The following is a 72,089-nucleotide window of genomic DNA, read 5'->3' on the forward strand; positions in this document are numbered from 1 at the left end:
ATCACGTGTCAATCGGTTCTATAAAGCAACAGTCCGGATAGCTACAACCTCAGTTGATATTTCAGAGAAGGCTGTGCTCACCTCCTCAAACCCGTCTCTAGTTTCATTCGCAATTCTCTCCAAGGTCGAGGCCATATGCATAAGTTCCTGAGCTGCCTTTGCTGTCCCATAAAGTGGGAAAGCTATCATAAAGAACCGTTCTGTCTCATTTATGGTGAATATAGGGTACCACATATGCTAAATAATACGATCCTACCCAATCCCAAGGAAGCCTTGGGTAGACATTGTTTCCACAGACAAAACAGGTACCATCATATGCAGTCATGCTGCTCATATAAGTAGAGGAGAGGCTGACCAGGACATCAGCAATGGGGCAATGGACTGTAATAAAGCCCAGGCACCACTGGTGACATTAATCTGCTGGGTGCAGTAGCTGAGGCCCACAGGTATGGTTCCGTTTCTTACCAAGCAGATAGATTCCCCCCTTGTTGGTTTTTCACAACATGCCTGATGGGGTTTTAAATGTCACTTTTCTTGTCCCATCGTGGGTTCCATTCTGATTCGAAATCCCCTCTACTATTCCCGGAGATGACAAAGGGATAGGGAATAAAGGACTTTCCCCCCCTTTCCTTCGTGCATGGGAATATGTGAGCAGACCCAGCACTTGCTCAAAATTGTGACTGCAATACATACAAGTGAGACAGATAGATGAAAGTGTTCACAGGATGGGGCCTGATTTTAGAGGATTGGTACAACGATTGCTTGAATCGACCAAATCTCGTGTTGATGTACATATCCTCCCGAGCCCTCTGCTGTCGCCGGGTACAGATCCATCCCGGTCCCTCAGCTAAACACCAAAAATTCCAGTTACACCACATTACATGCATGGGAGACCCCAATCACCTCGCCCCTCCAACAGAGTTAGCAACATGGCATGGTTAAGGAATCCCAAGCAGCGGTCCCTACGGGTAACCTCCCAGGGACTTATTCCATGTGTCAGAAGGTTACAATAGACAGAGCCATCGTTACAGAGAAGCTTGCGATGCTCTATCCTCAAGTCTACACAATTCCATCTATACTTCCCCTCCGTAACTAGCAGGGCAAGGGTCGTGAGAAGCAGCAAGAAAATCATCCTATCACTTAACTAATAACCCGCGCGACCGTTATACAATGGTCCCAAAGGCTATACCGCCCGCGCGCCACTGCCCGCGAATCCGTTCAGCTTGCTTGGAGGTCAACCGTCTCGCATATCTGTGAATTAAGCACACTACACAATTTTAACTTTATAGGGGCCCTCCCATTTAGGGGCGAACCCAGGTTTGTCAAGTAGTGCTTTTACTTGGACGCAACTTCCCGCCTGTCAGGGAGTATTTCAAGCTCTCTCTCTCTATCTGTGTCTCTTTGTTCCGAATTGTCTTTTACCAATTTGTGCATCCCTTTAAGTTGGGTGCTTAGTTCCAAAACATATCTCCTGAATTCATCTTTTAGTGAACTTACATCATCACCCATTCTGTCATTAATTCATAAGGGGTTAATCCGGTTGTCCGGTTTGTGGTAATTTTTAATCTCATCAGTATAGTGGGCAATATCTCTGTCCACAATTTCCCCGATGTCTGTATGGCTTTAGCTAGTGCATTATACATTTAACTACACACCCCCCTTCCATAGAAAGCTTAGTGTGAATTAAATAACACTTTAAACTGGCTTTTTGGCTACATTTGGACATCTATTCATTTGTATATAATCTCATCAAAAAACATCGCATTCCCCATTAAAATCACATACCATACAGCTCCAATCTTTATATAATGTACCCCGACATTATCTCTAGTTTAATTATTTGTATGGCGAGGAAAACAGGAAGCTCCTACAGAATTATGTTTTATCAATACACAACATATAATATATAACTATATTATACAAAATTGGTGGAAGCTTTTCAGAATTTGATTTTATTTCCGGGTCTATATAGCAGTGCTATACCGTATAATAAAAATAATCAAGCGGCAGTTGTATCATACTTTACACACCATAACTGTGATACCTAAACCCCTTTAATCCAATCCGTTTCCAATTTAAACCAAGCTCCAGATCAAACCCCCCCCGCACTCGAGGAAAACAACAGGCGCCAAATCAAAACCAGCGTAGGTACAATACACACTAGTTAATTAATCAGAAACCTTTTGGTTTGATTTTAACTGGCTAGATTTTAAGCTTGACAGTGCTCAATATTTGGCAAACTTTGAACAATAGATAGCACATAAAATTCCAACGGCAGTACATAATATTAACCAGGTTACAGAATATTAAACTATCAGACATTTGTAAGGGCAATTTGCATTGGCAACTAAGATTTAATTGATTAATCTCCTGCTGGAACTTGAAATAAGCAGAATTACAATTCATTTCACTTAACTTAATATATTTTAAACTGACTCATAGACAGTACATTTACCTCATTCTTTTGTTCTTGCTCATCTACTTTTCCATAAAATTACTTAATTTCTTCTCCCAATTTCTCAACTAACTCTCTCATAATCTTCACTTTAAGACAAAGGAGAGAGCACATGGTTCCCTCCAAGGTTTAAATCCTTTCTTAACAAAATTCAAACACAGGTTTATCAAAATTCAAATTGGCTATTTCCAACTTCAAATTATGTACTTTGATTTTGAAACTTCAATTTATCTTCTAATTTTATTCAAACTCTGTATCAAACCCACTGTTGTAAAATCACATCAAAACAAACAACTCTGTTAAACACACACAGACACACATGGAAGCTTCCAACACTCATTCAAACTTAACATCTTAAACTGAGATGTAAGTAAAACATTTAAAAGAATCCAGAACTTGGATTAAGACAGTCACTTTTATTCTTCTTTCTTCCAAACTGTAATTAAAACTCAAAACAGAAGTAAATGCAAGAAATCTTATCACTTTAATCTTTAACAGTCTTAACACCTTCCCAGCACTCCTGAGGCTAAACTAAGGTCATTTATTACCCGCAATAAACACTCCACAAGAACAAAGGTTTCAACAATTCCTGCTCTCAATTTAATACAACAACAACCACCTACATTCGACTAGAAACCAGATCACACAAACACACTGAAATACAAAAACTAAGATCTCTCCTATCCACCTCCAGGTATGCCATTAGCCCATTCTATCAACTCATCATAGTTTGGGGTACTGAGAATTCCCATTTTAAGGAGTTTTTGGTGAACACTAAAGAATTCATCCTTAAAAGCCTGGATGAACGCTCGATCCCCTTGACCTGGGTTTCCTTGTCCAGAGCACTCCTGATGTACCTGGAACAACCATCCCCCACATTCAGAAGCCCCTTTTAGCTGTTTCGTTGTGGTCATTCTGCTCCAGTTAGTGGGAGCATTCCCTAATACTCTCAGAATTTCTACTTTAATCTGGGCAAAGGGTGTCTGTTGGGCATCTATCTCTGATGTTAGGGCGACTACATGTGTCCACCATCCCCCACTATAATCCTGTGCTGGAGGAGTGGCGGGTCCACCCATTACCTGTCTCCACTTATCCGCTGGACAGGCTGCCCTGACCAGCTGGTGTACGTCTCTCAGGTGTAATAGGTGTCCTACCCAAATTGTGTCTAATTCTTCCCAGAATTTAGTGTTTGCGCTTCTAGGTTGTAATTTACCCAGGGAAACCATTATCTGCTGCCTCTCACCCAGGGTGAAAGGTTCATAATTTACTTTTGGCTGTGTATCTGTTCCCCCTTGGGTTACTGGCACTAAGTTGTGTTCTAGGGCGTCCCATTCCTCTGGACGAGCGTTTAGTTCCTGTTGTGTGGACTCATAAGGAGGTAGAGGAACAGTTTCCCCTCTCCATTGCTTTTCTTCTAATACTTGGTTTTGTTTCTCCAGTTCCCTTACTCTGCATTCTAACTCCCTAATCTTTTCTTTATCCTTACTCCACTTCTGAGTCGAGGCAACGACTTGCTCAATTAGTCCAGCTAACTGATGTATTAACAATACTCCTATTTTCTTTGTCATGTTTCTCTTTTCTTTACCCAACCACTTATGCTGTTGGCCCAGAGGGTAGGATAAGTTCCACCCCCCTTTTCTCATCTGTTTAATGAATTTGTTCCTCTCAGTCATACACTCATTTATCAGGGATTCCGGTAGTCCCCACTGTCCTTGTGCTTGTGATCCCACCATAATACAGATAAGTTTTATACTCACCACTTGGAGCCTTCTATTTTCCCTTCTCGCTCTCCCACTCCGAGGCTGCTCTTATCAGAGTCCGGTGTTACCTGTCAGGGGTGATCAAATCCCTCCGTACCACCGCTTACACTATTAAGCTTACTTCTACTCCAGTGATCACTCAGACAGTTTCTCTCTCACACAAACAGTTTCTTTCTCACTCACGTCTGAACATCACACCTCAGGCAACTTTTCTCCAGTCTTTACACTCACTTGAGAATCCATAACAGACAAATGCCTCCTTGTCCGCATGTGTTCAGCTCAGATGTCTTTCACTCTCACACACACTCACCACATATGCTCAGCCCACTGTAGTTTGACTCACCCTACTAGGTTCAGAACTCTATTCCAGTGCACAGGTTGTGGCCATTCAACCTGGGCCTGCAAACAGAGTCCCACAAACAGATCCGGGGTTTTTTTCCCGGGTTTCGGCACCAAAACTGAAGTCGGAAAATATACCTCTATAGGCTGGTATGAGTCAAAAATACAGTCATGCTTTATTCTCATAAGCTTATGGGAGAACTTGACCCCTTGAAAGCGGAAGCCAAAGTTCTCACTGAACACAAGAAGCATGGATATTTATACATCAGGGTTCCCAATACAAGTCATGAAGCAAAGTCCAGTTAACAGTCCTTGATCGTAAATTATAGTTCCTTTAACAGCTTCTGATAGTCTTTGGATCATGGTTAGAGACCATCTGGTATCCTTGGGTCATAAAGCACAATTCTTCTGGTCGTTGCAGTCAAGGTGTCACCTCTGGTCTCCTGCTCTTCCCGCAGCTTTTCCTTTGAGGTGACTGAGTACGAGTGCAACTGTCCCAGTGGGAGTCCTCCTTCAAACGGCCATTCTCGCACTCTACCATTTGGTCGCTGCTTCCTCTGTTTAAATCATAGACAAGCCCACGGGAAAGAAAGACTTACCCCCTAACATCTATAGTTAACTGTCCGTTTTATCAGAATGATATAAACAAGCGAGGGAACCATGAACAAATGGCTTATACTAAAGTAAAAGATGAAAGACATGAACAAATGGCTTATGCTACTACCAGGAGCAATATAAAAAAGGGATGACTAGCCACAAGTAAACGATATGTTTATGATACATTCCAGATACAAAGTTCAACCTTTTAGGCACAAAATACATTGAGTACAAAAAAAACATTAACCCTTTCCCTTCTTCACCTCCATTGGCACCGTTCAGGATGGCTTCGAGCCTATAGGTGGGGTCCCTGTCCCTTGGTGTGGGGCCGGAGACAGTTGGTCTGCATGTCAGCACCACACTAACTGATCTTGAGTTTCCACTGTGTAAGACAGTGTAAGTCTTGGCTACAATCGCGGCCGGAATCCATTTCTCCCCTAAAGCATAGCTTCTGGCCAGTGCCAATTAGTCCTTCTGAAACACCCTCAGCATGGCATGTTGACTTGGTAAGTTAACCCATGGAAAGCGACTGACATGGATGGAGTAGCCAAACGAACACTCAGATCCTGTGTGGACCAGCTGGCAGAGGTATTCATAGACATTTTTAACCTCTCCTTACACCGATCTGACATCTCTACCTGCTTCAAGAAGACGACCACGAATGACTACTTAATGCCTTGATGACTATTGCCTGGGGGCTCTAACATCCATCATTCTATAGGTATGTCAAGAACAGAAGGTTGGTTAGGGCAAGTTTAGGGCCAGTTATAGATGGCAGAGGGAAGTTATGTGTGGAACCGGAGGAGATTGGTGAAGCATTGAACCAATATTTCTCTTCGGTGTTCACGCAAGGGGACATGAATATAGCTGAGGAGGACACTGGGTTGCAAGGGAGTAGAATAGACAGTATTACAGTTGATAAGGAGGATGTGCAGGATATTCTGGAGGGTCTGAAAATAGATAAATCCCCTGGTCCGGATGGGATTTATCCAAGGATTCTCTGGGAGGCAAGAGAAGTGATTGCAGAGCCTCTGGCTCTGATCTTCAGGTCGTCGTTGGCCTCTGGTATAGTACCAGAAGATTGGAGGTTAGCGAATGTTGTCCCATTGTTTAAGAAGGGGAACAGAGACTTCCCCGGGAATTATAGACCGGTGAGTCTCACTTCTGTTGTCGGCAAGATGTTGGAAAAAATTATAAGGGATAGGATTTATAGTTATTTGGAGAGTAATGAATTGATAGGTGATAGTCAGCATGGTTTTGTGGCAGGTAGGTCGTGCCTTACTAACCTTATTGAGTTTTTTGAGAAAGTGACCAAGGAGGTGGATGGGGGCAAGGCAGTGGACGTGGTATATATGGATTTTAGTAAGGCGTTTGATAAGGTTCACCATGGTAGGCTTCTGCAGAAAATGCAGATGTATGGGATTGGGGGTGATCTAGGAAATTGGATCAGGAATTGGCTAGCGGATAGGAAACAGAGGGTGGTGGTTGATAGTAAATATTCATCATGGAGTGCGGTTACAAGTGGTGTACCTCAGGGATCTGTTTTGGGGCCACTGCTGTTTGTAATATTTATTAATGATCTGGATGAGGGTATAGTTGGGTGGATTAGCAAATTTGCTGATGACACCAAAGTCGGTGGTGTGGTAGACAGTGAGGAAGGGTGTCGTAGTTTGCAGGAAGACTTAGACAGGTTGCAAAGTTGGGCCGAGAGGTGGCGGATGGAGTTTAATGCGGAGAAGTGTGAGGTAATTCACTTTGGTAGGAATAACAGATGTGTTGAGTATAGGGCTAACGGGAGGACTTTGAATAGTGTGGAGGAGCAGAGGGATCTAGGTGTATGTGTGCATAGATCCCTGAAAGTTGGGAATCAAGTAGATAAGGTTGTTAAGAAGGCATATGGTGTCTTGGCGTTTATTGGTAGGGGGATTGAATTTAGGAGTCGTAGCGTTATGTTGCAACTGTACACAACTCTGGTGCGGCCGCACTTGGAGTACTGTGTGCAGTTCTGGTCCCCACATTACAGGAAGGATGTGGAGGCTTTGGAGAGGGTGCAGAGGAGGTTTACCAGGATGTTGCCTGGTATGGAGGGGAGATCCTATGAGGAGAGGCTGAGGGATTTGGGATTGTTTTCGCTGGAAAGGCGGCGGCTAAGAGGGGATCTTATTGAAACATATAAGATGATTAGAGGTTTAGATAGGGTGGATAGTGATAGCCTTTTTCCTCTGATGGAGAAATCCAGCACGAGGGGGCATGGCTTTAAATTGAGGGGGGGTAGTTATAGAACCGATGTCAGGGGTGGGTTCTTTACCCAGAGGGTGGTGAGGGATTGGAATGCCCTGCCAGCATCAGTAGTAAATGCGCCTAGTTTGGGGGCGTTTAAGAGATCCGTAGATAGGTTCATGGACGAAAAGAAATTGGTTTAGGTTGGAGGGTCACAGTTTTTTTTTTTAACTGGTCGGTGCAACATCGTGGGCCGAAGGGCCTGTTCTGCGCTGTAATGTTCTATGTTCTATGTTCTATGTTCTATTATAAAGTGCTTTGAAGGTTAGTCATGGCACGGATCAATTCTGGCCTCTCAGATTGCCTGGATCCTGTCGAAATCTCGACTTCCAAGTTTGACTTTAACACAAACACACATTAACACAAGATACTGAACCGACAGGTTGTCTTTATTTACTTGCTAGCAAGGGGAGGGGTCTTGACACAATGGATCAGTGACACCACTCCAACGGACAAAGAACATCATCCTGATTTATACAATTCTACAGCTCACAGTCAGTTGGACACAATCCAATCAAAAGTGTTACAAATGACATACTTTAAGTATTGATCCAATAGAAAAAATACTGAACCACCCTGATCTATGAGATCACGATACCCCGTGGGTACCCCAATATATCATCCCTAAGCCTGTCCTCTAGTCTCTTAATGTGGAGATGCTGGTGTTGGACTGGGGTAAACACAGTAAGAGTTTAAACAACACCAGGTTAAAGTCCAACAGGTTTATTTGGTAGCAAATGCCATTAGCTAATTAGCTGGTGTTGTTAAAACTCTTACTGTCTCTAGTCTCTTAGTCAGACATCGTGTCTCTATTTTTGATAGCACCCTCACAAAGCATCTTCACGAAAACAGTCCCACATGGGCATCCTTTAATTGATAAAGGGGGCCTACAAAAGCCATTAGTATTTTATGGCCTTGTCAGTGAAGTTAACTGAATCTCTAAGGGATGTGGTCAACTCACCTTGCCTTCAGGATATTCCCCGATTACAGCCCTGATAAGTTTTATTTATTACCAACATAATGAAACACATGAATATATTGCTTATCAATTCAATGACTGAGCTTTTTATCACTACCTACAGTTTGAAGGGGTATCATCATATTACCATTAATTCTTGTCAGTTCCCACTAAGTCCCCTACCATAACTCTTTCGTTAGCTAAGACATTAATATCTTTCTGACTCTGTTTTGATTAGAAACTGTGAAGGCAGCTTCGTTAAAACTCACTCTTGTATCAGTTGTTTCTGATAAGGTGTCTGGTGAGGCAATTAAGTTTCCTTTATGGCTTTGTGGTTCCAACAGTTTGATGCTTTAAAGGAATGTATCTAAGATATGTTTGGTATCAAAGGGGCGCTCTGTAACTGTGCATCAAAGTTTCTTTGTTTAACTTCTAAAAATGTATAGAAGATATATTTATATGTATGGTCTAATTAAAGGTATTAAACGTACCTTTAAAACTACAAAGTATTTAAAACACCTCATAACAATTACGAGCAAACTTGCTGCCCATTGATAAAGTGAATTCTGCACCTAAGTTAATTAAACAAAAACCCCAGCAGAGTCTGCCAATCTTATAGTAGCCCTTTCCTTTTCTATCTTTCTACAATCCACGACAGTGCACCTATCGCCGCAACAGGTCCATAGCAGATGCCATCTCCCTGGCCCAACACTCAACCCTGGAACATCTTGATAACAAAGACATTTATGTCAGACTGCTATTTATTGATTACAACCCAGCCTTCAACACCATTATTCCTATGAAACTCATCTCCAAAATCCATGGCCTGGGCCTCGACTCCTCCCTCTGTGGCTGCATCTTAGACTTCCTAACGCATAGACCGTAATCAGCAAGGATAGGCAACAATACCTCCTCCATGATTATGGAGAGAAGGATGTGCTGGAAGTCTTAAAGCCCATCAAGGTAGATAAATCCCCAGGACCTGATGAGGTATATCCCAGGACGTTGTGCAAGGCTAGGGAGGAAATTGCGTGTCCCCCAGCAGAGATATTTGACTCATCGATAGTCACAGGTGAGGTGCCTGAAGATTGGAGGGTGGCAAATGTTGTGCCTTTGTTTAAAAAGGGCTGAAAGGAAAAGCCTGGGAACTACAGGCCAGTGAGCCTCACATCTGTGGTGGGTAAATTGTTGGAAGGTATTTTGAGAGACAGGATCTACAGACGTTTAGAGACGCAAGGACTGATTAGGGACAGTCAGCATGGCTTTGTGAGTGGAAAATCATCTCACAAATTTGATAGAGTTTTTTGAAGGGGTAACCAAGAAGGTAGATGAGGGCAGTGCAGTTGATGTTGTCTACATGGACTTTTGCACTGCCTTTGACAAGGTACCACATGGTAGGTTGTGTTTTTTTTTGTTTTTATTCCAATTCAATCAAATCAAGTCCAATTCAGAGTCTCAACAAGTTCAGACATTCCTGATCCAAGCTGACAAGACAGGGCCTCCACTCCTGTCTTGGGCTTGATCTACATGATCCAAGCTGATTGGAGTAGGCATAGCTCCTCCTCCAAGGCTTGTTCTCATTTGCATCTGAGCCAAAAGGCCGAGATGCCGCTTTTAAAAATTGCTTCAAATGAAGCTAAAATGTAACCTAATGACTTCAACCAAGTGCAGCATGTCGATACTACACTTGATCTTAGCCATAAGATTAAATCTCACGGGATCCAGGGTGAGGTAGCTAAATGGATACAAAATTGGCTTGATGACAGAATAGTAAGAAGTCTCACAACACCAGGTTAGAATCATGTGGTTTTGGAGCGCTGCACATGTACTCCAGTACTACAAGAAGTCATTATGGCATTGAAACTTTGAGAGACATTGTCAGTCTATGCAAAGCAGATCAGGATCTGGAGCAATGGAGGTCCACTTTTGTCTGAAGTGAGACACAAGATGCTTATATGGCTGTTGGGGTGGCACGGTAGCACAGTGGTTAGCACTGCTGCTTCACAGCTCCAGGGACCTGGGTTCAATTCCCGGCTTGGGTCACTGTCTGTGTGGAGTTTGCACATTCTCCTCGTGTCTACGTGGGTTTCCTCCGGGTGCTTCAGTTTCCTCCCACAGTCCAAAGATGTGCGGGTTAGGTTGATTGGCCATGCTAAAAATTGCCCTTAGTGTCCTGAGATGCGTAGGTTAGAGGGATTAGTGGGTAAATATGTAGGGATATGGGGGTAGGGCCTGGGTGGGTTTCTGTACTGTAGGGTTTCTATGATTTCTATGATTCTATGGTTGAATGAATTAGTTTCTGAGGAAATGAAACTATTCTTTATCCATAAGAATGAACTGAGTAGTCAGGGTAGCATCATATTTGGGGAGAAAGACTAGTTGCTCCTGTACCAGATAGAGAGTTACTCCTCACTGAATTATACAGTGCTCAAACTGGCATCTCTAAGATGAAGATGCTCACTGGGAGTTATGCATGGTGACTTGGCATTGATACTGATATCAAGAAGCTAGCAAGCATCGTCAACAGTCCCAACTGCAACACAAGTTGCCTGCTACAGTCCTACTACACCAGTGGTTCCCAAACTTTTTTCACTGGGCTGCACTTTCGGAATAAAAATCTGCTGGCGCCACGCCGAATTTTTTATTGATAAGAAATACATTCAAAAACAAAAAAAACAACTCTTAGCAGTGCTTGATTCATAACATAGAACACAATTACTTTATAACATGATCATGGGACATCCAGAAGGTATAAAACAATGCTTGTTTAAACCATGTTTAAATGTTTCTTTGATTGTCCTTGAATCTTCCCGCCATACTTGCCATAGAACCATAGAACCATAGAAAATTACAGCTCAGAAACAGGCCTTTTGGCCCTTCTTGTCTGTGCCAAACCATTTTTTGCCGGGTCCCACTGACCTGCACTTGGACCATATCCCTCCACACCCCTCTCATCCATGAACCCGTCCAAGTTTTTCTTAAATGTTAAAAGTGACCCCGCATTTACCACTTTATCCGGTAGCTCATTCCACACTCCCACCACTCTCTGTGTGAAGAAGCCCCCCCTAATATTCCCTTTAAACTTTTCTCCTTTCACCCTTAACCCATGCCCTCTGGTTTTTTCCTCCCCCAGCCTCAGCGGAAAAAGCCTGCTTGCATTCATTCTATCTATACCCATCAAAATCTTATACACCTCTATCAAATCTCCCCTCATTCTTCTACGCTCCAGGGAATAAAGTCCCAACCTATTCAATCTCTCTATGTAACTCATCTTCTCAAGTCCCGGCAACATCCTTGTGAACCTTCTCTGCACTCTTTCAAGCTTATTTACATCCTTCCGGTCTAGCCATCCTCTCTCGCCGCACCAGTGTGGCGTCCGCACCCTTTGGGAACCACTGTACTACACCCTTGGGAACGGCCATGGGCATGGATCATTCAGTGTCTGCGTCCTTCACTGGTACAGCAACTAATTCTAACTAACCACAATTCGGTTACGTTTATTTTAGCGATGGAAAGGGATAGGTATATACTGTAAGTTTTTCGGGCAACACCAACGCATATAAGGACTGTGAAACGCACATTGGCCATTTAAATGGTAGAAGTGGCCATGTTTGGCTGCAGAAACTGGCTGTTTTCTCCCAGCAGGCTCAGCCCTGCCTGTGTGCAGAAAGGGTGCCTCCAGTCGAACTCACAAACGGTCAGGGTCCAGACAGGCTGCTGATTAGATTAACTGAATCACAAAGGGAGCAGATGACGTCACCAGACCAGACACGCATCGAGATTGGAAGATCGATACCAACCACAATATACCTGGATAAGATACAATAGATATGATAATGGGGCTATCCAGCAGTAAAGAGAAACCATCTCCATGCTGGGAAAGCAATCTGTAAGGCCCGGTAAAGTGATTAGGAACATCGATGGGCCATTCATACTGGACAAGGCAGTCTCAGCCATTTGTGATTTCAATAGGCTGTGCCATCACTGAGGCTGATAGCGATCCAGGACCATTGTTCTTACAATTGTCGGTGGGGACTTTTGAAATCTGAACTTTAAAAAGTGTGGCTTCGCAGCCATTCTCTTTTTCTCTACGGATCCGCATGGCAACTCTCTCACCCTCCTGAACCGCGTTGCAGACAGCAGTTTTCCAGCACACAGACCACCCAGAAGGTCAAGGTCGGCTCAACTGATAGGAGAGGTGATGGATAAATACTTTTCTTCGGTGTTCACCAAGGAGAGGGGCCATTTTTTGAGGAAGAGAGGGTGTCACAGGCTGAAAGGCTGGAGGAAGTAGATGTTCGGAGGGAAGATGTACTAGCAATTTGGAATAAACTGAAAGTTGATAAGTCCCCTGGTCCTGATGAAATATATCCTCGGATTCTTTGGGAGGCAAGGGATGAGATTGCAGAGCCTTTGGCTTTGGTCTTTGCGTCCTCATTGTCCATGGGGGTGGTGCCAGAGGACTGGAGAGTGGCGAATGTTGTTCCTCTGTTTAAGAAAGGGAATAGAAATGACCCTGGTAATTATAGGCCGGTTAGTCTTACTTCAGTGGTCGGTAAGTTGATGGAAAAGGTCCTTAGGGATAGGATTTACGACCATTTAGAAAGATGCAGCTTAATCCGGGATAGTCAGCATGAATTTGTGAAGGGCAAGTCTTGCCTCACCAATATGATAGAATTTTTTGAGGAGGTAACTAAGTGTGTAGATGAAGGTAGTGCAGTTGATGAAAATTTGATGAAATGAGAAGGGATCTGTGAAGTGTGGATTGGCACAGGCTGTTCTCTGGTAAGGATGTAAATGGAAAGTGGGAGGCCTTCAAAGGAGAAATTGTGAGAGTGCAGAGTTTGTATGTTCCTGTCAGGATTAAAGGCAAAGTAAATAGGAATAAGGAACCTTGGTTCTCGAGGGAGATTGTAACACTGATTTAGAGGAAGAGAGAGTTGTATGAAGTGTACAGGCAGCAAGGAACACATCAGATGCTCGAGGAGTATAAAAAGTGCAAGAAGCTACTTAAGAGGGAAATCAGGAGGGCTAAAAGAAGACATGAGGTTGCTTTGGCAGACAGAGTGAAGGAAAATCCAAAGAGCTTCAAAAGGTATGTTAGGAGCAAAAGGATAGTGAGGGATAAAATTGGTCCTCTTGAAGACCAGAGTGGTAGACTGTGGATGGAACCAAAAGAGATGGGGGAGATACTAAATAGTTTTTTTGCATCCGTATTTACTGAGGAAACGGAAATAGGGCAAACTGGTAGGGAGGACATGGAACCTTTACAGATTAAAGGGGAGGAGGTGCTCGCTGTCTTGAGGCAAATCAGAGTGGATAAATCCCCAGGACCGGACAGGGTATTCCCACGGACCTTGAGGGAAGCTAGTGTTGAACTTGCAGGGGCCCTGGCAGACATATTTAAAATGTCAGTATTCACGGGGGAGGTGCCGGATGATTGGAGGGTGGCTCATGTTGTTCCGTTGTTTAAAAAAGGTTCCAAAAGAAATCCGGGAAATTATAGGCCAGTAAGTTTGACGTCGGTGGTGGGCAAGTTATTGGAAGGTGTGATAAGGGATAGGATCTACAAATATTTGGATAGACAGGGACTTATTAGGGAGAGTCAACATGGCTTTGTGCGTGGTAGGTCATGTTTGACCAATCTATTAGAGTTTTTCGAGGAGGTTACCAGGAAAGTGGATGAAGGGAAGGCGGTGGATGTTGTCTACCTGGATTTCAGCAAGGCCTTTGACAAGGTCCCTCATGGGAGGTTAGTTAGGAAGGTTCAGTCGCTAGGTATACATGGGGAGGTAGTAAATTGGATAAGACACTGGCTCAATGGAAGAAGCTAGAGAGTGGTTGTGGAGGATTGCTTCTCTGAGTGGAGGCCTGTGACTAGTGGTGTGCCGCAGGGATCGGTGTTGGGTCCATTGTTGTTTGTCATCTATATCAATGATCTGGATGATAATGTGGTAAATTGGATCAGCAAGTTTGCTGATGATACAAAGATTGGAGGTGTAGTGGACGGTGAGGAAGGTTTTCAAAGCTTGCAGAGGGATTTGGACCAACTAGAAAAATGGGCTGAAAAATGGCAAATGGAATTTAACGCAGACAAGTGTGAGATATTGCACTTTGGAAGGACAAACCAAAGAAGAACATACAGGGTAAATGGTAGGACTCTGAAGAGTGCAGTTGAACAGAGGGATCTGGGAATACAGGTACAGAATTCCCTAAAAGTGACGTCACAGGTGGATAGGGTGGTAAAGAGTGCCTTTGATACATTGGCCTTTATAAATCGGAGTATCGAGTATAAAAGTTGGAGTGTTATGGTAAGGTTATATAAGGCATTGGTGAGGCCGAATCTGGAGTATTGTGTCCAGTTTTGGTCACCTAGTTACAGGAAGGATGTAAATAAGATTGAAAGAGTGCAGAGAAGGTTCACAAGGATGTTGCCGGGACTTGAGAAGCTGAGTTACAGAGAGAGATTGAATAGGTTGGGACTTTATTCCCTGGAGCGTAGAAGATTGAGGGGAGATTTGATAGAGGTGTATAAGATTTTGATGGGTATAGATAGAGTGAATGCAAGCAGGCTTTTTCCGCTGAGGCTGGGGGAGGAAAAAACCAGAGGGCATGGGTTAAGGGTGAAAGGAGAAAAGTTTAAAGGGAATATTAGGGGGGGCTTCTTCACGCAGAGAGTGGTGGGAGTGTGGAATGAGCTGCCGGATAAAGTGGTAAATGCGGGGTCACTTTTAACATTTAAGAAAAACTTGGACGGGTTCATGGATGAGAGGGGTGTGGAGGGATATGGTCCAAGTGCAGGTCAGTGGGACTAGGCATAAAATGGTTTGGCACAGACAAGAAGGGCCAAAAGGCCTGTTTCTGAGCTGTAATTTTCTATGGTTCTATGATGTCATATACATGGATTTTAGTAAGGCGTTTGATAAAGTCCACCACGGTCGGCTTATGAAGAAAGTAAGGTTGTGTGGGATAGAGGGAAGTTTGGCCGATTGGATAGGTAACTGGCTATCTAACAGAAGACAGAGGGTGGTGGTGGATGGAAAATTTTCGGACTGGAAACCGGTTACCAGCGGAGTGCCACAGGGATCAGTGCTTGGTCCTCTGCTATTTGTCATTTTTATAAATGACTTGGAGGAGGGGGCTGAAGGGTGGATCAGTAAATTTGCTGATGACACCAAGATTGGTGGAGTAGTGGATGAGGTGGAGGGCTGTTGTAGGCTGCAAAGAGATATAGATCGGATGCAGAGCTGGGCTGAAAAATGGCAAATGGAGTTTAACCCTGACAAATGCGAGGTGATTCATTTTGGTAGGACAAATTTAAATGTGGATTACAGGGTCAAAGGTAGGGTTCTGAAGAATGTGGAGGAACAGAGAGATCTTGGGGTTCATATCCATAGATCTCTGAAGGTTGCCACTCAAGTGGATAGAGCCGTGAAGAAGACCTATAGTGTGTTGACGTTCATTAACAGGGGGTTTGAGTTTAAGAGCCGTGGGGTTATGCTGCAACTGTACAGGACCTTGGTGAGACCACATTTGGAATATTGTGTGCAGTTCTGGTCACCTCACTACAAGAAGGATGTGGAGACACTGGAAAGAGTGCAAAGGAGATTTACCAGGATGCTGCCTGGTTTGGAGGGTAGGTCTTATGAGGAAAGGTTGAGGGAACTTGGAGCGGAGGAGGTGAGAGGAGACTTGATAGAGGTTTATAAGATCATGAGGGGGTTAGATAGAGTGAACGTTCAAAGACTATTTCCTCGGGTGAATGGAGCGTTAATTAGGGGGCATAACTATGGGGTTCATGGTGGGAGATATAGGAAGGATGTCCGAGGTAGGTTTTTTACTCAGAGAGTGGTTGGGGTGTGGAATGGATTGCCTGCAGGGATAGTGGAGTCAGAAACTTTAGGAACATTTAAGAAGCTATTGGATAGGCACATGGAGTACTTCGAGATGGTAGGGAGGAAATAGCTTGATCTTGGTTTCAGACAAAGCTCGGCACAACATCGTGGGCCGAAGGGCCTGTTCTGTGCTGTACTGTTCTATGTTAGAACATAGAACATAGAACATAGAACAGTACAGCACAGAACAGGCCCTTCGGCCCACGATGTTGTGCCGAGCTTTATCTGAAACCAAGATCAAGCTATCCCACTCCCTATCATCCTGGTGTGCTCCATGTGCCTATCCAATAACCGCTTAAATGTTTCTAAAGTGTCTGACTCCACTATCACTGCAGGCAGTCCATTCCACACCCCAACCACTCTCTGCGTAAAGAACCTACCTCTGATATCCGTCCTGTATCTCCCACCACGAACCCTATAGTTATGCCCCCTTGTAATAGCTCCATCCACCCGAGGAAATAGTCTTTGAACGTTCACTCTATCTATCCCCTTCATCATTTTATACACCTCTATTAAGTCTCCCCTCAGCCTCCTCCGCTCCAGAGAGAATAGCCCTAGCTCCCTCAACCTTTCCTCATATGACCTACCCTCCAAACCAGGCAGCATCCTGGTAAATCTCCTCTGCACTCCTTCCAGCGCTTCCACATCCTTCCTATAGTGAGGTGACCAGAACTGCACACAATATTCCAAATGTGGTCTCACCAAGGTCCTGTACAGTTGCAGCATAACCCCACGGCTCTTAAACTCCAACCCCCTGTTAATAAAAGCTAACACAGGCCTTCTTCACAGCTCTATCCACTTGAGTGGCAACCTTTAGAGATCTGTGGATATGGACCCCAAGATCTCTCTGTTCCTCCACAGTCTTCAGAACCCTACCTTTGACCCTGTAATCCACATTTAAATTTGTCCTACCAAAATGAATCACCTCACATTTATCAGGGTTAAACTCCATTTGCCATTTTTCAGCCCAGCTTTGCATCCTATCTATGTCTCTTTGCAGCCTACAACAGCCCTCCACCTCATCCACTACTCCACCAATCTTGGTGTCATCAGCAAATTTACTGATCCACCCTTCAGCCCCCTCCTCTAAGTCATTAATAAAAATCACAAAGAGCAGAGGACCAAGCACCGATCCCTGCGGCACACCGCTAGCAACCTGCCTCCAATCCGAAAATTTTCCATCGACCACCACCCTCTGTCTTCGGTCAGACAGCCAGTTACCTATCCAATCGGCCAACTTTCCCTCTATCCCACACCTCCTCACTTTCATCATAAGCCGACCATGGGGGACCTTATCAAACGCCTTACTAAAATCCATGTATATGACATCAACTGCCCTACCTTCATCAACACACTTAGTTACCTCCTCAAAAAATTCTATCAAATTTGTGAGGCACGACTTGCCCTTCACGAATCCGTGCTGACTATCTCGGATTAATCCGCATCTTTCTAAATGGTCGTAAATCCCATCCCTAAGGACCCTTTCCATCAATTTACCAACCACCGAAGTAAGACTAACCGGTCTATAATTACCAGGGTCATTTCTATTCCCTTTCTTAAACAGAGGAACAACATTCGCCATTCTCCAGTCCTCTGGCACCATCCCCGTGGACAGCGAGGACCCAAAGATCAACGCCAAAGGCTCTGCAATCTCATCCCTTGCCTCCCAAAGAATCCTAGGATACATTTCATCAGGCCCAGGGGACTTATCGACCTTCAGTTTATTCAAAACTGCCAAGACATCCTCCCTCCGAACATCTATTTCCTCCAGCCTATTAGCCTGTAACACCTTCTCTTCCTCAAAAACATGGCCCCTCTCCTTGGTGAACACTGAAGAAAAGTATTCATTCATCACCTCGCCTATCTCTACTGACTCCATACACAAGTTCCCACTACTGTCCTTGACCGGCCCTAACCTCACCCTGGTCATTCTTTTATTCCTCACATAAGAGTAAAAAGCCTTGGGGTTTTCCTTGATCCGACCCGCCAAGGACTTCTCATGTCCCCTCCTCGCTCTCCTAAGCCCCTTTTTCAGCTCATTCCTTGCTAACTTGTAACCCTCAATCGAGCCATCTGAACCTTGTTTCCTCATCCCGACATAAGCTTCCCTCTTCCTTTTCACAAGACATTCCACCTCTTTTGTGAACCATGGTTCCCTCACTCGGCCATTTCCTCCCTGCCTGACAGGAACATACCTATCAAGGACATCCAGTATTTGTTCCTTGAAAAAATTCCACTTTTCATTAGTTCCTTTCTTAGAACATGTTCTATGTTCTAACTGAGTATTTCCTAGTAAATCGTGAAGTTCCCAAGGGTAACATAGCAGTGGAGGCTTTTGTGGGAATGGTGGGTGCACGAACCTTTTCATAGTGTAAGATATTGCTAACACTTTTTAAAGTTAGAATTTACGTTGTGCCCGTTTAGTTTTGTCCCCATAGTCATAGTTATAGAGTTTTCTGGTGTTGATGAGGTTTAATTTTGGTGTTTAATGAAAGATATATGATTTGAACTCGATTGGAGCCCATCTTGCTCTTTCAATTTCTCATCAGCTATCTCTGGTCAGGTCACATTTTAATATCCCTTACCATAATTCCGGAGTCGAGAACCGAGGGTACTCTGGGCAATTCGAACCCACCCACTCAGGAAAGGCTGCCAGGTAGTGGATAGGCAGCAGTTTCCTTTTCTCTCTTTTGGGGGCGCTACTCGAGTGAAGTAGGCGCAAGGTGGCCGTTGTTCCATCGGCGAAAGAGAGAATCACTCGGGCATTGGTGGGGTTTGGGTAACGGAGAACCAAACCTAAAATAAACCTGCGAATGGAGTTAAAAAGAAGGAGCCCGCTACAATGGCGACCGTGACAGGACCCCGGTAGTCTGGGATATGTGACTTATCAGAGGGGGTGAGAGAAAGAAGTAAGATGGAGGAGAGAATCTCCTCATACTTCAGGAAAAAGATTAACCTCACCAAGACATGGGTGATAGCACGAATGAATGCAGAGCAGCCCGTAACGGCTGCGGCTGCAAGGACAGAGAGCAAGGAATACACTAAAGGGTTGGAAAAGGCAGTTTGGCCAGCCTGCCTGTCCCAGCAGGTAACCAAAATGGAAAGGAGAATTGCTGTCCTGGAGGGAGTGTTGAGCGAAGTTAGGACCAGTGCGGGGGACAGCGCGAGAGCAGAGGAACAGTTATTTAATGAATTAACTGATGTGAGGCAGTGCATCCTACAAGCTAGCGAGTCACACCGATACGAAAAGGAATTCCTCCAATGCCAGGTAGTTGAGGCAAAGGAGAGGGAACGGGAGGCCCAAGAACTCCTGGCTCAAGGTGCGCAGAGGTACAAGGAGCTGGAAGGGAGGTTCAGGGACATCCAGGCAGCGTACAGGGTGGCTTGTGGCGAGTTAGGTGACGGCGAGCATGGGCCGTGCCAGGCATGGATAGAAGAGCTGGAGGAGGCTCTGTCCAAGGTCAGGGGACAGGTGCACCTGGTAGGTCCAGGAGGGTCCCCGAGGGGCAGAGGGCTCCTCTCAGCGGATGATTCCCCGGGCGCTAAGGGGAATAGACTGCCTCCTGAGGCGCCGGAAACGTGTCCGGGTCGGCAGGTGGGGTTCGGGCTGTCCAGAGAGGGGCAGGTCCAAGGGGGGGTCAACGGTGTACCCCCAGGTGGCAGCGTGTCCGCCGGGTATAGCGCACTATTCCTTTGGAAAAGGGGACAGACCGCTGTCTGAGATGCCGGTAATGTGTCTGGGTCAGCAGGTAGGGTTCGGGACGTCCAGGAAGGGGTGGGTCCAAGGGGGGTCAGTGGAGTATCTCCAGGTTGAGGTGTCTCCGACATGGGTCGCACACCCCGGAGTGGTGGGGCTACCGAGCATGGAGGGAGAGCCGGATGCCGATGAGGCAGGGGGGCAACAGCCCCAGGTGGGGCAGATGTGCTCGGTTAGACAAAGAAAGTATGGTCCCCCAGTGGGAGGGGCCGCAAGGGGACCGATAGAGAGCGATATAATAATTCCCCATGGGCCACACGAGCTCAGGTGGATGGTAACCCATATCCCAAGACTGACTAGGGCGGGAGACCTGTCGGGGAAATGTACTGAAGAGAGGTGGCAGTTTTTCAAGGAATGTCTGTCTAGAGTTCTACAGGGCAACGTTCCGAGCAGACAGGGTGGGGTTGGTAGGTTAAAGGAACCATGGTGCACGAAAGCTGTGCGGGACCTAGTCGAGAGGAAAAGGAAAGCGTACAAAAGGTTCAGAGGGCTTGGCGAAGATAGGGATCTAGATGAGTATATGGCTTGTAGGAAGGGACTAAAGAAGGAAATTAGGAGAGCCAGAAGGGGTCACGAGAAGGTCTTGACAGGTAGGATTAAGGAAAACCCTAAGGCGTTCTATAAATACGTCAAGAGTAAAAGGATGAGACGTGAAGGAATAGGGCCTATAAAAGGTGAAGGCGGGAAAACCTGTATGGAACCAGTAGAAATGGCAGAGGTGCTTAATGAGTATTTTGCCTCGGTTTTCACAGAGGAGAAGGACCTGGGTGGATGTACTGCGGGCTTGCGGTGGACTGAAAAGATTGAGTATGTGGACTTTAACAAAGAGGTTGTGCTGGAATCTTTGAATGGCATCAAGATAGATAAGTCGCCAGGTCTGGATGGGATGTACCCCAGGTTACTGTGCGAGGCGAGGGAAGAGATTGCAGAGCCTCTGGCGATGATCTTTGCATCGTCGATGGAGACAGGAGAGGTGCCGGAGGATTGGAGGATTGTGAATGTAGTTCCTATTTTCAAGAAGGGGATTAGGGATAGCCCAGGAAATTACCGACCAGTGAGTCTAACCTCAGTGGTTGGTAAGCTGATGGAGAAGATCCTGAGGGACAAGATTTATGAGCACTTAGAGAGGTTTAGTATGCTCAAGAATACTCAGCATGGCTTTGTCAAAGGCAGATCGTGCCTTATGAGCCTGGTGGAGTTCTTCGAAAATGTGACTAAACACGTTGACGAAGGGAAAGCGGTAGATGTGGTTTATATGGATTTTAGCAAGGCGTTCGATAAGGTCCCCCATGCAAGGCTTCTAGAAAAAGTGAGAGGGCATGGATCCAAGGGGCTGCTGCCCTGTGGATCCAGAACTCGCTTGCCCAAAGGAGGCAGAGAGTGTGTATAGATGGGTCTTTTTCTAAATGGAGGTTGGTCACCAGTGGTGTGCCCCAGGGATCTGTTCTGGGACCCTTGCTGTTTGTCATTTTCATAAATGACCTGGATGAGGAAGTGGAGGGATGGGTTGGTAAGTTTGCCGACGACACGAAGGTTGGTGGGGTTGTGGATAGTCTGGAGGGATGTCAGAAGTTACAGAGGGACATAGATAGTATGCAAGACTAGGCGGAGAAGTGGCAGATGGACTTCAACCCAGATAAATGCGTAGTGGTCCATTTTGGCAGGTCAAATGGGATGAAGGAGCACAATATAAAGGGAAATACTCTTAGTACGGTAGAGGATCAGAAGGACCTTGGGGTCCGGGTCCATAGGACTCTAAAATCGGCCCCGCAGGTGGAGGAGGTGGTTAAGAAGGCATATGGTATGCTGGCCTTTATCAATCGAGGGATTGAGTTTCGGAGTCCAGGGATAATGGTGCAGCTATATAAGACCCTCGTCAGACCCCACTTGGAGTACTGTACTCAGTTCTGGTCGCCTCATTACAGGAAGGATGTGGAAAAGATTGAAAGGGTGCAGAGGAGATTTACAAGGATGTTGCCTGGATTGAGTGGCATGCCTTATGAGGATAGGCTGAGGGAGCTCGGTCTTTTCTCCTTGGAGAGACGTAGGATGAGAGGAGACCTAATAGAGGTATATAAGATGTTGAGAGGCATAGATCGGGTGGACTCTCAGAGGCTTTTTCCCAGGGTGGAAATTGCTGCTACGAGAGGACACAGGTTTAAGGTGCTGGGGGGTAGGTACAGGGGAAATGTTAGGGGGAAGTTTTTCACACAGAGGGTGGTGGGCGAGTGGAATCGGCTGCCGTCAGTGATGGTGGAGGCAAACTCAGTCGGGTCTTTTAAGAGACTCCTGGATGAGTACATAAGACTTAATAGGATGGAGAGTTATAGGTAGGCCTAAAAGGTAGGGACATGTTCGGCACAACTTGTGGGGCCGAAGGGCCTGTTTTGTGCTGTAGTTTTTCTATGTTTCTATGTTACATTTTATGGAGGTGCAACAGGCAGCCGACATAAATGATTGTGATGAGGTGGAACGGGTGAAACTATTGCTGATGACCCTGGATTCCTATTTATGTAAGGCAGTGACCTCCAGGGAAGGGGGAAAACCTGCAACATGGGCAGCGGCACAGGCAGCGGTTCTGGAGGCCATGGGGTTGGATCAGGGTAGTCCTTTCGCCAGGGTGGGGGAAACGACGCAGCAGCTGGCTGAGTCCCCGGATATGTCCGCAGACAGGCTGTGGGTAGTGTATGAGGGAGCGTGTGGGACTCCGTTAGATAGGCGGAATCTGGACGAGAGAACCGCCCACTTGCTGAAGACTCTAGTAGCAAACTGCCTCCTGCGAGTTAGGGCAAAGGCTGAACATTGGTTCGACCCAACGGACCTGAACCTTAACGAGGCAGAGGTGATCAGAAAACTCACTCTCGCATACCGCAACGGGGAGAGAGGGGAGGAAAATCCCTCTCAGAGCAAGGTGCATGGCATCATACCAGCGCCCCCCAAGAGGGGGGAGTGGAAGCAGGAAGGCAGCCCGACTTCCGATAGGAGGCCGGTGTGCTACGGGTGTGGGAAGCCCGGGCACTACAGGAGGGAGTGTAGGAACCCAAGTAAAGCAGTAGAGGATGCGACCCCGGTAGCAGCCGCCCCAACCCCTGTGGTGAACCATCGTTGGTTCCCACTGTGGGATTGTTCTAATGTTGTTGTTGGGCGAGGGTGGGATTGATACACCTGTAGTTGTTACTGTTGTGGCACATCCCAGTCGGGCTCCGCCTCCTGGGAGAGGTATAAGACCCCCTGCTCGGGCGGGACCTCTTCAGTCTGGGACAGTGTGTTAAAGTTCTGTTAGTTCCATTGTTAGTTAATAAAAGCCTTCTTTTACCGAAGCTTCGTGCCTCGTGTCCAATTGATGCGCATCAATTTTATTAACTAACATTAAGCTCTCGACGGAAGAAAAAAGAAAGGAGAGTATGGAGCAAATCCTAAAGCCAGAACGTCTGACGCTAGATCCACGTGCGGTGGGCGCTTCCAACACCTTCGACCACTGGCTGAAGTGTTTTGAAGATTACCTGGCAGCCTCTGCAGCGGTCACCACAGATGATGACAGACTCCGGGTCCTCCATGCGAGGGTAAGCGACACAGTCTACCTTGCGATCCGTGCGGCCACCACTTACCCGAGGGCCCTCGAGCTTTTAAAAAACGCTATACGAAACCTCCCAACGAGATCCACGCTCGTTACCTCCTCGCTACACGACGTCGGCAGTCGGGCGAAACCATGGAGGACTACGCCAATGAGCTCTTGCAGCTTGCCAGGGGCTGTGACTGCAAAGCTGTGTCGGCTGAGCAGTACATGTACGACCTCGCCCGAGATGCGTTTGTGGCCGGGGTCGGGTCTTCATACATCCGTCTCAAGCTGCTAGAAAAGGGGAATCTCAACCTGACCCAAGCTATGGAATTAGCTGAAATGCTCGAGGCGGCTTCGAAGAGCTTGGTCCTGTATCCGGAGGACCACGTGGAGACAACGTGGCAGGAGCAGTCGCAAATCCCTCCTCGCCCCACGGGCTCGAAGTGCAGTGTTATGGCGTGCTCCCATGTGGACCCGACGACGGCTGCAGCCCCATGCGGCCCGCGGTGCTACTTCTGCGGAGGAGCCAAGCATCCACGACAAAAGTGTCCCGCTAAAGCGGTAGTCTGTAACCTATGCGGTAAAAAGGGGCATTATGCGAAGGTGTGCAGATCGAAGCCCAAGAACGGCAGTGTGGCCTGTGACCCTTCAGAACGGGGATCATCACCATCGTCGTCGAAGTACTCACGGGGTTCGTCCACGTGCGAGTCCAGGACGACGCCATTGTGGTCGACGGAGTCGGAGGAGGATGACCACCAGGAGTCGCTACGTTTGGCGCCCTCACCCATGTGCGATTCATGGGGGCGGCCATTTTGGTCGACGATGACCATGAGCGACCAGCAGGGATCCTCAGCATCGACCTCAGCTGCCTGCAGTGACGTTCACGGACCAACGGTGGCGTCGATCACCCTGAACCAGGCTAAGCATCACAGGCTTGACTGTTCGATGATGGATATAGAGGTAAATGGTCGTGCAATTTATTGTCTGTTTGACAGCGGGAGTACTGAGAGCTTTATCCACCCTGACACTGTAAAGAGGTGTGGACTCCAGGTTCTACCTGCCAAACAGACAATCTCTATGGCATCAAGGTCCCGGTCTATCCCTGTGCTAGGACGTTGTGTGGTAACCTTGAAAGTGCAAGGCACAATTTACGAGCGATTCAGGCTCCTTGTGTTGCCGCATCTTTGCGCACCAATTCTCCTCGGACTAAACTTTATGGTCCACATGAAGAGTGTGATCCTACAGTACGGTGGGCCACTCCCTTCGCTGACAGTAGGGGAACAGCTGTAGTCTCCAAATTGTCCAAAGCGCCCCGCATGCAATCTTTCTACATTAAAGATCACCACACCCTCTTTATTCAAGAATCTGGTACCAGGCTGCAAGCCCATCGCTACTAAAAGTAGGCATTACAGCACTGAAGATCGGATCTTCATCAGATCTGAGGTTCAGCGACTCCTCAAAGAAGGGATCATACAGCCCAGTGTTAGTCCGTGGAGAGCACAGGTTGTGGTGGTCAAGAGCGGGAACAAACCCCGGATGGTCATTGATTACAGTCAGACCATTAATCGATATACGCAGCTGGATGCGTATCCCCTCCCGCGCATATCTGATATGGTCAATCAGATTGCGCAGTACCGGGTGTTCTCCACCATAGACCTTAAGTCCGCCTACCACCAACTCCCCATTCGCCCAGAGGACCGACAATACACGGCCTTTGAGGCGGATGGTCGTCTGTATCAGTTTCTTAGGGTTCCATTTGGTGTCACCAATGGGGTCTCGGTCTTCCAATGTGCTATGGACCGAATGGTGGACCAGAACAGGCTGCGGGCTACCTTCCCGTACCTAGATAATGTAACCATCTGCGGCCGTGATCAGCAGGACCATGACACAAATCTCCAGAACTTTTTACGCACTGCATCTCGCCTGAATTTGACCTACAACAGGGAGAAGTGTGTATTCCGTACGCGCCGGTTAGCCATCCTGGAATACGTGGTGGAAAACGGGGTCATTGGCCCTGATCCAGACCGTATGCGCCCCCTTGCTGAACTTCCCTTGCCTGCTAGCGCAAAAGCACTGAGAAGATGCCTAGGCTTCTTCTCCTATTATGCGCAGTGGGTCCCCAACTACGCGGACAAAGCCCGTCCGCTTATTAAGTCCACGACTTTTCCACTCACGCCAGAGGCCCAATTGGCCTTCAAGGAATTGAAACACGACATTGCGAAAGCCACGATGCACGCGGTAGACGAATCCAGCCCTTTTCAGGTGGAAAGCGATGCATCTGATTTCGCCCTGGCCGCCACACTAAACCAGGCGGGTAGGCCCATCGCGTTTTTTTCCCGCACCCTCCAAGGCCCCGAAATTCGGCATTCAGCGGTGGAAAAGGAGGCCCAGGCCATTGTGGAGGCCGTCAGACACTGGCGCCATTACCTGGCGGGAAAGCGGTTCACCCTGATCACGGACCAGCGGTCCGTGGCGTTCATGTTCAACAACACACAGAGGGGCAAGATCAAGAATGATAAGATCTTGCGGTGGAGAATTGAACTCTCCACCTATAACAACGATATCATGTATCGTCCAGGGAAACTCAATGAGCCCTTGGATGCCCTCTCGCGCGGAACATACGCTACTATGCAGGAGGATCGCTTGAACGCCCTCCATAATGACCTGTGCCATCCTGGGGTCACTCGGCTCTACCACTTTATCAAAGCCCGCAACCTGCCTTACTCGGTGGAGGACGTCATGTCAGTGACAAGGAGCTGTCGGATTTGCGCGGAATGCAAACCGCACTTTTACCGACCTGACCGGGCACATTTGGTCAAGGCCACTCGCCCCTTCGAGAGGCTGAGTGTGGATTTTAAGGGCCCCCTTCCCTCAACAGATCGGAATGTGTACTTTCTGAACATAATAGATGAGTACTCCCGGTTCCCGTTTGTTGTCCCCTGCGCGGACACGTCGACTGCCACGGTGATCAAGGCATTCCGTGATCTTTTTACCCTGTTCGGGTACCCCAGCTATATACATAGCGACAGGGGCTCGTCGTTCATGAGAAATGACTTGAGGCAATTCCTGCTCTCATACGGGATTGCCTCTAGTAGGACCACGAGTTACAACCCTAGGGGTAATGGACAGGTGGAAAGAGAGAATGCTACAGTCTGGAAGGCTGTCCTATTGGCGCTGAAGTCCAAAGGCCTTCCAGTCTCCCGTTGGCAGGAGGTCCTCCCTGATGCGCTTCACTCCATTCGCTCCCTCCTGTGTACGGCAACCAATGCTACTCCCCACGAGAGGATGTTCTCATTCCCTCGGAAGTCGTCCTCGGGGATATCTTTACCAGCCTGGTTGACGTACCCAGGACCCGTCCTTCTGCGGCGACATGTAAGGGCCCGCAAGTCCGACCCCTTGGTCGAACCGGTCCACCTCCTCCACGCCAACCCTCAGTATGCCTATGTGGCATATCCTGACGGGCGAGAGGACACAGTCTCGATCCGAGACCTGGCGCCCGCAGGGGACGTAGCAACTCCTGTCGCTCCCATACCCCCAGTGACGAATCCCTTATCCCTTATTTCTCCCCCGGACGTGGCGCGGACAGCACCGGGACCAGTGCTTAACAGTTTTACTCCAATGCACAGCTTGCCTGAGCCCCGAAGATCGGCGCTATCGCAGAATGTATCGGGATCCCCTGCACTACCGCTTCATCAGGGTCAACCGGCCTGTGAGTCCGTGGGAGAACAGCTGGACGCTGTTTTGGGGAGAACGCCACCGCAAGCACCTGCTCCGGTGTCACCGCCGGTATTGAGGAGGTCACAACGACGGTGCGGTCCTCCAGACTGTCTGGACTTATAATCTGTTGACATTTTAGTCTGTTTTCGTACCCCGCCGGCCTTTGTTCTCAAAGGAGGGGTGAATGTGGTGAACCATCGTTGGTTCCCACTGTGGGGTTGTTCTAATGTTGTTGTTGGGCTAGGGTGGGATTGATACACCTGTGGTTGTTACTGTTGTGGCACATCCCAGTCGGGCTCCGCCTCCTGGGAGAGGTATAAGACCCCCTGCTCGGGCGGGACCTCTTCAGTCTGGGATAGTGTGTTAAAGTTCTGTTAGTTCCATTGTTAGTTAATAAAAGTCTTCTTTTACCGAAGCTTCGTGCCTCGTGTCCAATTGATGCGCATCAACCCCGGAGGTGGGAGCAGCCGGGCCGGGGACGATAGATGTAAAAGACTTAATGGCATATCTGCAGTCTAAGACGGGAGGGTCCGGACAGGTGGCCATGGCAACAGGCCAGAGCACACCCGTGCCCGTGCCTCCGGCAGCGGTATGACTGCCAGCAAAACAGCCCACCTTCCTATGCCCACTTGAATATGGCCCATGTGGGAGACCCTGGGTCAGAATGGAGGTCCAGGATGTGGTCGGGAGTTACCTGCTGGACACAGGTGCTTCCAGTAGCATTGTCCACATGGACAATCCCCGTGCATCCCCTCTATCCAGTGGGGCGCCCTATAGCCTTGTCGGTTTCACGGGAAACGAGAAGACGGGATTTTTCTCTGTTCCCCTGCCCATTTGGTTAGGAGCACTCCAGGTGCAATGGAAATGCGTCCTGATGAGATGGGAACAGAAAGGAAAAGGGATATTAGGCACCGACTTCATAGTGGCACATCAGGTCTTAGTGGACCTGAGAAACCACTGTTTGTGGGGCATAGCAGAGGAAGGGGCTGAAAAGGGGGTAATGGTCATTGAGAGGGCACCAGAGAAAGGGGCTCTGTGTGTCGTGAAGCCCAGAGAGGGGTACGATCTCGATGCCCTCGTGAGAAATACCTCGACTGAGTATCAGGGATACGTGAAACAAAATTTGGCCACCTTCGCTACTCACAAGCACGACTGTGGAAGGGTCACCGGGACCGAGGTCAGGATAGAAGGGGATCCCATGTCCCGACCGCAGAAACAGTATAGTTTCCCCCGGGAAGCGGAGGCTGATTTAGAGGTAGCTCTGAGCTCACTGGCCAATTGCCACCCATGTGAACTCACCACTCTGGCCAGCGAGGAAGCCAGATTATTCCTGGAGGGCAACAGTGGACTACAGAGTCCTCAATAAAAACATTCCGGCATGCGCCCCAACGGTGGCAGCCGGAGCGGACTTGTGAGGGGAAATCCCAGTGACGGCCTCTGTTTTTACAGTGCCGGATATCTCCAATGGGTTTTGGTCCATCCCGGTCAGGCAGGAGGACCAATACAAGTTCACGTTCACTATCAAGGGCCAGCAATATCCATGGAGCTGTCTCCCACAGGGGCTTCACAATAGCCCCAGTATTTTCCATCAGTGTATGGCCGAATGTCTGAAGGAATTCAGTGAGCCCCACAGACTGGTCCAGTACATGGACGACATATTGCTGTTCACGGACAGTAGCGAGGAACATGGCCCCCTGATAGATGAGTTGTTGAGGTTACTCCGTAAGGGAGGATTAAAGGTTAACCCCAAGAAAGCCCAGATTGGGTTGAGGGAGGTCAAGTTCCTGGGTTTAACCCTTAGGGCTGGAGAGAGAGGGATAGATGCGGCCAGGAGGCAGGCAGTGCAGGAACTTCCAGTCCCGGTGGATGTTAGGGGGGTACGGTCCTTTTTGGGAGTCACAGGCTACTGCCGTGACTTTATTGAAGACTGTGCCGCGACTGCAGCACCTCTGCTCAGGCTGCTGCTCAAGGGGGTGGAATGGGAGTGGGATAGCAAGTGTGAGTCAGTATTTGTCCGACTCAAACAGGACATGCAGAAGGCCCCAGCTCTGGGAGCCATTGACCCCAGGGAGGAATTTTTCCTGGAGGTAGCAGCAGGCAGTGATGGCCTGAGCGCTGTACTCCTCCAGGAACGGCATGGCAAGCTTAGGCCCGTGGTGTATTCCTCCCGAGTCCTCACAGAAGTGGAGCGGGCATACTCCAATTGTGAGCGACACCTGCTAGCCACATACTGGGCAGTAAAACGGGTGCAGGTTTTCATCAGAATGTCACCCATCACTCTCCTGACCCACCATACCCCAACCCAAATGTTACTAGACGGTCGAATTAAAGACGGCACGGTCAGTAGTGCAAGGATCACCCGGTGGACTCTCCTGTTGTCCCAGATGGCTTTACGGGTGAAGGGGCTGAGTGAGCCACAGCTCGCAGCCAACTTAGTATACCCAGGGGAACCACACCATTGTTCCGTAGAGGGGGTATGGGAGGTAGATTTCAGTTTTCGGCAGGGGCAGGGCTGCATCCCACGGGTAGGTCCAAAGATGTGTGGGCTAGGTTGATTGGCCATTCTAAATTGCCCCTTCGTGTCCTGGGGTGCATAGGTTGGAGGGGTTAGTGGCTAAATATGTAGGGATATGTGGATAGGGCCTGGGTGGGATTGTGGTTGGTGCAGACTCAATGGGCTGAATGGCCTCTTTCTGCACTGTAGGATTCTATGATTCTAAATCTATGTAGACTGATCCAGTTCCATATCGGAGGGCACCAGGTTCACGGGTTGCGGGATCTGGGACCCCCGAGGCAGAGATAGCCCTGGCCCTCAAGCTCCCACACACACTGAGCGCTCAGCAGGCAGAGCTGGCCGCCGTTATGTATGTGGTTACCCATCCTGAGTGTTTCCCCACTCCATACACCTTTTGTTCAGATAGCATGTTCACGTGCAACTCGTGCACGGAGTACCTAGCTATCTGGTCCCGCCGAGGGTACACCTCGTCGGATGGGAAACCCCTCACCACTAAACCTCCGTTGGAGAGGATCGTGGCTGCCATAGGGGAGGGCGAGGATAGATACATACATAAAGTAAAGGCCCACTCCAAGACAGAGCCACGAGGTGAGGGGAACCAGAAGGCAGACCTTCTGGCCAGAGAGGGGGCTAGGAACGGGGTAGTGTGGGATCCATATGGGGAAGGACAGGTGGCAGCAGCCAGGGGACAGCCCCGGAGAGGGGATCCAGGAGTGACCTTGGCCACAGACCTGGCCACAGTTCAGGCACAGGACCCCGAGTTAAAAACCGTTTTAGCAGCCCTAGGCAGAGAAGAAAGGGTAGAGGGTCCCTATGGGGAGAAGAACATGACTGTGAAAGAAGGCATGCTCTTCAGAGGGGACCAATGGGTAGTACCTTCCCTTTACAGAAGGGAGTGTTTTGAAACGAGCCCATGAGGGTCCAGGGGCAGGACACCCCGGGCCAGAGACCACACGTCAACGTGTGGAGATGGCGGGCTGGTGGCCGGGGCTGAGGGAAGACGTTCGCGACTTTTGCGCAAGCTGTCCAGTTTGCGCTGCGAACAACCCAGACCCCCAGAAAAGGAAAGTTTCAATTGGACACGTCAGGAGGGTGGAGGGGCCATGGCAGTCGATCCAAATCGACTACATTGGACCCCTTCTGACTGCTCAAGGGGGTTACAAATACTGCCTGGTACTGGTGGATGTGTTTTCAAAATGGGTGGAGGCCTTCCCCTGCCGAACAGCCACCGCGATAGGCACGGCAAAAATCTTAGTCCGGGAGATGTTCTCCAGGTGGGGACTCCCACAGTATGTCGAATCGGATCAAGGGAGCCACTTCACAGGGCAGGTGATGCAGTCTACCCTTAAAGTACTGGGCATTAAAGCAAAATGGCACGTAGCCTACAACCCCCAGTCCTCGGCTCCGGTAGAACGTTTGAACCGGACTATAAAGGAAAGGCTGTGGAAGGAGACAGGAGATTCACCCACCCAGTGGGTGGAGGTTTTGTCCCTGCTGCTTATGGGGATCCGGGCCAGCCAGTCCAGGAGTACCGGGTACTCTCCCCATGAGCTCATGATGAGCCGAGTCATGAGGACCCCCATGCATGTCCTGATCCCAGCCCTGACTGAGGGACAGCTCAGGGAGGTAAGCAGGGACAAATTTGCCAAACAGCTGCTAGAACAGCTGAAGCAGGTTCACTGGCAGGCAGCCAGTAACATGGGGGCCCAGCACCGCAGAAACAGGCTGCTGCTGGAGCCCCGCACAACTCACGAGTGGGCCATAGGAGAGCAGGTGATGGTCCGCAATTTTGCGCGGGTAGGAACCTTTGAGCCACTGTACGCGGGGCCGTACAGTATAGTGGATAAGGCCAGCCCCATGGTGTATGCTGGACAGCTTCCCCATAAGATAAGGTGGTACCACGTAAACCAGTGCAAGCTCTTCGACCCCACCAGGGCCGGTAAGAGCAGGAAGGAAATGAGGAAGGGGGAAGTGAGTGAGGAAGCCCCCATAGAGGTGGAAACGGTAGGGGAAATACCCGACCCCACCGTTACCCAACAGGTGACAACGTGCGTCCCTGCCTGGCAGCACCAGAAGTAATGACCACTGTGAGGCAGACGGTGACACAAGCACCCAGCCCGGGTAATTTTAAAATACCCGAGCACCCACTCACCGGTCGAGTTAACTGCCTCAGGGAGGCAGAAGTAGTGGAGGCAGAGGAGATGGAGGTGTCGCCTCTGGTTTGGGAACCATTGAGAGGACGTAGGAGCGGTAGGGTCTCCAAGCCCCCGGTAGGGTGGTCTCCCTCACACATGGCACCTGGGGCCCGATCCCGCAGTAAAAGGGCCCGGGTGGAGGGTGGGGAAAGTGGAGCACTGCCGAGTGCGGCCACAAGTAGCCCAGTCTCCACAGGGAGCGGAGGGGGATTCCAGAATCTCTTAGGGGAAGGGGAGGCCAGGGGCAGTCAGGCCCCTCGGCCCAAGGAAGTCCGGACCAGTCGTTCAGACCAGACGGATGACTGGCCCCAGCAGAGTGGGGACCAGTTTTGAGCTGGCCACCTGGAGACGGGTGGCGTTGTAAATAGGTCTATGATTTATAGCTTCTGTTTCGTAGAACATTTGTGTAGGATCTGGTTAGTGTTGTGTGTGTTTCTACTTGGGGTAACAGTTTAGTGTGGAGGTCGGGAACTTCCACAGTGCGAGATGGACGCAGGGCACTAGGACCCTGGGGAGCCGGGCTGCGAAGTACAGCACCACAGCCAGCAGTTTTAAATTGTACAGCGACAATTTTAAAGTGGCAGCCGCTAGTGTCGGCCATTTGGCACCCTTCCGTTTTAAAAGGTCTCAGGAAGGGTGAACGTGCAATGTGGAGGCGAGGAGGTCTTTTGTTCTGTTTTTCAGATGGGTCCAGCTATGTGGATGGTGTTGATGGCGTGTCTGGAGGTGTGGGAGGCCCGCAGAGGAGATACGGAAGAGTCCCTGGTGTACGGGTGCTCTGGGGGTAGGGCACCCCCTCGTAACCACCGGACAGGGTAACCCGGTGGCAAATGAACGGGCCCGCTACTCCCACAAAGGGAGGTGGCCTGGGTGGCTGGGGTCGAACTCGACCAGGTACTCCAGCCACCAGAGCTCCACTTACGGGGAAGCCTCTGTGCCCTGTAAAGAAATACAGGTGGCGACTGACCGGGTTAGGGTGACTGAGGGCAGGCAGGTGTGTTTGACTTGCAAGGGGGATGCTCCTTTGGGGAGATGGTGGTGGCTCAGGAAGCTGAGCCCGGACATGAGGGATCGATTCTTGAACTGGGAACAATTAGACAATGACCCCTACCGGACCATCACGGGGTCACCGGGAGGGATTACTGTATGTTGGGAGAAGTGGTGGGCTTATGACCAGGGGATATATTTATGCCTGTGGGGGTCTGCCAAGGTATGTCCACAAGGGGCATCAATCACTTTTGTGAGGTGGTGGCAGGACCCAGGGAACGGGATAAATTGGGACCGCAGTGGGCAGGGCATGTGTAACTCCCGGGGAAGGGATGACAGTGAAAGCTACCGAACTACTGGTTCAGGTAAAGAAGCCCCTACCCACCGCCCAACCGATCGACCCTCACAGCTGTGCGACCACCACCAAGGGGCCCGAGAATGGGTTAGTACTCGTCCGCACTAAGAAGGTATTGTACCAGGGGGTACATTACGCTGAGGCCTCGGTCGTTCTGAACCTGACCGAAGTACGTTTGCCAGCATGGTGCCCCCGCGAGACAGAATTATTGTACCAAGCACTTTGAAAGGATGTGTTCCAGAAATTCCATAATCTGGATTTCGGGGACATTGACATAGAAGAGATGTACCGCGGGGGAGGGGATTTTTCGATGGGTTCCGGAAAGCAAAGGCGAGGGGTGGTCAAAGAACAAAGAACAAAGAACAATACAGCACAGGAACAGGCCCTTCGGCCCTCCAAGCCCGCGCTGCTCCCTGGTCCAAACTAGACCATTCTTTTGTATCCCTCCATTCCCACTCCGTTCATATGGCTGTCTAGATAAGTCTTAAACGTTCCCAGTGTGTCCGCCTCCACCACCTTGCCTGGCAGCGCATTCCAGGCCCCCATCACCCTCTGTGTAAAATATGTCCTTCTGATATCTGTGTTAAACCTCCCCCTCTTCACCTTGAACCTATGACCCCTCGTGAACGTCACCACCGACCTGGGGAAAAGCTTCCCACCGTTCACCCTATCTATGCCTTTCATAATTTTATACACCTCTATTAAGTCTCCCCTCATCCTCCGTCTTTCCAGGGAGAACAACCCCAGTTTACCCAATCTCTCCTCATAACTAAGCCTCTCCATACCAGGCAACATCCTGGTAAACCTCCTCTGTACTCTCTCCAAAGCCTTCACGTCCTTCTGGTAGTGTGGCGACCAGAACTGGACGCAGTATTCCAAATGCGGCCGAACCAACGTTCTATACATCTGCAACATCAGACCCCAACTTTTATACTCTATACCCCGCCCAATAAAGGCAAGCATGCCATATGCCTTCTTCAGCACCTTCTCCACCTGTGACGTCACCTTCAAAGATCTGTGGACTTGCACACCCAGGTCCCTCTGCGTATCTACACCCTTTATGGTTCTGCCATTTATCATATAGCTCCTCCCTACATTATTTCTCCCAAAATGCATCACTTCGCATTTGTCAGGATTGAACTCCATTTCTTTGCCCAAATTTCCAGCCTATCTATATCCTTCTGTAGCTTCTGACAATGCTCCTCACTATCTGCAAGTCCTGCCAATTTTGTGTTGTCTGCAAACTTACTGATCACCCCAGTTACACCTTCTTCCAGATCATTTATATAAATCACAAACAGCAGAGATCCCAATACAGAGCCCTGCGGAACACCACAAGTCACAGGCCTCCAGCCGGAAAAAGACCCTTCCACTACCACCCTCTGTCTTCTGTGACCAAGCCAGTTCTCCACCCATCTAGCCACCTCCCCCTTTATCCCATGAGATCCAACCTTTTTCACCAGCCTACCATGAGGGACTTTGTCAAACGCTTTACTAAAGTCCACATAGACGACATCCACGGCCCTTCCCTCGTCAACCATTCTGGTCACTTCTTCAAAAAACTCCACCAGGTTAGTGAGGCATGACCTCCCTCTCACAAAACCATGCTGACTATCGTTAATGAGTTTATTCCTTTCTAAATGCGCATACATCCTATCTCTAAGAATCTTCTCCAACAACTTCCCCACCACGGACGTCAAGCTCACCGGCCTATAATTACCCGGGTTATCCTTCCTACCCTTCTTAAATAACGGGACCACATTAGCTATCCTCCAATCCTCTGGGACCTCACCTGCGTCCAGTGACGAGACAAAGATTTGCGTCAGAGGCCCAGCGATTTCATCTCTCGTCTCCCTGAGCAGCCTTGGATAGATTCCATCAGGCCCTGGGGATTTGTCAGTCTTTAAATTCTCGAACAAACCTAACACTTCCTCTTTTGTAATGGAGATTTTCTCCAACGGTTCAACACTCCCCTCCGAGACACTCCCAGTCAACACATCCCTCTCCTTTGTGAATACCGATGCAAAGTATTCATTTAGGATCTCCCCTACTTCTTTGGGCTCCAAGCATAATTCCCCACTTTTGTCCCTGAGAGGTCCGATTTTTTCCCTGACAACCCTTTTGTTCCTAACGTATGAATAAAATGCCTTGGGATTTTCCTTAATCCTGTCTGCCAAGAACATTTCGTGACCCCTTTTTGCTCTTCTAATTCCCCGTTTGAGTTCTTTCCTACTTTCTTTGTACTCCTCCAGAGCTCCCTCTGTTTTTAGCTGCCTGGACCTAACATGCACCTCTCTTTTCTTTTTGACCAGTCCCTCAATTTCCCTGGTTATCCACGGTTCTCGAATCCTACCCTTCCTATCCTTCTTTTTTACAGGCACATGCCTGTCCTGTAGCCCTAACAACTGTTCCTTAAAAGACTCCCAACATGCCAGACGTGGATTTACCCTCAAACAGCCTCTCCCAATCAAGAGCTGCCAATTTCTGCCTAATCCCACTAAAGTTAGCCTTCCCCCAATCCAACACCTTACCCTTGGGACACCACTCATCCTTTTCCATCACTATCCTAAAGCTAACAGAATTGTGGTCACTATTTGCCACATGTTCCCCTACCGAAACTTTGAAGACCTGACCGGGCTCATTCCCCAGTACGAGGTCCAGTATAGCCCCCTCTCTCGTCGGGCTATCTACATATTGTTCCAAAGAACCCTCCTGTACGCATTTTACAAATTCCTCCCCATTCAGGGTCCCTGCTCTCAGCGATTTCCAGTCTATACCAGGGAAATTGAAGTCTCCCACTACAACAACCCTATTTTTCCTGCACCTATCCAGTATCTCCTGACATATCCATTCTTCCACTTCCCTTGGGCTGTTGGGGGGCCTGTTGTACACCCCCAACATGGTGACTGCGCCCTTCCTGTTTCTAAGCTCCACCCAGAGTAACTCATTACACGACCCCTCTGAATTGTCCTCCCTCTGCACCGCTGTAATATGCTCTCCAACTAATACTGCTACTCCCCCACCTCTTTTGGCCCCTCCTCTGTCTCGCCTAAAACACTTGTACCCCGGAATATTCAGCTGCCAGTCCTGTCCCTCTTTCAACCAAGTCTCTGTCACCGCAACCACATCCAAATTCCTCGTGAGCATTAAGGCCCTAAGTTCATCTGTCTTACCTGCTACGCTCCTTGCATTGAAGTATAAGCACTCCAGACCTCCAGGCCCAGTGAGGTCATCCTCCCCCAGAGTGCTCTTCTTCTTTGCCAGCCTTGTCCCAGCCCCAAGCTCGTCCCCAGCCTCTACACTTAGTCGACCTAATATTTTGATCCCCACCTCCCTGCCATACTAGTTTAAACCCCCCCGAACTGCACTAGCAAAACTCCCAGCCAGGATATTCGTGCCCTTCCAACTTAGTTGTGACCCGTCCTTCTTGTACAGGTGCCATCCTCTCCTGAAAACTTCCCATTGATCTATGAAAATGAAGCCCTCCCTCCTGGACCAGTCCTTTAGCCAAGCATTCAATTGTACTAACTCCCTATTCTTAGCCTCACTGGCACGAGGCATTGGGAGCAGCCCAGAGATGGCCACCCTGGAGGCCCTACTTTTTAGCCTATTTCCCAATTCCCTGAATTGCTCTCGTAGGATCCCCCTGCTCTTCCTGTCTACGTCATTTGCACCAATGTGTACAATGACATCCGTTTCTTTATCTTCCCCTTTTAATATGGCTCCTATCCGCTCGGTGACATCCATTACCCCAGCACCAGGTAGGCAGACTACCATCCTGGAGTCCCGTTCGCACCCACAGAATCGCCTGTCCGTGCCTCTAACCAACGCATCCCCCACCACTATTGCTCTCCTAACCCCTCTCTTTCCTTTCCGGGCCACAGAGCCTGACTGTGTGCCAGTGACCTGGTCACTGTGGCTTACCCCTGGAGAGTCATCCTCCTCCACACTATCCAAAACAATATACTTGTTTTGGAGTGGGACAACCACAGGTGACCCCTCCTCTAATTGCTCACTCCCCTCCCCTCTCACACCTGCCGCCGAGCCCTTCCTATTATGAGAGACAGCCACTGGAGTACTCTCTGGTACGTTACCCTTCTGACCTTTACTCCTCCTAACTGTGACCCACGTGTCTTCCTCCCGATGCCCCGGTGTAACTAGTTGCCTATAACTCATGTCAATTATTCGCTCATTCTCCCTGACTAGACCAAGGTCAGCAATCTGCAGCTCCAGTTCCGTGACGCGGTCCCTCAGGAGCTGCAGTTCCACGTACCTGGCGCAAATGTGAACCTCCGGGCGGCTAGGTGTATCCAGGAACTCCCACATCCCACACCGGAAGCACCGAACTGGCCTATCACTCATAGTTACCCTTATCCTATATAGGTTTGGATAAAAATAACTTACCTTGCCTCGCCCTTTCAGCCTAAGCCCTGTGAGTCAAAGCCCTTATAGCTCACACTCTGCTTCCCACACACTACACTGCCCGCTCCTGACGCTGCCCGCTGTATAGTGCGGCCGGCTTTTTATGCTCCAGTTGAACAAAGAGGTCGAAACCCCCAGGTAACTGACTTTTATACTAAGAACTCAACCTCCCAGAATCCCCTTCAGCTGACCTCACTTCCTTTAATTTAAAACCTTGAAAAAAGCCCGCGAAACAAACAAGGAATACAATTAAATAAATAAATCAATCAATCAGTACTTTGCTTACCCTCAGCACTCCTGCTAAGAATCTCTCCCTCAGTCCTGCTCCAGTCGAACAAAGACCAAAGGAAACCCATGCAGAGATGGGGAGAACATGCAAACTCTACACAGACAGTGACCCAAAGAACAAAGAACAATACAGCACAGGAACAGGCCCTTCGGCCCTCCAAGCCCGCGCCGCTCCCCGGTCCAGGATTGAATCCTGAATCCAGGATCCCCGCCCAATTTTCCAGCCTATCTACATACCAATATCCTATCCACCGAGCTGTCCCTCACAGCTACGATGCTTTGTTCATTACAACCTATTAACTCACCCCCACCCCCCTATTCCAGACCATGTGATCCCCAGGGAGAGGCGAAAACCCAGAGTGAAAAACCCCAGGGCCAATATGGGGAAAAAAAAAAAAAAATCTGGGAAATTCCTCTCCGACCCCCTGAGGCGATCGAAACGAGTCCAGGAGATCACAATGGCCCTGATCGGAAAATGCTTCCCAACCCTAGTCATTTCCACTTCCATGAACACCATATGAATTCCCTGCCCCCGAGACAGGTTCCCAACTATCCGCAGTCTCGCTCTGTACTGGCACCAGCAAGATGATCATAGAATGAAGCCTTGAAACGAGAAACAAGGAACAATTAGCCCGCGCCGCTCCCTGGTCCAAACTAGACCACTCTTTTGTATCCCTCCATTCCCACTCCGGTCATATAGCTGTCTAGATAAGTCTTAAACGTTCCCAGTGTGTCCGCCTCCACCACCTTGCCCGGCAACACATTCCAGGCCCCCACGACCCTCTGTGTGAAATATGTCCTTCTGATATCTGTGTTAAACCTCCCCCCCTTCAAAGAACAAAGAACAAAGAACAGTACAGCACAGGAAACAGGCCTTCGGCCCTCCAAGCCTGTGCCGCTCCTTGGTCCAACTAGACCAATCGTTTGTATCCCTCCATTCCCAGGCTGCTCATGTGACTATCCAGGTAAGTCTTAAACGATGTCAGCGTGCCTGCCTCCACCACCCTACTTGGCAGCGCATTCCAGGCCCCCACCACCCTCTGTGTAAAAAACGTCCCTCTGATGTCTGAGTTATACTTCGCCCCTCTCAGCTTGAGCCCGTGACCCCTCGTGATCGTCACCTCCGACCTGGGAAAAAGCTTCCCACTGTTCACCCTATCTATCCCCTTCATAATCTTGTATACCTCTATTAGATAAAGCTGGGAATTGAACCCGGGTCCCTAGCGCCGTGAGGCAGCAGTGCTAACCACTGTGCCACCGTGCCACCCTAACGGTCAACAACGGTTTTACGGCATTTAACACAGGGACGTCCATAATTAACAGTATGGACAACGTGGAACTGGCCCTGCAGATCAATCAATTAAAGGGGCAGCTAAGAAAAGTTCTGGGGGATGAGAACGCGGTGGTAGGATCAGGGTTACACGAAGAGGCGGCAATGACTCTTCACCTAAAAGAGATCATAGCACAATTGGAAAATCACGCAAAAACTATAAATGCTTTGATTCGAGAGGACCAAAATGCATCCGATCAGGCTGCACAAAATGAAGCGTGTGCACCGTATGGAGCTTGGTTGCTTGGGGAGGGGAGGAGCAACCTGGAGGATCTGAGACAAGGTCGGGTCCCCTCATGGATAAGCAACCAACACCTAGCAGCACTACACCCTTACAACAGCACTCTGAGTCCTTGTCAGCTTCGTGTGGCCTCCGAGGCCTACCCAGTACCAGTGGATTGCGGGAAATCCAATAACACCATAATGGGGGTGGTTGTGAGAATCCCGGTGATGGGAACCTCGGCACGACCGGCCCCTCTGTACCGAGTGGAGAACGTGGGAGTCGTTCGTGGGAGGGGTACATATTCGCTACGGGAAGGTCCCGCCCTATGTCATAGTGAGGGAGCAAATTGTGACAGGCATTGACCTTTTGGGTTGTCGGAGCCGGGGAGCACAGGTAATCCTGTGTCCCCAGCACATGGACACCGAGGCTAGGCCTCAGTGTGGCTTCAGAACTGTTGGGGCAGAGCCTATAAACTGCACCATGGAGGCGATGGCGCAGACCATGTCCCTCCACAGGTGGTATATACAGGTGGTGGGACGTACTGTGTCACCACAAGTGCCCAGCGGTATCAGCACGGACCACAGCAGTGGTGCCCGGTACCGCACAGCAGCTTCTGTTTTAAACCCAGGGCAGAAGTCCATGTGGCACAACAGCGAATATTGCCCATCCCGGAACCTTCTTCGGTTCACCTCTCGGTACGGGAAAATATAACAGACTTACATAATTATGTGGCCCATTTTGGGTATGATATTCCCCCAGTCAAGGAGAAATTAAGGAAACTGCTGGCGGCAGTGGAGCTGTCACACAAATACTTTTTCTCCTTGGAGCAAAAGACCCAGGATATTGATAGGAAAATAGAAGAGATTAGATCCCCCGATTGGTGGAACTTAGGCTCTTAGATAGTGATCCCAGCCTGGATCCGTATAGCCACCCATCTATTAATTGTGTGTCAACTAATTATTGTGTTTTATTTACTATGCGTTAACTGCAAGTTCCGAAAGCGAAGAAAGACCGCGGAGCTGCGGAAGCTAATAAATCGATCAAACCTCCACAGCCCGAACCAAACCTCGCCAGTTTAATAAAAACCGCTACTGTATCCCAATGCTGTGAAGTTTCTGTATATATATATGCGGTAACCCCTATGTTTGGGGGCCGCTGGTTTATTGCTGTATGATGCGCTTATTCAGACACGAGGCTCGAAGCTCAGTAAATGAAGGCTTTTATTTACTATTAATGAAGCTACCAGAACTTATATACACTATCCCAGACTGAAGGGGTCCCGGCCAGAGCAGGGACTCTTATACCTCTCCCAGGAGGCGGAGCCCGACTGGGATGTGCCACAACACTACAGTACAAAGGTGTAACAACCCCATCCTAACCCAACAGCAACAATAGCACAATCCAACAGTAACGTATATACATCCTTGTAGTCCTGGCCAGCCCCTGGCTCAGCACTATCCAGTGGAAACCAACGATGGTTCACCACATTCACCCCTCCTTTGAAAACAAAGGCCGGCGGGGTACAAAAACCAGAATAAAATGTCTGCAGTCTATAAGTTCAGACGGTCAGGGGGACCGCACCGTCGTTGTGACCTCCTCAATACCGGCGGTGACACCGGAGTAGGCACTTGCGGTGGCGTTCTCCCCAAAACGGTGTCCAGCTGTTCTTCCACGGACTCAGAGGCCGGTTGACCCTGAGGTGATGGTAGTCCAGGGGATCCTGACACGCCCTGCGGTGGTGACCATCTTCTGGGCTCAGGCAAGCTGTACATGGGAGTAAAATGATTAAGCAATAGTCCCGATGCTGCCCGCGCCGTGTCCGGGGAAGAAATGAGAGATAATGGGTTTGTTACTGGGGGTATGGGAGCGACAGGGGTTGCTACGTCCCCTGCTGGCGCCAGGTCTCGGATCGAGACCGTGTCCTCTCGCCCGTCAGGGTATGCCACATAGGCATACTGAGGGTTGGCGTGGAGGAGATGGACCTGTTCGACCAACGGGTCGGACTTGCGGGCCCTTACATGTCGCCGCAGGAGGACGGGTCCTGAGTACGTCAACCAAGACGGTAAAGATATCCCCAAGGAAGACTTCCGAGGGAATGAGAACATCCTCTCGTGGGGAGTAGCATTGGTTGCCGTACACAGGAGGGAGTGAATAGAGTGGAGCGCATCAGGGAGCACCTCTTGCCACCGGGAGACTGGAAGACCTTTGGACTTCAACGCCAGTAAGACAGCCTTCCAGACTGTAGCATTCTCACGTTCCACTTGTCCATTACCCCTAGGGTTGTAACTCGTGGTCCTACTAGAGGCAATCCCGTATGAGAGCAGGAATTGCCTCAAGTCATCGCTCATGAACGACGAGCCCCTGTCGCTATGGATGTAGCTGGGGTACCCGAACAGGGTAAAAAGATCACAGAATGCCTTGATCACCGTGGCAGCAGATGTATCCGAACAGGGAACAACAAAAGGGAACCGAGAGTACTCATCGATGATGTTTAGAAAGTACACGTTCCGATCTGTTGAGGGAAGGGGGTCCTTAAAATCAACACTCAGTCTTTCAAAGGGACGAGTGGCCTTGACCAAATGTGCCCGGTCAGGTCGGTAAAAGTGCGGTTTGCATTCCGTGCAAATCCGACAGCTCCTTGTTACCGACCTGACGTCCTCCACCGAGTAAGGCAGGTTGCGGGCTTTTACAAAGTGGTAGAGCCGAGTGACCCCAGGATGGCACAGATCATTATGGAGGGCGTACAAACGATCCTCCTGAAGACTAGCGCATGGTCCACACGAGAGGGCATCCGAGGGCTCATTGAGTTTCCCTGGACGATACATGATATCGTAGTTATAGGTGGAGAGTTCAATTCTCCACCGCAAGAGCTTGTCATTCTTGATCTTGCGTGTTGTTAAACATGAACGCCACGGACCGCTAGTCCGTGATCAGGGTGAACCGTTTTCCCGCCAAGTAATGGCGCCAGTGTCTGACGGCCTCCACAATGGCCTGGGCCTCCTTTTCCACCGCTGAATGCCGAATTTCGGGGCCTTGGAGTGTGTGGGAAAAAATTGCGACGGGCCTGCCCGCCTGGTTAAGTGTGGCGGCCAGGGCGAAATCAGATGCATCGCTTTCCACCTGAAAGGGGATGGACTCGTCTACCGCGTGCATCGTAGCTTTCGCGATGTCGGCTTTCAATTTCTCGAAGGCCAATCGGGCCTCTGGCGTTCGGGGAAAAGTCGTGGACTTAATGAGCGGACGGGCTTTGTCCGCGTAGTTGGGAACCCACTGCGCATAATAAGAGAAGAAGCCCAAGCATCTTCTCAGTGCTTTTGCAGTAGCAGGTAAGGGAAGTTCAGCAAGGGGGCGCATACGGTCTGGATCAGGGCCAATGACCCTGTTTTCCACCACGTACCCTAGGATGGCTAACCGGCGCGTACGGAATACACACTTCTCCCTGTTGTAGGTCAAGTTCAGGCGAGATGCAGTGCGTACGAAGTTCAGGAGGTTTGTGTCGTGGTCCTGCTGGTCATGGCCGCAGATGGTGACATTATCCAGGTACGGGAAGGTAGCCCGCAGCCTGTTCTGGTCCACCATTTGGTCCATAGCACGTTGGAAGACCGAGACCCCATTGGTGACACCAAAGGGAACCCTGAGAAAATGATACAAGCGACCATCCGCCTCAAAAGCCGTGTATTGTTGGTCCTCTGGGCGAATGGGGAGTTGGTGGTAGGCGGACTTGAGGTCTATGGTGGAGAACACCCGGTACTGCGCAATCTGATTGACCATATCAGATATGCGCGGGAGAGGATACGCATCCAGCTGCGTATATCAGTTAATGGTCTGACTGTAGTCAATGACCATCCGGGGTTTGTTCCCGCTCTTGACCACCACAACCTGTGCTCTCCACGGACTAACACTGGGTTGTATGATCCCTTCTTTGAGGAGCCGCTGAACCTCAAATCTAATGAAGATCCGATCCTCAGTGCTGTAATGCCTACTTTTAGTCGCGATGGGCTTGCAGCCTGGCACAAGATTCTGGAACAAGGAGGGTGTGGTGATCTTCAGCGTCGAGAGGCTACAGGCGTTGGGCAATTTGGAGGCTGCTGCTGTTTTCCCACTGCCAGTGAAGGGAGTGGCCCACCATACTGTAGGATTACACTCCTCAAGTGGACCATGAAGTTTAGTCCGAGAAGTATTGGTGCGCAAAGATACGGCAACACAAGGAGCTTGAAGCGCTCGTAAACTGTGCCTTGTACTTTCAAGGTTACCACGCAACTCCCTAGCACGGCAACAGACCGGGACCTTGATGCCATAGAGATTCTCTGTTTGGCAGGTTGAATCTGGAGTCCACACCGCTTCACAGTGCCTGGGTGGATAAAGCTCTCAGTGCTCCCGCTGTCAAACAGACAATAAATCACATGATTATTTACCTGGATATCCATCATCGAACGGTCGAGTCTATGAGGCTTGGCCTGGTCCAGAATGATCGACGCCACCGTTGGTTCATGAACGCCACTGCAGGCAGCTGAAATCGATGCGGAGGACCCCTACTGGTCGTTCGTGGTCAGTGTCGACCAACATGGCTGCCCCCATGAATTGCACGTGGGTGAGGGCGCCAAAGTAAGCGACCCCTGGTGGTCATACTCCTCCGACTCCGTCGACCGTAATGGCGTCGTCCTGGACTCGCACGTGGACGAACCCCGCGACGACTTCGACGACGATGATGATCCAAGCTCCGAAGAATCGCAGGCCGCACTGCCGTTCCTGGGTTTCGATCGGCACACTTTTGCATAATGCCCTTTTTTATCGCATGCGGTGCACTACACAGCTTTAGCGGGACACTTTTGCCGGGTATGTTTTGCTCCTCCACAGAAGTTGCACCGCGGGCCGCACGGGGCTGCAGTCGTCGTCTGGCCCGAATGGGAGCACGCCATTACACAGCATTTCGAACCCGAGGGGCGAGGAGGGATTTGCGACTGCTCCTGCCACGTTGTCTCCACGTGGTCCTCTGGATATAAAACTAAGCTCTTTGAAGCCGACTCGAGCATCTCTGCTAACTCGATGGCCTGGGTAAGATTAAGGTTACCCTTCTCCAACAGTTTAAGTCGAATGTAAAACGATCCGACCCCGGCCACAAACGCATCTCGGGCGAGGTCGTACATGCTCTGCTCAGCCGACACAGCTTTGCAGTTACAGCCCCTGGCTAGCTGTAGGAGCTCATTGGCATAGTCCTCCATCGTTTCGCCAGACTGCCGTCGTTGAGTGGCTAGGAGGTAACGAGCGTGTATCTCGTTAGGTGGTTTTGTATAGCGCTTCTTTAGAAGCTCGAGGGCCTTAGGGTAATTAGTGGCCACACGGATCGCGAGGTAGACTGTGTCACTTACCCTCGCATGGAGGACCCGGAGTCTGTCATCATCTGTGGTGACCGCTGTGGAGGCTGCCAGGTAATCTTCGAAACACTTCAGCCAGTGGTCGAAGGTGTTAGAAGCGCCCACCGCACGTGGATCTAGCGTCAGGCGTTCCGGCTTGAGAATTTGCTCCATACTCTCTCTCTTCTTTTTTTTTCTCCGACGAGAGTTTAACGACAGTAAATAAAATTTTTGCGCTTATTCAGACACGAGGCTCGAAGCTCAGTAAATGAAGGCTTTTATTTACTGTTAATGAAGCTACCAGAACTTATATACACTATCCCAGACTGAAGGGGTCCCGGCCAGAGCAGGGACTCTTATACCTCTCCCAGGAGGCGGAGCCCGACTGGGATGTGCCACAACACTACAGTACAAAGGTGTAACAACCCCACCCTAACCCCAACAGCAACAATAGCACAATCCAACAGTAACATATGTACATCCTTGTAGTCCTGGCCAGCCCCTGGCTCAGCACTATCCAGTGGGAACCAACAATGGTTCACCACACTGTACTTGTTGTATTTAACGTTTTTCCATCCCGCATATTGCAAGGGATTGTTGTAATGCATCTACCTACATCACCTTTCTCTGTGTTGCTGTATGTAAAAGGGGTGTAGCTCAGATTAAGGGGACCTCTCGGGACACAGAGCTTCACGAGTTAGTAGGGGGTGCTTACAGTCACGAAAGAGGAGAAGTGTTGCCCCTCAACGTTTTATGTCGATACGGTCCGAACAAGTCTGGACGTATCGAAGGGGCATCTGTAAGTTTTTCGGGCAACACCAACGCATATAAGGACTGTGAAACGCACATTGGCTATTTAAATGGTAGAAGTAGCCACGTTTGGCTGCAGAAACTGGCTGTTTTCTCCCAGCAGGCTCAGCCCTGCCTGTGTGCTGAAAGGGTGCCTCCAGTCGAATTCACAAACGGTCAGGGTCCAGACAGGCTGCTGATTAGATTAACTGAATCTCAAAGGGAACAGATTCCGTCACCAGACCAGGCCCGCATCGAGATTGGAAGATCGATACCAACCACAATGTACCTGGATAAGATACAATAGATACGATAATGGGGCTATCCAGCAGTAAAGAGAAACCCATCTCCATGCTGGGAAAGCAATCTGTAAGCCCCAGTAAAGTGATTAGGAACATTGATGGGCCATTCATACTGGACAAGGCAGTCTCAGCCATTTGTGATTTCAATAGGCTGTGCTATCACTGAGGCTGATAGCGATCCAGGACCATTGTTGTTGTAATTGCCGGTGGGAGCGGAGCTCACGGGACCTTTGAAATCTGAACTTTAAAAAGTGTGGCTTCGCAGCCATTCACTTTTTCTCTTCGGACCCGCATGGCAACTCTCTCACCCTCCTGAACCGCGTTGCAGACAGCAGTTTTCCAGCACACAGCCAGCCCAGAAGGTCAAGGTCGGCTCAACCGAGCATTTCCTAGTAATTTGTGAAGTTCCCGAGGGTAACATAGCAGTGGAGGCTTTTGTGGGAATGGTGGGTGCACGAACCTTTTCATAGTGTAAGATATTGCTAACACTGTTTAAAGTTAGAATTTATGATGTGCCCGTTTAGTTTTGTTCCCATAGTCATAGTATAAGATACCTATATGTTGTTTTCTGGTGTTGATGAGGTTTACTTTTGGTGTTTAATAAAAAATATATGATTTGAACTCGATTGGAGCCCATCTTGCTCTTTCAATTTCTCATCAGCTATCTCTGGTCGGGTCACATTTTAATATCCCTTACCATAATTCCAGAGTCGAGAACCGAGGGTACGCTGGGCGATTCGAACCCACCCACTCAGCAAAAGCTGCCAGGTAGTGGATAGGCAGCAGTTTCCTTTTCTCTCTCTTGGGGGCGCTACTCGAGTGAAGTAGGCGCAAGGTGGCCGTTGTTCCATCGGCGAGAGAGAGAATCACGCGGGCATTGGTAGGGTTTGGGTAATGGAGAACCAAACCTAAAATAAGCCCACGAATGGAGTTAAAAAGAGGGAGCCCGCTACAATACCGCAGGGCAAGTGTTATAGCTGGGGGAAAGGAAATTATAATGTGATTAGGCAACATTTAGGATGCATAGGATGGGGAAGAAATCTGCAGGGGATGGGCACAATTGAAATAGAACATAGAACATAGAACATTACAGCGCAGAACAGGCCCTTCGGCCCACGATGTTGCACCGACCAGTTAAAAAAAAACTGTGACCCTCCAACCTAAACCAATTTCTTTTCGTCCATGAACCTATCTACGGATCTCTTAAACGCCCCCAAACTAGGCGCATTTACAACTGATGCTGGCAGGGCATTCCAATCCCTCACCACCCTCTGGGTAAAGAACCTACCCCTGACGTCGGTTCTATAACTACCCCCCCTCAATTTAAAGCCATGCCCCCTCGTGCTGGATTTCTCCATCAGAGGAAAAAGGCTATCACTATCCACCCTATCTAAACCTCTAATCATCTTATATGTTTCAATAAGATCCCCTCTTAGCCGCCGCCTTTCCAGCGAAAACAATCCCAAATCCCTCAGCCTCTCCTCATAGGATCTCCCCTCCATACCAGGCAACATCCTGGTAAACCTCCTCTGCACCCTCTCCAAAGCCTCCACATCCTTCCTGTAATGTGGGGACCAGAACTGCACACAGTACTCCAAGTGCGGCCGCACCAGAGTTGTGTACAGTTGCAACATAACGCTACGACTCCTAAATTCAATCCCCCTACCAATAAACGCCAAGACACCATATGCCTTCTTAACAACCTTATCTACTTGATTCCCAACTTTCAGGGATCTATGCACACATACACCTAGATCCCTCTGCTCCTCCACACTATTCAAAGTCCTCCCGTTAGCCCTATACTCAACACATCTGTTATTCCTACCAAAGTGAATTACCTCACACTTCTCCGCATTAAACTCCATCCGCCACCTCTCGGCCCAACTTTGCAACCTGTCTCAGTCTTCCTGCAAACTACGACACCCTTCCTCACTGTCTACCACACCACCGACTTTGGTGTCATCAGCAAAAATGTGGAGCTTGTACCTGTCAGGCAGGGAGGAAGTGGTCGAGCGAGGGAACCGTGGTTTACTAAAGAAGTTGAATCTCTTGTGAAGAGGAAGAAGGAGACTTACGTAAAGATGCGACATGAAGGCTCAGTTAGGGCGCTTGAGAATTACAAGTTAGACAGGAAGGACCTGAAGAGAGAGCTAAGAAGAGCCAGGAGGGGACATGAGAAGTCTTTGGCAGGTAGGATCAAGGAAAACCCAAAAGCTTTCTATAGGTATGTCAGGAATAAAAGAATGGCTAGGGTAAGATCAGGGCCAGTCAAGGACAGTAGTGGGAAGTTGTGTGTGGAGTCCGAAGAGATAGAAGAGGTGCTAAATGTATATTTTTCGTCAGTATTCACACAGGAAAAAGACAATGTTGTCGAAGAGAATACTGAGATACAGGCTATTAGACTAGACGGGATTGAGGTTCATCAGGAGGAGGTGTTAGCAATTCTGGAAAGTGTGAAAATAGATAAGTCCCCTGGGCTGGATGGGATTTATCACAGGATTCTCTGGGAAGTAAGGGAGGAGATTGCAGAGCCTTTGGCTTTGATCTTTATGTCGTCATTGTCTACAGGAATAGTGCCAGAAGACTGGAGGATCGCAAATGTTGTCCCCTTGTTCAAGAAGGGGAGTAGAGACAACCCTGGTAATTATAGACCAGTGAGCCTTACTTCTGTTGTGGGCAAAGTTTTGGAAAGGATTATAAGAGATAGGATTTATAATCATCGAGAAAGGAACAATTTGATTAGGGATAGTCAACACGGTTTTGTTAAAGATAGGTCGTGCCTCACAGACCTTATTGAGTTCTTTGAGAAGGTGACCAAAGAGGTGGATGAGGGTAAAGCAGTTGATGAGATGTATATGGATTTCAGTAAAGCGTTTGATAAGGTTCCCCACGGTAGGCTATTGCAGAAAATACGGAGGCATGGGATTGAGGGTGATTTTGCGGTTTGGATCAGAAATTGGCTAGCTGTAAGAAGACAGAGGGTGGTGATTGATGGGAAATGTTCATCCTGGAGTTCAGTTACTAGTGGTGTACCGCAAGGATCTGTTTTGGGGCCACTGCTGTTTGTCATTTTTATAAATGACCTGGATGAGGGCGTAGAAGGCTGGGTTAGTAAATTTGCGGATGACACTAAAGTCGGTGGAGTTGTGGACAGTGCGGAGGGAAATGGCAGGTTACAGAGGGACATAGATAAGCTGCAGAGCTGGGCTGAGAGGTGGCAAATGGAGTTTAATGCGGAAAAGTGTGAGTTGATTCACTTTGGAAGGAGTAACAAGAATACAGAGTACTGGGCTAATGGTAAGATACTTGGTAGTGTGGATGAGCAGAGAGACCTCAGTGTCCAGGTGCATAGATCCCTGAAAGTTGGCACCCAGGTTGATAGGGTTGTTAAGAAGGCGTACGGTGTGTTAGCTTTTATTGGTAGAGGGATTGAGTTTCGGAGCCATGATGTCATGTTACAGCTGTACAAAACTCTGGTGCGGCCGCACTTGGAGTATTGCGTACAGTTCTGGTCGCCGCAGAATAGGAAGGATGTGGAAGCATTGGAAAGGGTGCAGAGGAGATTTACCAGTATGTTGCCTGGTATGGCGGGAAGGTCTTTTGAGGAAAGGCTGACGGACTTGAGGCTGTTTTCGTTAGCGAGAAGAAGGTTAAGAGGTGACTTAATAGAGGCATACAAGATGATCAGAGGATTAGATAGGGTGGACAGTGTAAGCCTTTTTCCGTGGATGGTGATGGCTAGCATGAGGGGACATAGCTTTAAATTGAGGGGTGATAGGACAGATGTAGGACAGATGTCAGAGGTAGGTTCTTCACTCAGAGAGTAGTAAGGGCGTGGAATGCCCTGCCTGCAACAGTAGTGGACTCATCAACGTTAAGGGCATTTAAAGGGTCATTGGATAAACATATGGATGATATTGGAATAGTGTCAGTTTGATGGGCTTTAGATTGGTTTCACAGGTCGGCGCAACATCGAGGGCCGAAGGGCCTGTACTGCGCTGTAATGTTCTATGTTCTAATTCAGTGTCTGTGTCCTTCACTGGTACAGGCACTCACTCAATGTATGCATCCTTAACTGGTATAGTCACTAATTGAGTGCCTGTGTCCTTACTGGAGCTGACACTCATTCTGTTTGTGTGTCCTTTACTGGTACAGGCACCAACTCAGTGCATGTGTCCATTACTGTACAGGCACTCATTCCTTGTATGTGTCCTTTCCTAGTACAGGCATTCACACAGTGTATGTGTCCTTTACTGGTACTAATTTAGTGTATGTGTCCTTTACTGATACAGGCACTCAGTGTACAAGTCTGTTACTGGTACAGGCACTCACTCACTGTATGTGTGCTTTCCTGGTACGGGCATTCCCATAGCGTATGTGTCCTTTACTGGTGCATTACTCACTCAGTGTCTGTGTCCTTTACTGATACAGGCACTCACTCAATGTCATGTTTACTGAGATGGCCTCCTCTTGACTTTGCAAGCTTGGCAAGGCGTTGAAGATCATTGGTTGGGTCTTAATATTGATGCTGTGATCAATGGCCAAGTGGTCTGTGAGTCCATGATCTCCAAGATTTCTCTTGAACAAAATCATAAAGTGACAGGCAAGGACATCATGAAATTTGGGCTGGGCCGTAAGATAATTACTACGTTCTAGTAACTTGTGTCGTAAATAAAGTCACTTAAAATATCTCATCTTCCGCCTACTTCCTGTAAACCAGAATTATTAACAGAATTATTACAAGAATGCAGTTCAACAAGCACTGACAGCATAATAGTCTTTAATTTTCTTTTTAACATACAAGCAATTTGATTTGGGGCCTAGTCCCTTCAACTTTTTTTGCATAACCACAAACATGTAATGCAAGGTAATGCAACAGACTTTATCACAGCATTGCTTCACAGGTTGAACGAATCATTGATCAGCAGCTCATCGGCACTTTCCCAAGTCATTATTCTTCTGTGTCTCGATAAGGAGCACCGCAGATTACTGAACTGTGGTGGGCATTATGGCCAAGACTAATCCCCTCCTTACCTGAAACTCACATGTTTCAGCATGATCTCACTGTAACAGTGATCAAGAATGGAAACCTGACTGAGATTTCCTGCCTTAGTGGAAATCTGCTTTATGTAATTAGAAAAACCAAAATCGAGGCTTGAATTTGAAATTATCAACCTGGGGAGTCAATGCCATTCTAAAGCAGTGTCTTAATGAGCTTCCTTACATCATCTCCTTAGTCAGAGCAATTATGTTTCTTGATAAGTCCTGTTCATGAAGTCAAACCTGCATTTATTCTTGTGTTATTGTCCAGTGCCAACCCAGCATAAATCACTGACAAATATACAAAGACACTGCTTTATTTCACAAATATAAAACATATACAATTTCCTTACTATGTGTAGTTCAAACACTGAGGAGAAAAGGTCTCGACCCTGGCAAAGACTTTTATTCAGAATTTGGTCTTGATGTAAAGTAAATGGAGTTGATTCTGTCATAAAATTCATGCCCAGGAACGACTTCATTAGGTGCCTTAGAGAAAGAAAACAGATAGTTTCAGTTAATAAAAAGCAATGCAAAGTAATATGATTCAACTGCTAGTCACACCTCTGCAGATATAGAAATACCATGAGTCGAGGTAGAGGAGATGCCGGCGTTGGACTGGGGTAAACACAATAAGAAGTCTCACAACACCAGGTTAAAATTTAAGGTTGGGGGAGGGTTGGGGGGGGTGGGGGGGGGGGGGGGGGGGACAACTTCACTGCAAGCTGCTTCTGACTGAGGACACCTTTCCCTCCAGACTCCCTTTCCCCACACTGGCCTATTGCCCAATTATTTACACCTCCCCCACCCTCCCACTGTGATTCCCCCCCTATCACATCTCCTACTCTCCTTACACCAACCCCCTGCACTTAATCCCAGTCATGGTGGCCAGAAGAGGCTTTGCAATATTATTCCAGGATTGGTTGGAGAGACAATCAAATTGTAGATCGAAGTCCCGCCTGCTGACAATCAAAACTCGTTTGAATGTAAAATGGTTACAAGCCTGTCAAAGTCAAGCCCCCATCATTGGAAAATTCAGGCCAATGTGGATGTTTAAATTGTGTGTGCATGGGTTTTGTGTTCATGTTTCTCTTTGCCTTACCATAAAAGAAATGCAAAGAGAAAAACTGAAATTGAGGTTCCATTTAGTTTGTTTCCATTAGAGATGTGTCATTGTCCAGTAAAGGCATGTTATAAAGGGAAGACAATGGCATAGTCATATTGTCACTGGACTAGTAATCCAGGGTAATGCTCCAGAGACCTGGGTTCAAATCTCACCACATCAGTTCAATAAAAATGTGAAACTAAAAGTCTGATGATGACCATGAAACTTTTGTCGATTGTCATAAAAGTCCATCTGGCTCACTAGTGTTCTCAACCTGCCCACATGTGACTCCAGACCCACATGGAATTAACCATGAAATGTCCTGCAAGCCACACAGTTCAGGTAATAAATGCTGACCCAGTCACTGTCACCCACATCCAATTAATTTTTAAAAAAACACAATATTTAATATAAATACCCACAACCTTTAAAGATTTGTCTACCTTCATTAAGGTAGACAAGTCCCCAGGGTTGGATGGGATCTATCCCAAGTTAGTGAGGAAGGCAAGGAAAGAAATAGCTGGGGCCTTAACAGATATCTTAACATCCTCTTTGACCACATGTGAGGTTCCAGAGGACTGGAGAATAGCCAATGCTGTTCCCTTATTTCAAAAAGGAAGTAGGGATAATCGAGGAAATTATAGGCCGGTGAGCCTGACATCAGTGGTGGGGAAGCTTTTAGAGAAGATACTGAAGGACAGAATATATGCACATTTGGAAGAAAATGGGCTAGTTAGTGACAGGCATCATGGTTTTGCATAGGGAAGGTCATATCTTATCAACTTGATTGAGATTTTTGAAGAGGTGACAAAGATAATTGATGAGGGAAGGGCTGTGAATGTAGTTTATATGGATTTTAAAAGTGCTGGGACCTCTGTTGTTTGTAGTGTATATAAATGATCTGGAGGAAAATATGGGGTGTCTGATTAGTAAGTTTGCAGATGACACGAAGATTGGTGCAGTTGCTAATAGTGCCAGGGATTGTGTGGTGAACCATCGTTGGTTCCCACTGTGGGGTTGTTCTAATGTTGTTGTTGGGCTAGGGTGGGATTAATACACCTGTGGTTGTTACTGTTGTGGCACATCCCAGTCGGGCTCCGCCTCCTGGGAGAGGTATAAGACCCCCTGCTCGGGCGGGACCTCGTCAGTCTGGGATGGTGTACTTACGTTCTATTAGTTCCATTGTTAGACAATAAAAGCCTTCTGTTACCGAAGCTTCGTGCCTTGAGTTCAATTGACGTGCATCAATTTTATTGTCTAACACTAAGCTCTCGACGGAAAGGAGAGTATGGAGCAAATCGTAAAGCCAGAACGTCTGACGCTGGATCCACGTGCGGTGGGCGCCTCTAACACCTTCGACCACTGGCTGAAGTGTTTTGAGGACTACCTGGCAGCCTCCGCAGCAGTCACCACAGATGATGACAGACTCCGGGTCCTCCATGCGAGGGTAAGCGACACAGTCTACCTCGCGATCCGTGCGGCCACCACTTACCCGAAGGCCCTCGAGCTTTTAAAAAAGCGCGACACGAAACCTCCCAACGAGATCCACGCTCGTTACCTCCTCGCTACACAACGTCGGCAGTCGGGCGAAACCATGGAGGATTACGCCAATGAGCTCTTGCAGCTTGCCAGGGGCTGTGACTGCAAAGCTGTGTCGGCTGAGCAGTATATGTATGACCTCGCCCGAGATGCATTTGTGGCAGGGGTAGGGTCTTCGTACATCCGTCTCAAGCTGCTAGAAAAGGGGAATCTCAACCTGACCCAAGCTATGGAATTGGCTGAAATGCTTGAGGCGGCTTCGAAGAGGACCACGTGGAGACAACGTGGCAGGAACAGTCGCAAATCCCTCCTCGCCCCACGGGCTCGAAGTGCAGTGTTATGGCGTGCTCCCATGTAGACCCGACGACGGCTGCAACCCCATGCGGCCCGCGTTGCTACTTCTGCGGAGGAGCCAAGCATCCACGACAAAAGTGTCCCGCTAAAGCGGTGGTCTGTAACCAATGCGGTAAAAAGGGGCACTATGCGAAGGTGTGCAGATCGAAGCCCAAGAACGGCAGTGCAGCCTGTGACCCTTCGGAACGGGGATCATCACCATCGACGTCAAAGTACCCACGGGGTTCGTCCACGTGCGAGTCCAGGACGACGCCATTGTGGTCGACGGAGTCGGAGGAGGATGACCACCAGGAGTCGCTACGCTTGGCGCCCTCAACCATGTGCGATTCATGGGGGCGGCCATTTTGGTTGACGACGACCAGGAGCGACCAGCAGGGGTCCTCAGCGTCGACCTCAGCTGCTTGCAGTGACGTTCAAGGACCAACGGTGGCGTCGATCACCCTGAACCAGGCTAAGCACCACAGGCTTGACTGTTCAATGATGGATATAGAGGTAAATGGTCGTGCAATTTATTGTCTGTTTGACAGCGGGAGCACTGAGAGCTTTATTCACCCTGACACTGTAAAGAGGTGTGGACTCCAGATTCAACCTGCCAAACAGACAATCTCTATGGCATCAAGGTCCCGGTCGGTCCCTGTTCAAGGACGTTGTGTGGTAACTCTGAAAGTGCAAGGCACAATTTACGAGCGATTCAGGCTCCTTGTGTTGCCGCATCTTTGTGCACCAATTCTCCTCGGACTAAACTTTATGGTCCACATGAAGAGTGTGATCCTACAGTACGGTGGGCCACTCCCTTCGCTGACAGTAGGGGAACAGCTGCAGTCTCCAATTTGTCCAAAGCGCCCCGCATGCAATCTTTCTACATTAAAGATCACCACACCCTCTTTATTCAAGAATCTGGTACCAGGCTGCAAGCCCATCGCTACTAAAAGTAGGCGTTACAGCGCTGAAGATCGGATCTTCATCAGATCTAAGGTTCAGCGACTCCTCAAAGAAGGGATCATACAGCCCAGTGTTAGTCCGTGGAGAGCACAGGTTGTGGTGGTCAAGAGCGGGAACAAACCCCGGATGGTCATTGATTAGTCAGACCATTAATCGATATACGCAGCTGGATGCGTATCCTCTCCCGCGCATATCTGATATGGTCAATCAGATTGCGCAGTACCGGGTGTTCTCCACCATAGACCTTAAGTCCGCCTACCACCAACTCCCCATTCGCCCAGAGGACCGACACTACAAGGCTTTTGAGGCGGATGGTCATCTGTATCAGTTTCTTAGGGTTCCATTTGGTGTCACCAATGGGGTCTCGGTCTTCCAGCGTGCTATGGACCGAATGGTGGACCAGAACAGGCTGCGGGCTACCTTCCCGTACCTGGATAATTTCACCATCTGCGGCCGTGATCAGCAGGACCATGACACAAATCTCCAGAACTTTTTACGCACTGCATCTCGCCTGAATTTGACCTACAACAGGGAGAAGTGTGTATTCCGTACACGCCGGTTAGCCATCCTGGGATACGTAGTGGAAAACGGGGTCATTGGCCCTGATCCCGACCGTATGCGCCCCCTTGCTGAACTTCCCTTGCCCGCTAGCGCAAAAGCACTGAGGAGATGCCTCGGCTTCTTCTCTTATTATGCGCAGTGGGTCCCCAACTACGCGGACAAAGCTTATTAAGTCCACGACTTTTCCACTCACGCCAGAGGCCCAATTGGCCTTTAAGGCATTGAAACACGACATTGCGAAAGCCACGATGCACGCGGTAGACGAATCCATCCCTTTTCAGGTGGAAAGCGATGCATCTGATTTCGCCCTGGCCGCCACACTAAACCAGGCAGGCAGGCCCGTCGCGTTTTTTTCCCGCACCCTCCAAGGCCCCGAAATTCGGCATTCAGCGGTGGAAAAGGAGGCCCAGGCCATTGTGGAGGCCGTCAGACACTGGCGCCATTACCTGGCGGGGAAGCGGTTCACCCTGATCACGGACCAGCGGTCCGTGGCGTTCATGTTCAACAACACGCAGAGGGGCAAGATCAAGAATGACAAGATCTTGCGGTGGAGAATTGAACTCTCCACCTATAACTACGATATCATGTATCGTCCAGGGAAACTCAATGAGCCCTCGGATGCCCTCTCGCGCGGAACATACGCTACTATGCAGGAGGATCGCTTGAACGCCCTCCATAATGACCTGTGCCATCCTGGGGTCACTCGGCTCTACCACTTTATCAAAGCCCGCAACCTGCCTTACTCGGTGGAGGACGTCAGGTCGGTGACAAGGAGCTGTCGGATTTGCGCGGAATGCAAACCGCACTTTTACCGACCTGACCGGGCACATTTGGTCAAGGCCACTCGCCCCTTCGAGAGGCTGAGTGTGGATTTTAAGGGCCCCCTTCCCTCAACAGATCGGAACGTGTACTTTCTGAACATAATAGACGAGTACTCCCGGTTCCCGTTTGTTGTCCCCTGCACGGACACGTCGACTGCCTCGGTGATCAAGGCATTCCGTGATCTTTTTACCCTGTTCGGGTACCCCAGCTATATCCATAGCGACAGGGGCTCGTCGTTCATGAGTAATGACTTGAGGCAATTCCTGCTCTCATACGGGATTGCCTCTAGTAGGACCACGAGTTACAACCCTAGGGGTAATGGACAGGTGGAAAGAGAGAATGCTACAGTCTGGAAGGCTGTCCTATTGGCGCTGAAGTCCAAAGGCCTTCCAGTCTCCCATTGGCAGGAGGTCCTCCCTGATGCGCTTCACTCCATTCGCTCCCTCCTGTGTACGGCAACCAATGCTACTCCCCACGAGAGGATGTTCTCATTCCCTCGGAAGTCGTCCTCGGGGATATCTTTACCGGCCTGGTTGACGTACCCAGGACCCGTCCTTCTGCGGCGACATGTAAGGGCCCGCAAGTCCGACCCCTTGGTCGAACAGGTCCACCTCCTCCACGCCAACCCTCAGTATGCCTATGTGGCATATCCTGACGGGCGAGATGACACAGTCTCGATCCGAGACCTGGCGCCCGCAGGGGACGTAGCAACTCCTGTCGCTCCCATACCCCCAGTGACGAATCCCTTATCCCTTATTTCTCCCCCGGACGTGGCGCGGTCAGCACCGGGACCAGTGCTTAACAGTTATACTCCAATGCACAGCTTGCCTGAGCCCCGGAGATCGGCGCCATCGCAGAATGTACCGGGATCCCCTGCACTACCGCTTCATCAGGGTCAACCGACCTGTGAGTCCACGAGAGGACAGCCGGACGCTGTTTTGGAGAGAACGCCACCGCAAGCACCTACTCCGGTGTCACCGCCGGTATTGAGGAGGTCACAACGACGGTGCGGTCCTCCAGACCGTCTGGACTTATAATCTGTTGACTTTTTTTTTTAGTCTGTTTTCGTACCCCGCTGGCCTTTGTTCTCAAAGGAGGGGTGAATGTGGTGAACCATCGTTGGTTCCCACTGTGGGGTTGTTCTAATGTTGTTGTTGGGCTAGGGTGGGATTAATACACCTGTGGTTGTTACTGTTGCGGCACATCCCAGTCGGGCTCCGCCTCCTGGGAGAGGTATAAGACCCCCTGCTCGGGCAGGGCCTCATCAGTCTGGGATGGGTACTTACGTTCTATTAGTTCCATTGTTAGTTAATAAAAGCCTTCTGTTACCGAAGCTTCGTGCCTTGAACAGGCCAGTAATATTAGGAATGATAGTAAAAGTTTCTTTAAATACATTAAAAACAAACGGGAGGCAAAAGTAGACATTGGGCCGCTCCAAAATGACGCTGGTAATCTAGTGATGGGAGACAAGGAAATAGCTGAGGAACTTAATAAGTACTTTGCGTCAGTCTTCACAGTAGAAGACATGAGTAATATCCCAACAATTCAGGAAAGTCAGGGGGCAGAGTTGAATATGGTTGCCATCACAAAGGAGAAAGTGCTAGAGAAACTAAAAGGTCTGAAAATTGATAAATCTCCGGGCCCAGATGGGCTACATCCTAGAGTTCTAAAGGAGATAGCTGAAGAAATAGTGGAGGCGTTAGTTATGATCTTTCAAAAGTCACTGGAGTCAGGGAAAGTCCCAGAGGATTGGAAAATCGCTGTTGTAACCCCACTGTTCAAGAAGGGAACAAGAAAAAAGATGGAAAATTATAGGCCAATTAGCCTAACCTCAGTTGTTGGCAAAATTCTAGAATCCATCGTTAAGGATGAGATTTCTAAATTCTTGGAAGTGCAGGGTCGGATTAAGACAAGTCAGCATGGATTTAGTAAGGGGAGGTCGTGCCTGACAAACCTGTTAGAGTTCTTTGAAGAGATAACAAATAGGTTAGACCAAGGAGAGCCAATGGATGTTATCTATCTTGACTTCCAAAAGGCCTTTGACAAGGTGCCTCACGGGAGACTGCTGAGTAAAATAAGGGCCCATGGTATTCGAGGCAAGGTACTAACATGGATTGACGATTGGCTGTCAGACAGAAGGCAGAGAGTTGGGATAAAAGGTTCTTTCTCAGAATGGCAACCGGTGACAAGTGGTGTCCCGCAGGGTTCAGTGTTGGGGCCACAGCTGTTCTCTTTATATATTAACGATCTAGATGACGGGACTGGGAGCATTCTGGCCAAGTTTGCCGATGATACAAAGATAGGTGGAGGGGCAGGTAGTATTGAGGAGGTGGGGAGGCTGCAGAAAGATTTAGACAGTTTAGGAGAGTGGTCCAAGAAGTGGCTGATGAAATTCAACGTGGGCAAGTGCGAGGTTGTACACTTTGGAAAAAAGAATAGAGGCATGGACTATTTTCTAAACGGTGACAAAATTCATAATGCTAAAGTGCAAAGGGACTTGGGAGTCCTAGTCCAGGATTCTCTAAAGGTAAACTTGCAGGTTGAGTCCGTAATTAAGAAAGCAAATGTAATGTTGTCATTTATCTCAAGAGGCTTGGAATACAAAAGCAGGGATGTACTTCTGAGGCTTTATAAAGCACTGGTTAGGCCCCATTTGGAGTACTGTGAGCAATTTTGGGCCCCACACCTCAGGAAGGACATACTGGCACTGGAGCGGGTCCAGCGGAGATTCACACGGATGATCCCAGGAATGGTAGGCCTGACATACGATGAACGTCTGAGGATCGTGGGATTATATTCATTGGAGTTTAGGAGGTTGAGGGGAGATCTGATAGAAACTTACAAGATAATGAACGGCTTAGATAGGATGGACGTAGGGAAGTTGTTTCCATTAACAGGGGAGACTAGGACGCGGGGGCACAGCCTTAGAATAAAAGGGAGTCACTTTAGAACAGAGATGAGGAGAAATTTCTTCAGCCAGAGAGTGGTGGGTCTGTGGAATTCATTGCCACAGAGGGCTGTGGAGGCCGAGACGTTGAGCGTCTTCAAGACAGAAATTGATAAATTCTTGATTTCTCGAGGAATTAAGGGCTATGGGGAGAGAGCGGGTAAATGGAGTTGAAATCAACCATGATTGAATGGTGGAGTGGACTCGATGGGCCGAATGGCCTTACTTCCGCTCCTATGTCTTATGGTCTTATGGTCTTAACAATTGACATGCATCAGATTGTCAGAGGATACAACAGGATATAGATAGATTGGAGTCTTGGGCACAGAAATGCCAGATGGAGTTTCATCCAGAGAAATATAAAGTGATGCATTTTGGAGAATCAAATTTAAATGTAAATTATACTGTAAATGGCAGAACCCTTAGGAACATTAACATACAGAGGGACCTAGGTATTCAGGTCCACAGTTCCCTAAAAGTGGCAACACATGTGACCAAGATGATTAAGAAAGCATATGACACGCTTGCCTTCATCAGTCGGTCATTGAGTGCAAGAGTTGGGAAATCATCTTAGAACGGCATTAGGGCGGCACGGTAGCGCAGTGGTTAGCACTGCTGCTTCACAGCTCCAGGGTCCCGGGTTCGATTCCCGGCTCGGGTCACTGTCTGTGTGGAGTTTGCACATTCTCCTCGTGTCTGCGTGGGTTTCCTCCGGGTGCTCCGGTTTCCTCCCACAGTCCAAAGATGTGCAGGTTAGGTTTATTAGCCAGGTTAAAAATTGCCCCTTAGAGTCCTGAGATGCGTAAATTAGAGGGATTAGCAGGTAAATATGTGGGGGTAGGGCCTGGGTGGGATTGTGGTCGGTGCAGACTCGATGGGCCGAATGGCCTCCTTCTGCACTGTAGGGTTTCTATGATTTCTATGAACATAGAACATTACAGCGCAGTACAGGCCCTTCAGCCCTCGATGTTGCGCCGACCAGTGAAACCAATCTAAAGCCCCTCTAACCTACACTATTCCAATATCATCCATATGTTTATCCAATAATCATTTAAATGCTCTTAATGTTGACGAGTCCACTACTGCTGCAGGCAGGGCATTCCACGCCCTTACTACTCTCTGAGTAAAGAACCTACCTCTAACATCTGTCCTATGTCTCTCACCCCTCAATTTAAAGCTATGTCCCCTTGTGTTAGCCATCACCATCCGAGGAAAAAGGCTCTCACTATCCACCCTATCTAATCCTCTGATCATCTTGTATGCCTCTATTAAGTCACCTCTTAACCTTCTTCTCTCTAACGAAAACAACCTCAAGTCCCTCAGCCTTTCCTCATACGATCTTCCCACCATACCAGGCAACATCCTGGTAAATCTCCTCTGTACCCTTTCCAACACTTCCACATCTTTCCTGTAATGCGGCAACCAGAACTGTACGCAATACTCCAAGTGCGGCCGCGCCAGAGTTTTGTACAGTTGCAACATGACCTCATGGCTCCGAAACTCAATCCCTCTACCAATAAAAGCTAACACACCGTACGCCTTCTTAACAACCCTATCAACCTGGGTGCCAACTTTCAGGGATCTATGCTCATGGACACCCAGATCCCTCTGTTCATCCACACTACCAAGTATCTTACCATTAGCCCAGTACTCTGTATTCCTGTTACTCCTTCCAAAGTGAATCACCTCACACTTTTCCGCATTAAACTCCATTTGCCACCTCTCAGCCCAGCTCTGCAGCTTATCTATGTCCCTCTGTAACCTGCCACTTCCCTCCGCACTGTCTACAACTCCACCGACTTTAGTGTCATCCGCAAAGTTTTCATAGAACTATATTCATAGAATCCATATAGTGCAGAAAGAGGCCATTTGGCCCATCAAGTCTGCACTGACCACAATCCAACCCAATCTCTATTCCCACAACCCTTCATATTTCCCCTGCTAATCCCCCTAACTCTAGGGTTATTTTTTCATGGCCAATCAACCTAACCCACACATCTTTGGACTGTGGGAGGAAACCGGAGCACCCGGAGGAAACCCACGCAGATGCAGGGAGAACATGCAAATTCCACAAAGACAGTGACCTGAGGCTGGAATTGAACCCGGGTCCCGAGCACTGTGAGGCAGCAGTGCTAACCACTGTGCCACTGTGCCACCCCAGAACTTTAACTGAGTTTCTGGATTAATAGTCTAGCAATAATAGCACGAGACCATCGCCTCCCCTATGTTGGAGCTATATAAAACCTTGGTTAGGTCGCATTTGGAGTATTGTGTGCAGTTCTGGTCACCACACTACCAGAAGGATGTGGAAGCTTTGGAGAGAGTGCAAAGAAGGATGTTGCCTGATCTCGAGGGTGTTGGCTAGGAGAGGTTGAAGAAACTAGGATTATTTTCACTGGAAAGATGGAGGCTGAGGAGAGACCTGATAGAGGTCTACAAAATTATGAGAGGCTTAGAGAGGGTGGATAGTCAGAGGCTTTTTCCTAGGGTGGAAGTGTCAATTGCAAGGAGGCAGAGCTTCAAGGTGAGAGGGAAAAAATTTAAGGGAGATGTGTGAGGGAAGTCACGCAGAGTGGTGGGTGCCTGGAACGCACTGCCCGAGAAGGTGGTGGAAGCAGGCACGTTAGCAACCTTTAAAAGGCATCTGGATGGGTACAGGAATAAGGAGGGAATAGAGGTATATGGACCGAGTAAGGGCAGAAAGGTTTTTTTCAGTTTAATTAGGGCATCATGATCGGCACCGGCTTGGAGGGCCAAAGGGCCTGTTCCTGCGCTATACTTTTCTTTGTTCTGATGACTGAAATCTTCTAGAAGTGACTTTTTTTCTTTGAAATTGAGAATAAAATCTACAAAATCTCATCTGTGGATTCAAACTTCCACACTGTCTCAAAAAGACAAAAGGATACCTTCCAGACTAAATGTCAATGCTCTCCTGACACAATGCAAAATACATTTCCTGACTTTAATGGGTTATTCTGCAATCAGTTTGGGAGTTTCCTCTAACTCCCAAGGTGAATGTCTGCAGATGTGGCTAACCCACTGAAGAATGTGGAGGACTTCTCCATCATATCTTGCAACCTGTGGAATGTATCTGAAACCTTTCCTGATATTCTAGTGACTGTCACTGCACCTCCAACTTCTGTCCTAAGACCGAATCCACAGGCTCATCATCTGACTTGAACTCAGCAGAAACCTGGCTCCAGCAGCCTTCCGAGTGTTGGTGATCTTGGATGTCACTGCCCCCACCTAATGTGCTGTGCTCACCGATTGTGAGTCTGTTCTGGATCCTGCTCTAGATCTAAATCCCACAAAGGTTTGTGTCTATGCTGGTGGAGGATGTGGGTGATTGATCTTTATTGGGCCAAAATAATTCGTGGTGCATTGTTTTCCAGGGAGCTATTTTCAATTTGATTGTTTTCAATGATTTTGTATTAAAATCTGGTAGAGGCGGCTAAGGGACTTCACTGGTGCATTTTGGGAGAAGTCGGACCAGCAACATCTACCAAGAAGTGGGAAGCGGAAGATCACCTCCAGTGATAAACAGGAGTTAGAGCATCCAGTAGAAGCAGCTGAGGGACTTCACTGGTGCATTTTGGAAGAAGTCACCAACTGCTGCTGGAGGGAAATCAACTTGGTGAAGGACACACTTTGGTCTGCCTGAAACTTGCTGATCTTCTAGTTGAAAGATTTGTCCTCGACTGAGTGTTGCAGTTTGGCACATTCCAAGGTCCAGGACTCAAGCTTGGGGCAGCAGCCGCAAAGGCACAATGGGGAAAGGCCACCTTGTAAAGCCTTTCAACCGAGGCAGACCGAGGGCCCGGTAACTGTAGAACACCCTCGGCCTGCGTAACTGTGTGCTAATCTGAAAAACAACAGCACACAGTAAAATCTGATGTATGTATATAGTTTCAAATACTGAAATGTAATGAATGTAATGTCATGTAAATAAGCATCGTATAGTACTGTAAAATTGATTCTTTTTTTGCACTGTTTGTAATTTTTGGATCTGTCGTTTTGCAATGGTTTATTTGAGAGTTTTTTTTATGAATGAAGTATATTTTTGAAATTAAAAATTTTTGGGGGGAGAAGTCAGATCAGCAACACCTACCAAGAAGTGGGAAGCGGAAGATCTTCTGTCAAGGAGAGATGTTCGTCTTCATTGATGACTTGTTGAAGGCTCCGGAGAAGATGTAGCTTCTCTGCTCCGGCGAAGTACTGGACGACGAATGGTACTCTGTCCATCGTGTCCCGTGTTTGTCCTCTGAGGAGGTCGGTGCGGTTTTTCTCTGTGGCGCGTCGGAACTGTCAATTGATGAGTCAAGCGCCATATTCTGTTCTTATGAGGGCATCTTTCAGCGTCTGGAGGTGTCTGTTACGATCACGACACACGACAACGCAGAATTGCTGAGCAAAAACTGATAGCCAAGTTCCGCACTCATGAGGAAGTTCTCAACCGGGATCTTGGGTTCATGTCACACTATCTGTAATCCCCAAAACTTGCCTGGGCTTGTAAAATCTCACTAACTGTCCCGACTGGAGACAATACACATCTCTTTAACATGTGCTTAACCCTCTCTCTGTCTGACATTGTCTGTATCTTTAAGACTTGATTACCTGTAAAGACTCGCATTCCAACCATTATCTTGTAAATTGAGTTTGTATCTATATATGCCGTTTGTGAACGGAGCTCCCACTCACCTGATGAAGGGGTCGTGCTCCTAAAGCTTGTGGCTTGTGCTACCAAATAAACCTGTTGGACTTTAACCTGGTGTTGAAAGACTTCTTCCTGTGCTTACCCCAGTCCAACGCCAGCATCTCCACATTAAGGAGAATATCATAGCTGTACTGTGGGAGGACACTTCGGAGGGCTCATACAGCGAGGCAATAAGGGAAGGGCACAGGAATAGGAAGGGTGTAGTCACAATGCTGGAGGTTTACTATAGGCCGCCCAATTGCCAGCGGGAGATAGAGGAACAGATATGGAGGCAGATTTTGGCAATGCGTAAAAATAACAGGGTTGTTATGGTGGGAGATTTTAACTTCTCCTATATTGACTGGGACTCACTTAATGCCAGGGGCGTGGACTGGGCAGAATTTGTAAGGAGCATCCAGTATGGCTTCTTGAAACAGTATGTAGATAGTCCAACCAGGGAAGGGGCCATACGGGATCTGGTATTGGGGACTGAGCCTGGCAAGGTGGTCGATGTTTTAGTTGGGGGGCAGTTCAGGAACAGTGACCACAACTCAGTAAGCTTTAAGGTACTGATGGATAAAGATAAGTGGAGTCCTCAAGTGAAGGTGCTAAATTGGGGGAAGGCTAATTACAACAATATTAGGCAGAAACTGAAGAATGTGGATAGGGGGCAGATGTTTGAGAGTAAGTCAACATCTGGCATGTAGGAGGCTTTCAAGGAAAAGTTGACAGGGATTGAGGTCCGGCACATTCCTGTAAAGATGAAGAATAAGTATGGCAAGTTTTGGGAACCTTGGATAACAAGAGATATTGTGAGCCTAGTCAAAAAGAAAAAGGAAGTATTTGTCAAAGCTAGGAGGCTGGGAACACACGAAGCAAATGTGGAATACAAGGTGCAGAGGAGATTTACTAGGATGTTGCCTGGTATGGTGGGAAGGTCTTATGAGGAAAGGCTGAGGGACTTGGGGTTGTTTTCGTTAGAGAGAAGAAGGTTGAGAGGTGACTTAATAGAGGCATACAAGATGATCAGAGGATTAGGTAGGGTGGATAGTGAGAGCCTTTTTCCTTGGATGGTAATAGCTAGCACGAGGGGACATAGCTTTAAATTGAGGGGTGATAGATATAGGACAGATGTCGGAGGTAGGTTCTTCACTCAGAGAGTAGTAAGGGCATGGAATGCCCTGCCTGCAGCAGTAGTGGACTCGACAACATTAAGGGCATTTAAATGGTCATTGGATAAACATGTGGATGATCATAGGTATCATAGAAACCCTACAATGCAGAAAGAGGGCATTCGGCCCATCGAGTCTGCACCGACCACAATCCCACCCAGGCCCTACCCCCATATCCCTACATATTTACCTGCTAATCCCGCTAACCTACGCATCTCAGGACACTAAGGGGCAATTTTAGCATGGCCAATCATCCTAACTCGCACATCTTTGGACTATGGGAGGAAACCGGAGCACCCGGAGGAAACCCATGCAGACACGAGAAGAATGTGCAAATTCCACACAGACAGTGACCCAAGCCGGGAATCGAACCCAGGTCCCTGGAGCTGTGAAGCAGCAATGCTAACCACTGTGCTACCGTGCCGCCCATTGTGCTACCGTGCCGCCCATTTGATGGGATGTACCCCAGAATACTGAGAGAAGCAAAGGAAGAAATTGCTGGGGCCTTGAGAGAAATCTTTGTACCTCATTGGCTACAGAGGAAGTCCCAGAGGATTGGAGAATAGCCAATGTTGTTTCTTTGTTTAAGAAGGGTAGCAAGAATAATCCAGGTAATTACAGGCCGGTGAGCCTGATGTCAGTAGTAGGGAAATTATTGACGAGGATTCTTCGAGACAGGATTTACTCCCACTTGGAAATAAGTTGATGTATTAGCGAGAGGCAACATGGTTTTGTGAAGGGGAGGTCATGTCTCACTAACTTGATCGAGTTTTCGAGGAAGTGACAAAGATGATTGATGAGGGTAGGGCAGTGGATGTTGTCTACATGGACTTCAGTAAGGCCTTTGACAAGGTCCCTCATGGCAGACTGGTGCAGCAAGGTGAAGTCACTTGGGATCAGAGGTTAGTTGGCCAGGTGGATACAGAACTGGCTCGGTCATAGATGACAGAGGGTAGCAGTGGAAGGGTGCGTTTCTGACTGGAGGACGGTGACAAGTGGTGTTCCTCAGGGATCAGTGCTGGGACCTTTGCTGTTTGTAATATATATAAATGATTTGGAGGATAATGTAACTGGTTTTGATTAGTAAGTTTGCGGACGACACAAAGGTTGGTGGATTTGCGGATAGCGATGAGGACCATCAGAGGATACAGCAGGATATAGATTGGTTGGAGACTTGCAGAGAGATGGTCGATGGCGTTTAATCCGGACAAATGTGAGGTAATGCATTTTGAAAGGTCTAATACAGATAGGAAAATATACAGTAAATGGCAGAACCCTTAAGAGTATTGATAGACAGAGGGATATGGGTGTACAGGTACACAGGTCACTGAAAGTGGCAATGCAGGTGGAGAACATAAGAACATAAGAACATAAGAAATAGGAGCAGGAGTAGGCCATCTAGCCCCTCGAGCCTGCCCCGCCATTCAATAAGATCATGGCTGATCTGACGTGGATCAGTACCACTTACCCGCCTGATCCCCATAACCCTTAATTCCCTTACCGATCAGGAATCCATCCATCCGCGCTTTAAACATATTCAGCGAGGTAGCCTCCACCACCTCAATGGGCAGAGAATTCCAGAGATTCACCACCCTCTGGGAGAAGAAGTTCCTCCTCAACTCTGTCTTAAACCGACCCCCCTTTATTTTGAGGCTGTGTCCTCTAGTTTTAACTTCCTTACTAAGTGGAAAGAATCTCTCCGGCCTCCACCCTATCCAGCCCCCGCATTATCTTATAAGTCTCCATAAGATCCCCCCTCATCCTTCTAAACTCCAACGAGTACAAACCCAATCTCCTCAGCCTCTCCTCATAATCCAAACCCCTCATCTCCGGTATCAACCTGGTGAACCTTCTCTGCACTCCCTCCAATGCCAATATATCCTTCCTCATATAAGGGGACCAATACTGCACACAGTATTCCAGCTGCGGCCTCACCAATGCCCTGTACAGGTGCATCAAGACATCCCTGCTTTTATATTCTATCCCCTTCGCAATATAGGCCAACATCCAACAGAAGGTAGTCAAGAAGGCATACGGCATGCTTGCCTTCATCGGCTGCGGCATTGAGTTTAAAAATTGGCAAGTCATGTTGCAGCTTTATAGAACCTTAGTTAGGCTGCACTTGGCATATAGTGTTCAATTCTGGTCGCCACACTACCAGAAGGATGTGGAGGCTTTGCAGAGGGTACAGAAAAGAATTACCAGGATTTTGCCTGATATGGACGGCATTAGCTATGAGGAGAGGTTGGAGAAACTTGGTTTGTTCTCATTGGAACGACAGAGGTTGAGGGGCGACCTAATAGAAGTCTACAAGATTATGAGGGGCATGTTCAGAGTGGATAGTCAGAAGCTTTTTCCCAGGGTGGAAGAGTCAATTACTAGGGGGCATAGGTTTCAGGTGCGAGGGGCAAGATTTAAAGGAGATGTATGAGGCAGGTTTTTTTTACAGAGAGGGTGGTGGGTGCCTGGAAATCGCTGCTGGGGGAGATAATGGAAGCAGATACGATAGTGACATTTAAGGGGCGTCTTAACAAATGCATGAATAGGATGGGACGAGAGGGGTAAGGTCCCCAGAAGGGTAGGGGGTTTTGTTCAGCTGGGCAGCATGGTCGGTGCAGGCTTGGAGGGCAGAAGGGCCTGTTCCTTTGCTGTAATTTTCTTTGTTCTTTAAAGTAGTTTGAAACTTTGAATATCTTTAAATGCATGTGATGATCAGTATTTGAGCCATGCACATTGACAACAAGTTGCAAACAGAGCCATAGAGCACAAAATTAGGTCATTCAACTCCTCACAAATGTGTTGGCTCTAGATGGAGTTATCTAATTTGTCCCATCTCCCGCACTTTCCTTATAACCCTTTTATTTTTCAAATATATATTCATTGCCTTTCAGAGTGCACCAACCTTTCAGGCAGCCTCTTCCATATTACGGCAATAATTTCCATATCCTTGCATCTTCCATCCAGATGCTATCTTGCTGTCTGGTTGAGGAGAGGAGCACATGTGGATGGTTCAATCAGAGGAATTCCTCCCCCTAATACACTAATGGAGATCAGAGGTGGAGAGTGAAGCATGCAATAGACCGATCCAAGAGATCATGAGGGGACATAGCTTTAAATTGAGGGGTGAGAGATATAGGACAGATGCCAGGGGTAGGTTCTTTACTCAGAGAGTAGTAAGGGCGAGGAATGCCCTGCCTGCAACAGTAGTGACTCGTCAACATTAAGGGCATTTAAAAGGTCATTGGATAAACATATGGATGATATTGGAATAGTGTAGGTTAGATGGGCTTTAGATTGGTTTCACAGGTCGGCGCCACATCGAGGGCCGAAGGGCCTGTACTGCGCTGTAATGTTCTATGTTCTATGTTCTATCTTTGAGTTACTTCACAGACTCCTAGGTTATTTGTAATTTCTGCTGTCTGAGTCCATGGATCACATTTATGAGGGCTGTGAGAGTTGCCAGTCCATTTTCCACTCTTTGAAATTCTAACTCCAATTAATTTCCATGTTCCTGAACTTTGGCTGGCATAGTGCAAGGGTGGTGGGAGCAGTTTGGAGGATCTCCTCACAGATCTGCTCATGGGCCTGGCCAAGATGACCAAAGTCAGTTCCCAGTTGAACACAGACCATGGGGGATTTCACTCTTATTGTCAATCTCGCTTGCGGTGATTTGTCTATGACCAGGTGATCTTGAAGAAAAAGCAGGTGATGTCTGTCAGTACGCATGAGTCTTTGCTGCAAATTGCATGACTATTTAATTTTACAAGATGAGAAGTCACATGGCACCAGGTTATAGTCCAAAAGGTTTATTTGAAATCCCAAGCTTTCGGAGTGCTGCTCCTTCATAAGGTGATGTGATGAAGGAGCAGCGCTCTGAAAGCTTGATTTCAAATAAACCTGTTGGATTATAATCTGGTATCGTGTGACCTATTACCTTTTCCAATGCAGTCCCACACTGGCATTGCCTTATCATATTTAATTTTACAAGTTACCTCTTTTATGATTTCTATGTTTTCTTTATTAGTTGTCACTAATTATTGATTTTTTTAAATGTTTCCATACAAGTTGTAAAGAATCAGCATAATGACTGTATACTGCCAACTAATCATTACCAGTGACCTTCTGTTCAAGGACCCATTCTGAACACTGCAATCCTCCTGGTTCCTGTATTTTGGAGAAATTTGAAAATATAATTAGCTCACTTATTATCATTTGCAACGTGGAGAAGATAAAGTAAATAATGCACTATATAAGTAACTGTGTCTGTCCGTCATTGGGGACTCCATAGTTAGGGGGACAGATAGGAGATTCTGTGGGAGCGAGAGGGACTCGCGGTTGGTGTGTTGCCTCCCAGATGCCAGAGTCCGTGATGTCTCGGATCGTGTTTTCGAGATCCTTAAGGGGGAGGGGGACCAGCCCCAAGTTGTGGTCCACATAGGCACCAATGACATAGGTAGGAAAAGAGAAGGGGATGTAAGGCAGAAATTCAGGGAGTTAGGGTGGAAGCTTAGAGCTAGAACAAGCAGAGTTGTTATCTCTGGTTTGTTACCCATGCCACGTGCTAGCAAGGAGAGGAATAGGGAGAGAGAGCAGTTGAACACGTGGCTACAGGAATGGTGCAGGAGGGAGGGTTTCAGATACCTGGATAATTGGGGCTCATTCTGGGGTAGGTGGGACCTCTACAAACGGGATGGTCTATACCTGAACCAGAGGGGTACCAATACCCTGGGGGGGAAATTTGCTAATGTTCTTCGGGAGGGTTTAAACTAATTCAGCAGGGGGATGGGAACCTGAATTGTAGCTCCAGTGTACAGGAGGTTGAGAGTAGTGAGGTCACGAATAAGGTTTCAAGGTCGTAGGAGTGTACCGCAGGCAGGAAGGTGGTTTGAAGTGTGTCTACTTCAATGCCAGGAGCATCTGGAATAAGGTGGGTGAACTTGCAGCATGGGTTGGTACCTGGGACTTTGATGCTGTGGCCATTTCGGAGACATGGATAGAGCAGGGACAGGAATGGCTGTTGCAGGTTCCGGGGTTTAGATGTTTCAGTAAGATCAGGGAAGGTGGTAAAAGAGGGGGAGGTGTGGCATTATTAGTCAAGGACAGTATTACGGTGGCAGAAAGGATGTTTGATGAGGACTCGTCTACTGAGGTAGTATGGGCTGAGGTTAGAAACAGGAAAGGAGAGGTTGGGAGTTTTCTATAGGCCTCCGAAAAGTTCCGGAGATGTAGAGGAAAGGATTGCAACGATGATTCTGGATAGGAGCGAAAGTAACAGGGTAGTTGTTATGGGGGACTTTAACTTTACAAATATTGATTGGAAACGCTATAGTTCGAGTACTTTAAAGGGGTCAGTTTTTGTCCAATGTGTGCAGGAGGGTTTTCTGATATAGTATGTAGATGGGCCAACAAGAGGCGAGGCCACATTGGATTTGGTACTGGATAATGAACCAGGCCAGGTGTTAGGTTTGGAGGTAGGTGAGCACTTTGGTGACAGTGACCACAATTCGGTTACGTTTACTTTAGCGATGGAAAGCTGGGGGAAAGGAAATTATGATGCGATTAGGTGAGATTTAGGATGCATAGGATGAGGAAGGAAACTACAGGGGATGGGCACAATTGAAATGTGGAGCTTGTTCAAGTAACAGCTACTGCGTGTCCTTGATAAGCATGTACCTGTCAGGCAGGGAGGAAGTGGTCGAGCGAGGGAACCGTGGTTTACTAAAGAAGTTGAATCTCTAGTGAAGAGGAAGAAGGAGACTTATATAAAGATGAGATTTGAAGGCTCAGTTAGAGCGCTTGAGAATTACAAGTTAGCCAGGAAGGACCTAAAGAGAGAGCTAAGAAGAGCCAGAAGGGGACATGAGAACTCTTTGGCAGGTAGGATCAAGGAAAACCCAAAAGCTTTCTATAGGTATGTCAGGAATGAAACAATGACGAGGGTAAGATTAAGGCCAGTCAAGGACAGTAGTGGAAAGTTGTGCGTGGAGTCCGAAGAAATAGGAGAGGCGCTAAATGAATATTTTTCGTCAGTATTCACACAGGAAAAAGACAATGTTGTTGAGGAGAATACTGAGATACAGGCTGAAGACGGGAATTGGTTAATGAACATTGTCACACTTAAGCATTAAGACCCGAACTCTGTGATTTTGTTAGAAACACTGCAAAGTTCATGTTTTCGTCAGAGTTCAGTGTTTTTCATGTCTGTACCAGATAAGAGGAACAGCTATTCTTGCTATCTCCACTTATTATTCAGGAATGCAGTTAACCCAGCTCAAAATAAGCTCAACAGTCTCCATTTTCATGTACCTTTGTTTAACACGATGGAGTTGACATGTATGCCTTCTGTGATCGTATAACCATAGATTCATATATATATTCATCATATGTTATTCATCTTATACTGATATAAAGTATTATACAAACTTGTATGTATATCAGTTAACTTGTTTGTGCAAAACCTGTGATGTTGTTTCAAGGCTATAAATGACGAACGATCGTGGCCTTGGAGATTGAACAAACTACGCAGAGGAAGATACTGCTGATGCAACAAGAATCTCACATGAACAATGACAGACATCTTAGAGAATTGCAATGTAATGAGGGCGGGGCCCAGGACATATATAAACTCTGTTCTTACTTGTGTTCGAAGAGAAGGCTGGGGGTCCACTGTTAGGAACCTCACTTCTCCCACAATTGTGAAAATAAACCTGCACTTTGATCCACTAATAGTGTCAGAGGTTTTTTTATCTACAACACAGGCTATTGGACTAGATGGGATTGAGGTTCATAAGGAGGAGGTGTTAGCAATTCTGGAAAGTGTGAAAATAGATAAGTCCC

The sequence above is a fragment of the Mustelus asterias genome, chromosome 10 (genome assembly GCF_964213995.1).
Source record: "Mustelus asterias chromosome 10, sMusAst1.hap1.1, whole genome shotgun sequence".
NCBI classification, from domain to species: domain Eukaryota; kingdom Metazoa; phylum Chordata; class Chondrichthyes; order Carcharhiniformes; family Triakidae; genus Mustelus; species Mustelus asterias.